This window comes from Sciurus carolinensis, chromosome 6 (assembly GCF_902686445.1).
Source record: "Sciurus carolinensis chromosome 6, mSciCar1.2, whole genome shotgun sequence".
Classification (NCBI taxonomy): domain Eukaryota; kingdom Metazoa; phylum Chordata; class Mammalia; order Rodentia; family Sciuridae; genus Sciurus; species Sciurus carolinensis.
The window spans coordinates 18117029-18189117 of record NC_062218.1 but is presented as its reverse complement, the minus strand read 5'-3'; positions in this window follow the sequence as shown (position 1 = coordinate 18189117).

Here is a 72089-nt window from a genome sequence, read left to right as displayed (position 1 = left end):
CTGTAAATTTGTCTCCATCTGAACATATTTTGACAAGTACAATTCGAATTTCTCTACATAATGACCTTATTTTTATAAAATATAATCTTGTATTTACTTTATTGTTGTTCTTTAAAATCCATTATTCCACATTTTAGGGCATATTCTATAATAATCTTCACCATGCTATCCTTGTCTAATAAACGTGGTCTATAAGATAGAAAATTATTATAGTATTCCACTCTTCCCAAACTTGAGTTTACCTATAGTGAATTTCTGAGTACCCAGGATAGAAGAGGGGTACACACTAAGAAACAGTTAGGAAGACTCTATCATCCATTGGGTGCTGTGAACTAGAGGGTGGAACTACTGAATTACCAGAATTTTCAATGTGTAATATTTTTCTCTGATGTTTTCCTGTCTTTTGATCCACGAATTCATTAAACAAATGAGATTGTCCTTACAAATAGTTGCATCAATGCCATTCTTCTTGCAGTCTCCAAAATCCACAATCAAGGCTGTAAAGAATCCCCATGTTTTCCTTGGGTGTATATGACACTACCTTATTCTATGCTATCAAATTTTCTAGTTTACCAAAAATAACCTGGATAGTGTTCACTGCTCTTTATTTGGATATGTCAGTTTCTTAATTTGGAAGGGAGAAGGGCACATAACTTTCAATACAAAATCCACTGTAACAATAAGCATTTTCTCTTGATGCACAAATACACACCAGGATGAGGAGTGCCTTTTTCCATTAGTTTCTTTCGATGTCAACGTGCCATATTTTGTGCTGCTCAGATGAAAGTTAAGGGTAGTACCAGAAAAAGTGCAAGAAAGTCAGGACAATAGAGTGATGAAAAAAGGAAAGAGTAGAATAACTCCAATCATAGCAGGAATTGTAATCCAGAAACTCAAATTTTTAGTTTACTTATCTCATAAAAAATGGAAACCAGCCTAGGTAGATTTTTTTTTAATTTTGCTGTATGCATGATTAAAATTATAAGGAAATATAACATATCAATCATTTTGCCATATTTAATTCTATCTAACATGGGAATCATGGCACTATTTTAACATAAAAACATTTATGTCTCTTAAAAGAATTCCACTAAATCTATCTTCTAAAGTAATGGGGATAAAGTATATACTTGCATTTTGAATTTACTTCCTTAGATATAGTCAGGGTGAGAAAAGTCTTCAAACTTCATTGAAAGTGTGAACAATACAACAGATTTTAATGTAATTTCAATTATCATTCCTTTTATACTTTCCACTTAGCCTAAAGTGTATTTAATTTGCAATGTAATTGAACAGATGAGAGTGAAGTCAAGAAAATGGCCACCAGCCTTTTGTGAGATGCTCTCTTTAATAACCAGAGAAAAGAAGAGATAAAATAGTCAAAGAAGACCAAGCAGGGTGGTGTATTTCTCAAGGTGCTTCCCTAATATTCTATGTCTGGGAATTAACTACTACTATGTGTTTTTTTTTTTTTTTTTTTCCTTACTCTCTTTTTCTCTTTTGTAGCGCTGGGGATCAAACCTGAGGACCCTCACATGCTAGGCAAGAGCTGTACCCCTGAGTTTTTTTCCCACCCCTCAAAACTAGTACATGGAGATAAAGAAGGAGATTCTCATCACTGAGGGGAGAAGCTGACACTCATCCCAGTGATTCAGCCATGTCAATTTCCCTAATGGTAACATTGTGTCATGAATCCTTTCTGCCTTAGGACAGTGGTTCTTAATGAAGACCTTAGAATGGAGAACTATTTGTTGTTCTTATTTGTTTGATTTCACCTGATTTATTTGGTTTTAGAATAACTCCAAGCCAATTTCAATTTCTAGGGGCATTTCAATGTCGAGGAAAGGGTCAAAACTACACTTACTCTTTTCTATGTTTATCTTTAAAAAAATGAAAGGTATTTATCAGTGTCCTATCTGCAACCTACTTTTTGATAGTACTGGCAAGAATACAGCCATTAATCATTTAATGTAATTTAGACTTCCCCACCCCCACCTTTCTTTTTCTTTTTCCTCTCTAGTTTCAATATATAGGAGGAAACAAATGACTCTTGACTTTCTGAATCTGACCTATTTCACTTACCATGATGATCTCAAGTTCCATCCATTTTCCTTCAAATGTCACTTTTATTCTTCTTTATGGCTAGATAAAACTCCATTGTGTATACATCACATTTCCTTTATGTGTTCATCCATTGCTGGACACCTAGGCTGGTTCCTTAGATTGGCTATTGTGAATTGTGCTGCTATAAACATGGGTAACATGTATCACTGTAGTGTGTTGACTTTAATTCTTTAGAATAAATACTAAGGAATGGTATAGTTGGGTCATGTAGTGGCCAAAATCCAAAACTTTATGAATACTGAAAGGACCAAGAAGTGAAAAATCCCCTACCACAAAACTTTGTTTCATGCACAAAACTATTTAAAACACTGTACAAAATTATTTTCAGCCTATTTGTCTAAGATTTAAATGAAACATAAATGAACTGTGTTTAGACTTTTTACTCCTCTGCAATAGTTCTCACTATATATATGCAGATATTCCCAAATCCAAAAATTCCCCAATCCAAAACACTTCTAATTCCAAGCAGTTAGGCTAAAGGATGCTCGATTGGTATTACTAAAATTACTCAGACTTTCTCCTGGGAGAAGAATTTTGCTTCCCCACTCCATTGGTTTCAGGATTGCCATGTAACTTGAGACAATTGCAAGTGGACAGAAATGTAACACTTCTGAGCAGAGAATTTAAGAACCAGACCCAATATCCTTTTTCAGCCTGGCAAATGACAGGGAGATGTCCAATGAAGGTTTTTGAGGGGGGATAACGTGCATTTCAGTTGTAATAAATGTGTATTACAGGTAGAAAATACACCTTATTGGTTGTAAACCTCCCAGATTTAGAAGTTATTTGTTATGCAATCTTAATTTTGCCAAACTTTATTGATATACCATGCAAATCCAGGAATTAGGATAATATTTTTATTCTTTTCTGAGCACAGGAAATATTTGAAAGAGAAGTTGAGCATACAGATAATAGGTGAACTCTGAAGTAAACCCAAGAAAATAAAACTGATACTAGACACATTTGTTAAACCAATAAAGTCACAGTTGAATAAATCAAATATTTTTCCTTAATTCTGAATTTAAATCCTAGTGGTATGGAATTTTTTGTGACTTTTTAATTCAATCAATATGTATTTCAATGCCTTTCATATAGTCCTATTTTCAATAAACTCAATTGCTTTTCTCTTGCTGAATAAGAAAGATTTTCTAATATGGTGTTCATACTTCTAGGCAACTGTAAAATGTATATTTACATATATATGCATATAAATTTATGCATTTCTGTAGGTATTTAGAATATTGCCTAATACATATATAGAATATTGTATTCTAGGCAACTGTACTATATGTATATATATACCATACATGCATATATATATGGGATATATATATATAATATATGTATATATATAATTCATGCATATATATTTGTTCACATATATATATATATGTATATACATGCATGTTTGGAATATTGCCTTGCAGTACAACTTCATTTTTCAATATAAACATCTATTTGTTTCTAACTATTCACTATTGCAATCAAGATTTTAATATATATGTTATACTTCTTCCAGTTCCTTCTGCATATATGACATGAATAAATATTGAAACTGTTTTAATAATAAATCAAATTTAAATATTAATAAAAGCTGAGGATCCAAGATGGCGGACTAGAGGGAGGCTGCGTTCCTTGTCACTCCGTAACTCTGGTTGCAAGCAGAGGATATCTGTTTCTTGGTGAGTCAGTTTTTGCTGCTTATAGATACCCTGCTGTTTACCCCATTTGTCTGCTGTGATCACCTGCAGTCTGCCAGCATATCGACACCTTTTTTGAGTGCAGATTGCTCACTGTCAGGTGCCTATCATCCGCCATTTGCCTGCCTCTCGCCTGTCCATTGCCTGTCTTACACCTATTATCACCCAATGCATGAGGTTCACCTCCCAATCATCCAACAACAATCAGCAAACTGATCCCCAATGGCCAGTGGAGCACCAGCTGCCTGCTGTTGCCTGGAAGTTCACTGTTCAGTACCTGCAGCTTTGATTACTCATGGCTGCCACCATTTTGAGACAATATCCAGGCCCCATAGGATTCCTGGCCAGACTGACTGAGCCCTGTCTCCAGGAGCTCCCAGCTCAATCGTTCACTCCCTGCCTCTGGGACCCTCACATTGACTGACTGATCCCTGCCGTCAGGGCCCCCAGACCAACTGACTGCGCCCTATCACTGGGACCTCAGATCGACTGCACCTGGCCTCCAGGATCCCACAACCACACCAAACACACCCGACCTCCAGGACCCCTGCCTGACCAACCCAACCCACCTCCAGGACCTCCAACTGACCACTTCCACACCCTGAGCTGTAGCTCCCCATTTGCCATCACATTTGGAAGCCAGAGCTGCCATCTTGGATAATCCTGGAAGCCATAGCTCCAATCTTTAGGTGGGAAAAATCCCATCCTGAGATGCCTGCTGGAGACTTGAAGCTCAATGTCAGGTACCTCTCATGCATCAGGCCACTGAACACTGGGAGGTTTTATTACTGTATGACTGTTATACTGTAGATTTTCTTTTTCTCCTTATTGAAAAATTTTATGTTTTTATTTACTTTTCTTGCTCTCTTTTCCTTTTATATACCTGTTCCCTCAGAGTCTCTTTCTCCCTTTTTTGCATGCTGACATCCAATTTCTTTTGATTACACTCTCACACTTTCTATTACCTAGAACTTCTATATATTCTTTTCTTATCCCATTAACAGCCACATTCTATATCCCTCTCCATCCTCTTTGTCCTCCATTAGAAACTGCAGACCTTATTGCAAATCTGTTTTACTGAAGATAATATTTGAACTCATTCTGTTTATTATGACACTATTGTTATTGTCCTCATAGGGGCTATTTGGTCTAGGATTGTATAGTGTCTGAATTGGGCACTCCCCTTAAAGAAAAGGTTTTGGAAACCTATAGGGCCACTATAAGCCTATAGGGGAAAAGCTGCAATACCCCAGATCTGCACTGCTAGAGGGGAAGATACATGAACAACATGAAAAAACAAGGGAAGAAAATGATCCAAATAAATCTAGATTCTATATTAATAGAATCCAATGACTGTATGGTAGAAGAAATGTCAGAAAAGGACTTCAGATTATACATGATTAAGATGATTCGCAAAACAAAGGATGAGATAAGACAGCAAATGCAGGCAATGAATGATAATACCAATAAGCTGACAGAGCAACTGCAGGAAGCAAAAGATCATTTCAACAAAGAGATAGAGATTCTCAGAAAAAGCCAAATGGAAATCCTTGAAATGAAGGAAACCATAAACAAAATAAAAAACTCAATGGAAAGCATCACCAAAAGACTAGACCACTTGGAAGACAGAAAGAACCACAGACAATGAATACAAAATATTTAATCTTGAAAATAAAGTTGCCCAAACTGAGAAGATGGTAAGAAATCATGAACAGAATCTCCAAGAACTATGGGACATCATGAAAAGACCAAATTTAAGAATTATTGGGATTGAGGAAGGCACAGCGATCCAAACCAAAGGAATGAACAAACTATTAGATGAAATAATATCAGAAAATTTCCCAAACCTGAAGAATGAAATGGAAAATCAAATACAAGAGGCTTACAGAACACCAAAAGCACAAAATCACAGCAGATCCACACCAAGGCACATTATAATGAAAATGCCTAACATTCAAAATAAAGATAGGATTTTGAAGGCTGTGAGAGAAAAGTATCAAATTACGTATAGGGGGAGACCAATATGGATAGCAGCCTACTTCTCAACCCAGACTAAAAGTTAGAAGGGCCTGGAACAATATATTTCAAGCTCTGAAAGAACATGGTTGCCAACCAAGAATCCTATACCCAGCAAAACTAACCTTCATATTTGAAAATGAAATAAAATCCTTCCATGATAGACAAAAGTTAAAAGAAATTACAAATAGAAAGCCTGCACTACAGAATGTTCTCAACAAAATATTCCATGAGGAGGAAATGAAAAACAACAATGTAGGTCAGCAAAGGGAAGAACTACCTTAGAGAAAAACCACTCAAATGAGAAACCAAGTCAAATTAAAAACCAAAAATAAGCCCAAATGACTGGGAATATGAATCATATATCAACAATAACCCTGAATGTTAATGGCCTAAACTCGTCAATCAAAAGACATAGACTGGCAGAATGGATTAAAAAAAGACCCAAGAATATGCTGCCTGCAAGAGACTCATCTCATAGAAAAAGACATCCATAGACTAAAGGTGAAAGAATGGGAAAAAAAAAACTACTACACACATGGACTCAGTATAAAAGCAGGGGTTTCCATCCTTATATCAGATAAAGTGGGCTTCAAGCCAAAGTTAGTCAGAAGGGATGAAGAAGGACATTTCATACTGCTTAAGGGAACTATAAATCAGGAAGACATAATGATACTAAATATTTATGCCCCAAACAATGGTGCATCCCTGTACATCAAACAAATCCTTCTCATTTTCAGGAATCACATCGACCACAACACAATAATTCTGGGTGACTTTAATGCACCGCTGTCACCACTAGATAGATCTTCCAAACAAAACCAACAAAAGAAACCATAGAACTCAATAACACGATCAATAACCTAGACTTAATAGACATATATAGAATATTCCATCCATCAATGAGCAGATTCACTTTCTTCTCAGCAGCACATGGAACCTTCTCAAAAATAGACCATATGTTATGCCACAAAGCAGCCCTTAGTGAATGCAAAAAAATAGAGATACTGCCTTGTGTTCTATCAGATCATAATGGACTGAGAGTAGAAATCAATGACAAAATAAAAAACAGAAATTACCCCAACACCTGGAGACTAAATAATATACTATTGAATGAAACATGGATAACAGAAAACATCAGGGAGGAGATTAAAAAATTCTTAGAGGTCAATGAGAATGACGATACAACATATCAAAATCTCTGGGACACTATGAAAGCGGTACTAAGAGGAAAATTCATTGCATGGAGCGCATTACAGAAAAGAATGAAAAGTCAACAACTAAATGACTTAACATTATAGCTCAAAGCCCTAGAAAAAGAAGAACAGAATAACAGCAAAAGTAGTAGAAGACAGGAAATAGTTAAAATCAGAGCTGAAATCAATGAAATTGAAACAAAAGAAACTATTCAAAAAATTGACAAAACAAGAAGTTGGTTCTTTGAAAAAGTAAACAAAATAGACAAACCCTTAGCCACACTAACAAAGAGAAGGAGAGAGAATATTCAAATTACTAAAATTCGTCATAAAAAAGGAAATATCACAACAGACACCACTGAGATACACAACATAATGAGAAGTTACAGACGAATTCTCAGTCAAGTTCTACAAGTCCTTCAAAGAAGAACTCATTCCAATACTTTTCAAAGTATTCCAGGAAATAGAAAAGGAGGGTACCCTACTGAAGTCATTCTATGAAGGTAATATCACTATCATACCCAAACCAGGGAAAGACACATCAAGGAAAGAAAATTTTAGACCAATATCCTTGACAAATATAGATGCAAAGATCCTGAACAAAATACTGTCAAATCATTTCCAAAAACATATTCAGATAATCCTGCACCATGATCAAGTGGGGTTCATCCCTAGAATGCAAGGAAGTTTTAACATCTGTAAATCAATAAACGTAATCCATCATGTCAATAGACTTAAGGATAAGAATCATATGGTTACATCAATTGACGCAGAAAAAGCGTCCGACAAAATATAACACCCCTTCATGCTCAAAACACTAGAAAAAATAGGGATAGTAGAAACATTCCTGAACATTGTAAAGGCTATTTATGCTAAGACCATGGCCAACATCATTCTTAATGGAGAAAAACTGAAACCATTCCCTTTAAAAATGGAAACAAGACAGGGATGTCCTCTTTCACCACCTCTATTCAACATTGTCCTCAAAACTCTAGCCAGAGCAATTAGGCAGACTAAAGAAATTAAAGGGATACGAATAGGAAAAGAAGACCTTAAGCTGTCACTATTTGTGGATGACATGATTCTATATTTAGAGAACCCTAAAACCTCCTCCAGAAAACTTCTAGACCTGATCAATGAATTCAGCAAAATAGCAGGCTATAAAATCAAAATGCATAAATCTACAACATTTTTATATACAAGCGATGAAACAGCTGAAAGGGAAATGAGGAAAACAACTCCATTTGCAATAGCCTCAAAAAACATAAAATACTTGGGAATCAATCTAACCAAAGACTTAAAAGATCTCTACAATGAAAACTACAAAATATTGAAGGAAGAAATCGAGGAAGGCCTTAGAAGATGGAAAGATCTCCCATGTCTTGAATAGGCAGAATTAATATTGTCAAAATGGCCATATTATCAAAAGTGCTATAGAGATTCAATGCAATCCCAATTAAAATCCAAATGATGTACCTAACAGAAATAGAGCAAGCAATCATAAATTCATCTGGAAGAATAAGAAACCCAGAATAGCTAAAGCAATCCTTAGCAGGAAGAATGAAACAGGGGGTATCACAATACCAGAACTTCAACTATACTACAAAGCAATAGTAACAAAAACAGCAAGGTATTGGCACCAAAATAGACAGGTAGATCAATGGTACAGAATAGAGGACACAAACACAAACCCAAATAAATACAATTTTCTCATACTAGACAGAGGTGCCAAAAATATGCAATGGAGAAAAGACAGCCTGTTCAACAAATGGTGCTGGGAAAACTGGAAATCCATATGCAACAGAATGAAACTAAACCCCTATCTCTCACTCTGCACAAAAATCAACTCACAATGGATCAAGGACCTTGAAATCAGACCCAGAGACCCTGCATCTTATAAAAGAAAAAGTAGGTCCAAATCTTCAACTTGTTGGCTTAGGATCAGACTTCCTTAACAGGACTTCCAAGGCATAAGAAATAAAAGCAAGAATCAATAACTGGGATAGATTCAAACTAAGTAGCTTTCTCTCAGCAAAGGAAACTATCAGCAATGTGAAGAGCCTACAGAGTGGGAGAAAACCTTTGCCAATCATACTTCAGATAGAGCACTAATTTCTAGAATATATAAAGAACTCAAAAAACTCTACACGAAGGATACGAATAACCCAATCAACAAATGGGCTAAGGATATGAACAGACGCTTCACAGAAGATCTACAAACAATCAACAAACGTATGAAAAAATGTTCACCATCTTTAGTAATAAGAGAAATGCAAATCAAAACTACACTAAGATTCCATCTCACCCTAATTAGAATGGCGATTACCAAAATACAAGCAACAGTAGGTGTTGGAGAGAATGTGGGGAAAAAGGTACACTCATACATTGCTGGTGGGGCTGCAAATTAGTGCAGCCACTCTGGAAAGCAGTGTGGAGATTCCTTAGAAAACTTGGAATGGACCTACCATTTGACCCAGCTCTCCCACTCCCTGGCCTATACCCAAAGGACTTAAAATCAGCATACTACAGAGATACAGCCACATCAATGTTCATTGCTGTTCAATTCACCAAATCCAGATTGTGGAACCAACCTAGATGTCCTTCAATTGATGAATGGGTAAAGAAACTGATATATATATATATATATATATGTGTGTATATATATATATACACACACAATGTAATATTACTCAGCCATAAAGAATGATAAAATTATGGCATTTGCAGGCAAATGGATGAAGTTGGAGAATATCATGCTAAGTGAGATAAGCAAATCTCAAAAAAACCAAAGGACAAATGATCTCGTTGATAAGCAGATGATGACACATAATGGGGGGTGGGGGCGGCAAGAATGGAGGAAGGAGGGACTTTATAGAGGGGAAAGAGGGGTGGGAGGGGTGGGAGGGAAGGAAAAAATAACAGAATGAATCAAATATCATTACCTTATGTAAATGTATGATTACACAAATGGTATGCTGTTACTCCATGTACAAACAGAAACAACATGTATCCCGTTTGTTTACAATTAAAAAAGTAAATAAATAAATAAAAGCTTCCATTATTGTCCTCCAAACTGGGTATAGCATTTTAAACAATCAGGATCAGAGAAGAAGATCACTTACCATGTATTCTGGCAAACATGATATACTTATTCTTTTTTTAACAAATATAAGTGTAAAGTGTGTCTGCTATATTTTTTTGTGTTGGCTCCAATTGATGGTGATTTTGCATATTTCTTAATGTATTCCTTGTCATTGTGTATTAACTGCATTTTTTTTTTCCTGCTGGAATTTGCTATCTTCTTTTCTTGCTGCTTTCAATTTATTTTCTGGAGAATCACTAGTGAAGATCATTGATCATTCTCTGGATTTGTGGCATATTGTTATCACGGATCGTTGCAAAACTCCTTCTTTTGTTTGTGCCTAAGGCCTTTGTGCTGCTGTGTGTGAGGTATGCTCAAGTATGTGTGTGTCCTCCTAAAATAACAGTGTTCCTCTGAGTGTTCTAATAAACAAATTGTATGGATTTTCTGTTTTCATGTTTCACTGAGTATTACATTTTCAAAGACCAGTGCACGTTACTCCATATATCACTAATTTATTATTTCTCTCTTTTACATAATTCTGAGATACATACCTACCATATTTTTGTCCTTGCAGGCTAGTTTTCTCTGCCAGTATTGTTCATAGTACATGTGACCAGGATTTTCTCTGAAAGAAATACTCGGGAATAGAATTCATGTTGTAAGGCAAAGAGTTTTATTTAGTGCTGTTACACTACATTCAACAGGGCTTTAACTTGCCTCTCTCTCTCTTCTTTCAGTTCTTGATTTCTCTGAAGAAGGGATTCCTTCTCCACACTTTCCAGGTCTCCATCAACCCTACAACCCTTAACTAACCTGCTAAAGTATGACATAATTATTAAATATTGGGGAAATAAGAGGGACAAAAACTGATTAATATTCCATCATATATATGATATATACACATATATCACATTTTTTATCCATTAATCTGTCAAAGGTTACCTAGGTTGGTTCCATAGCTTAGCTATTGTGAATTGAGCTGTTATTGTTGTGACTACATCACTGTAACTTGCTGATTTTAAGTCCTTTGGGAATAAACCGAAAAATGGGAAAATGGGGTGTGTATATATATATATATATATATATATATATATATATATATATATATATATTTGATGAAATGTTACTCAGTCATAAAGAAGAATGAAATTATGGCATTTGCTGGTAAATCAATGGAACTGAAGAATATCATGCTAAGAAAATTAAGCTAATCCCAAAACAACAAAAGCCACATATTCTCCGATATGAGGACGCTAATTCACAATTGGGGAGAAGGCTGGGGAAGGATAGTGTTACTTTAGGTTAGGTAAAAGTAAAGGGAGGGGAGGTAGTAGGGGGTAGGTAGGATAGTAGAATGAATCGGACATTATCAACCCATGTACATATATAACTATATGACCAGTGGGAGTCTACATCATGTATAACCAGAAGAATGAGAAATTATGCTCTATTATATATGGTGTATCAAAGTGCATTCTACTGTCATGTGTAACTAATTAAGACAATTTTTAAAATGCATAATACATTCATGTAATCAAAAACTATAATGATGAAACAAAGCTGTAGGCTGAAAAATGTAATTGCTCTGCCTCCCAACCAACCATGACAGAGACAACTATTTTAGTGCCTAGTGTATTTTTCCAGAGTTTAGTTTTGTGTGTAGAAACAAATATAATGTCTACTTCCCCCTTTCATATACATAAACATAGGAAATTATTTAAAAAGCTAGTTCTCTATCCATTTTTTCAGCACAATTCAGTGGCATTTAAAATATATAGATAGAAGATGTGCATTCATCACACCTATTTGCAGAATGTTTTTATTATTCTATATAGAAAATTTGTATTCATTAAATAGTAATCCATCATTCCCCACACACAAAAAGTGAGCTTACTCTACTCCTCCAAGAAACCTGAGCTACTAAGGGCCAAGCTGAAGAGGAGGACTTTATTGAAGGGAAGCAATTGTCCTTTTGCTGCACTGGAATTGCTGTTTCAACCTAATATTTCTTCACTTAATTATTTGATACCAGAGATTGAGAAATGTTAATTGCTAGAATTCCTTTGAATCTTCAAAATAGGCCTAATAATATTGATAAATAGCAACAAAAGGAGTGGCTTTCAGGTCTGTCGTGGTGACACATTCCTGTAATCCCAGTGACACAGGAGATGGAAGCAGGAGGATTGCAAGTTCAGAGTCAGCCTCAGCATCTTACTGAGGCCCATAGCAACTCAGTGAGATACTGTCTCAAAATTAAAAAAAAAAAAAAAAAAATGAAAAGGACTGGAGATGTGGCTCAGTGCTTAAGTGTCCCTGTGTTCAATTACCCTCTACCAAAAAAAAAAGGAAAAAAAAGATAAAAGAAAAGAAAAGATAAAGAAAAATAAGAATGGCGTTCAGAAAAGCACAGGATTTATACTAACAGAATTGGCGACAAGTAGAACATGGTGATTGAGCTTGGACTTTACTTTTCAACAGGAACTTTTTTTTTCCTTAGGCAGTTTTGGAAACTTATGTGAGTGTAATCAGGAGCTCATTCTCATTTTTGTTGACACACATTACTTTTATTATTGGGTTTCACTGTGACTGCCATACATGCATACATCACACACTGATCATGTCCATCTTCTCCCCAGTCTCATCCTTCTGTCTCCTCCTGCCCCTCCAGCTATATCCCCTGTGCCTAATAGTCCTCCTCTGTTTTAAGGTAGTCAATTTTGTCTTAGTTTTATAAAGGAGAGGAAACATGTGACACTTGTCTTTCTGTGTCTGACTTGTTATTGCATGACTTTCAGTTCTATTCTTTTTGGCTACAAATAACAGGATTTCATCTTTCTTTATGGCTGAATAAAATTCCATCATGTATATATATCACATTCTCTGATTTCAGTCATCCATTGACAGGCACCTAGACTTTTCCATGTCTTGACTGCTGTGAATTGTGCCACAAGAAATGTAGCTCGATGACTTCATTTTCTTTGGCTATACCCAGGAATAGGATAGCTGGATCATTCAGCTGTTCTGTTTTCAGTTTTGGGAGGAAATTCCAGGCTGTTTTCCATAGTGGCTAGACTAATTTACATTTTTATCATCATATATAGGTGTGTTTTTCTCCACATCTTTGATAACATTTTTTAATAATAAGCATTCAAAGTGGGGTGATATCAAATCATTTCTCCAATGGCTAAATATGCTATTTTGTAATATATATATTGGTCTATTGGTCATTTGTTATGGTTTGGATATGAAGTTTATCCTCAAAGCTCTTACAAATATAGGAATATTCAGAAGTGAAATGATTTGATTATGAATGCAGAATCCTAATCCATTTATCCTAGTTTGAATGGACCGACTGGGGTGTGGCTAGATAAGGTGGGTTCCTGGTGGCACGCCCTGAGAGGTTTCCTCTTCCCTGCTGCCTCTTTCCCTCTCTCTGCCTTTGTTTTCCAGGTGCCATGGTCTGAGTTGTTTTTATCCACTAGGCCTGTCCACCAAGATGTTCTGCCTCATATCAGGCCCAAAGCAATGGAGTCAACCAACCATGGACTGAACCTCTGAAATCATGAACCAAAGTCAAATTTTCTACCTCTAAGTTGTTGTTCTCAGAAATTTAGCAACAAAAAGCTAATTTAAAAACTCCTTTTGTACTTTATATTTTGAGATATTTTATACAATTGATTTACCCTTTTTAAAACAGATTTTTTGTTTTTATTGTTTTTTTTAGTTTTCTTGTATATCATGGATATTAAACCACTACCAAATAAACAAGGTGAGGATATTCTACATTCTGTCTGTTATCTCTTAACTCTTCTGTTTCCTTAGCTATGCAGAATCTTCTCAATTTAATGTAATCCCATTGGACCATTCCAGTTGTGCTTTCTGAACTATTGGAGTCCTATCCAGAAAATTATCAAATGTGCCAATATCTTGAGGAGTTTCCCTGTGTTTCCTTATAGTAGTTTCATAATTTAGAGTTTTACCCTAGGGTCTTTGATAAATTTTGAGTGAATTTGTGCACAGTGTGAGAGATATAATTCTAGTTTCTATCTTCCACATGTGGATATACAATTTCCACAACACCATTTATTGGAGAAAACTGTCATTTCTCCACTGTATGTTTTTGACAAGTTTGTCAAGACTACATTGGCTAAAGATTTATAGATTTATTTCTAGGTTCTCTATCTTCTTATATTAGTCAACATGGCTATTTTTGTATTAAAAATATGCTGTTTCCCTCCTGTAATTCTGCACAATGTTTTGAAATTAGGTATTGCGAGGCCTTAGCATGCTGTATTTTTCCCCTCCTGAGGATTATTTTGCTTATTCAGGGTCTTTTGTGCTTCCACGAAAATTTTTGGATAATTTTTTCTACTTTTGCAAAAGCATCATTGGTATTCTGATGGGAATTGCATTGTATGTTGTTGATAATTTTGTTCATTATAACAATATTCATTTGACCAATCTGTAAACATGACAGGTGTTTCCACTTTTTAATATCTACTTCAATTTCTTAAATGTTTTATAACTTGGACTGTAGCCATCTTTTAAATCCTTAGTTTGGATATTCCTAGGTTTTACTTTTTATAATGTTTTTATTTTCATTTTTTATGTTTTTGTTTTGGTTTTGAGGATTTTATTCCTTTCCTTTATTCCTTTCTCAGTGATTTAGTTTTGGATACACAGGAATGATACCAAATTTTTGCACATTAATTTTGTTTTCTGCTATTTTATGGAATTTGATTATGAGTTCTAAATTTCTTTGATGGAGTCTCACAGATTTTGTATGTTGGAATCCTATCATCAGCAAACAGGGAAAATTTGCTACTTTTCTTCCCTATTTATATATATTTTACTTATTTCTCTTAACTCATTGCTGTGGCTAAAATTTAAAATTTCTATCACTGTATCCCCATTCTCCTTCATGGTCCAGAACCCTTGTCAGTCCTAAAAAGTCCCTCTTAATTCTGTTTTGCCCTTGATCTCCTTTACCTTTCCCTCACTAGTGAGCATGATTCTATTCCATTCTTCGAGAAGATTGATTTGTTTGTTCCTTAAGTGAGTGAGAACATGTGATATTACCCTTTAACTCACTGGTTTATTTCACTCAATTTAATGTTCTTTTTATGCATCCACAGTGCTGCAAGTGATAGAATTTCATTCTTTTTTATGGCTGAGTAGTACTTCATCTTGTAAACATACCACATTTTCTGTAGCCATTCATCAGTAGAAGGGCATGTTGACTTCACATTTTGGCTGTTATGCATAACTTTGCAATTAATATAGAGGTGCAATTATCATTTTGGCATAAAGATTTCAACTCCTTGGGAAATACACCTAGTACCAGAATTTCTGGTTCAAATGACTGTATTTTTTAGTTTTTTGAGGAATATCCATACTGTTTTCCATAATGACTGTATCAATTTACATTTCCACCAGCAGTATTTAACTATTCCCCTTTTTTTACAATCAGCATTTGTTACTTTTTGTCTTTTTGATGATGATCAGTTTAACTAGATGAAATAATACCTAGCTGTGATTTTGATTTGAATTTCTCTAATGATAAGTGAACTTCAGCAGTTTTTCATGTGTTTTTAACCTTTGCCTCATTTAAAGCACTGTCTAGTGATCTTTTTTAATATTATATAGAATTTGATTTCAGATGTTTTATTGAAATTTTTTGTGTTGACATTCTTCAAGGATATCGGCGCTGTCAAAATGTGTATGCAGACAATTTAAACTAGATCACTTTCAATCACCATGTACAAAAGTCGGTTGAAAGTGCACTAAACACCTAAATTTTAAACCAGAAACTGAAATTACTGCATTAAAAATAGGGGAAACATTTTAAGACTTTTATGTAGGTAATTTATTTTATATAGAATCTGCAAAACACAGAAAACAAAATTAAAAATAAACAAATGAAATTACATCAAACTTAAAAGCTTCTGCCCAGTAAAGTAAAAATTCAATAGAATTAAGGGACCACGTACAAAATGGCAGAAAATACTTGCAAATTATTCATCTAAAAACAGATTGATGTACAGGAAATATAAAGAACTCAAAAAGTTGTACATTGATAAAAGAAACAATGGAAATAAAAATAGATTAAAGAACCAAAAAGCTCTCAAAAGAAAACATAGATATGGGCAAGAGGTATGTGAAAATAATCATTTTATCACTGTTCATCAGAGAAAACAAAACCATAATAAGATATCATTTTACCCTGAAGAGAATGACTATCATTTAAATGAGAGAGAGTAACAAGTACTGGCAAAAATGTGAAAAAAAGGGAATACTTACACATGATTAGTTGGAGTGTAAATTAGTACAGTCATATGGAAAACATCATGGAAATTCCTCAAGAAACCGAAAATAGCACTAGCATGTAATCCAGCCACTGCACCACTGGATGTATTCCCAAAAGATTTGAAAGCATTGTATCCAGAGGATACTTTCTCACCTAGGAGTTGCACAGCAATATTAACAACAGTTGAAATGTCTCATCAACCTAGATGCTCTTCAGTGTGTAAGTGGCTCAAGAAATATGCTATAGATACACAATGGGATATTATTCTGCCATAACATTAATGGAACCCTATTATCTGCAGCAATATGGATGTAACTAAAGGTCATTAGCTTAAGATAAATAAATCAGACACAGAAAGAAAAATGTCATATTTGTGGAAACTTGTATGTTGACCTAGTAGAAGAATGGGAGAGAATAGTGGTCACTAGAGACCTGGAAGGAGAGGAGAGAGCATGGATAGAAGGCGCCAAAGCACTTAGATACAGGAATCGCGTCTGGCTCTGTATCACCATGGAGTACATATAGATTAAAGCAACACTGTTACATTCAAAATGACTAGAAGAGCACAAAATTCTCAATGTATGAGAACAATTAATACATGAAAACCTGAAAATGCTTATTACCTTGATTTGATTATTAAACATTGCATACATGTTTTGAATCATTATAATATAACCCCCAATGATGTACAAGTAGTATCATAAAAATAAATAAAAAATACAGTTTTTAAAAGAAATGATGAGAGAGATACATTTAACTTGATTCAAACATTATACAACATATTTGTGTCTAAACCTCACATTGGATCCCATCAATATGCAAAAGTTTATGCTTTTATGAGTCAGATAAAATAGACTTCATCAGTTTTAAAAAGAGTAAATAGAAAAGAATTTGTCTATTTTATATGTCACAAAATAATTAGCAAATATTATTATTCACATTCCTTGAGTATAACCTTGATGGCTCTGTAGGAATACTTTCTCTTCTATTCTTGATAACAGTGATTTATATTTTTGTTTTGTTTATTCATTTCTGCTAGGATTTGTCAATCTTATTATCTACTTCTGTTTTACCTTTATTGTCAGAGTGAATCTATGCTGGTGGAATGCAGTTATTATTCACAGGTAATGTCCTTCCTAGGTGTCAGTGGAGTGACTTGGGTGATTACGAAGCCTTTATGAATTGGTATTGTCCAATTTCCAAATTTTTATTTCCACAGTGACAAAAAGTAGCTGAGATCTCTGCTCAACCTTTTTCAGCCTCTTAGTCATGACTTTCTCTCTGGAATCATGTACCCTGCGCTGTTTCTGTCAGTTCTACCTGATTTGTATCTAACCTGTAATGCACAAAATGCTTATCATTTGGGGAACAAAATGCTGTATAGATATTACTCAGTGATGTTTCCTTAGTTCGAAGTCCAAACTTTTGCCTCTTTTTGTAGTATGTAAGTGCTTTCCATTTGTGTGTGTGGGGTACTTTCTTCAGCATTTAAGAAAAAAAATCTTAGAGAGTTATCCTACTATATGCAATTTGACCATTAGCAAAACTAGAATTCCCTGGGTGAAATCTTAGCCACTGTAAGGAATCTGACCTGAATGGAGGCAGGGATAATGAATTATTTTGGCTTCCGTTATTTAATACGATTCCATTTCTGGTGATAATATGTCTTATTCATAGAAACCAGTTGCAATAATTTTGGGAAATTGAAAAGTGATGTTTTAAGATTTAAAAGGTAGGGTTTATGATTATTATATATGTATGAAAAAAAATTTCTTCTAAAATTTTTGGAATTTATTCATATGTTTAGATGGGAAAACAAAAGACAAACAATGTTTAGCAAGAAAAATAAGTAATTGCCTAGCCAAATAATAATTTTAATTAAAGTTGTAATTTGACAACTCAAAAATTCAAAATTGACATTTGATTTCATCTTCCCAGTCCAGTAGCTGCCAAAACTACCCAGGTTTCAGTGTAGTCATGACACTCTCCAAATGCTTCAGCCATTGCTTTGAGATACTTTTAGGAAATTCACCTTTTATTCTTTTTGCGGCATTGAATGCTACCAAAAAATTCCCTTATCCCGTGGTCTTTAAATATGTTATGTCCTTCATAGTATTCTATGAGAGTGATCATTCAATTTTTAGAATTTCTCTTTCATTCTACACTTTTTTCCAAGTGATCACCGATTACAATCTAATTACTTTTCTAGACTGCAGGCAAGATTCCTGAGCATGACACAGTAAGACTACAAGAATTTAAAACACCAGAATTTAAAACACCATCAACTTTAACATGAACAATCAATAATGGAATGTTTCCATTTTCCTGAATGATTATCCACAACCTGGTATACTGACAATTGCAGAAATAGTTGGTGTTGCTTCGAAAGGAACAGAAAATGACTTAATGTTTTAAGTACTGAGATTGTTGGTTAATTGGGATGCCACATTTGGGGAAAACAACAACAACAACAACAACTAGGAATAAGCTGGAGCTACAATAAAATCCATACCACAGAAATGGAGACCCTGTTTGCAGTAAATAATTTACAGAGCAGCTTGCATGGTTGCTTCTGTTGCCAGCATCCAGGGACAGAGTTTTTCTCCTGGAAAACGTAGTTGGCTAAACCAGATGCCTCTGCCAACAGGATGTAAACGCTGCTCTGCACATCTTTATCACTGAGCCCTTGCTCTTGGTATGACTTAGTGCTTCTGAGCAGGTGAGGTTATGCAACATGTTCTTGACTTAGGTGGGATAGTATATTGAACAGCTTCCTTCAAATTTCAAGACAACCAATAAAATCTCATATTCTGAACAAAATACTACAATTCTTTTTTCCTTTACATTCTAGCTTTGTGTTAAACTTGAGGTTGTTCTCCTTGAGCATTCTCTTTTCAGAACCTGGGTCCAAGAGCGGGATAATGTGACGGCTATGACTGCTTTGTCTCCAGCATTACACAAAACCCGCTTCTGCTCACATTTCATTGATGAAATCCAACTACAAGGCAAGTGTGATGTTAATGGGGCAGGAAATTAAACTCCTCCCACAGAGAGACACTTAAAATAATTTAGCCATAGGCAGGGATGTAAAATCCTTTCATAATAAAGGCAGAGGATAATTGGAAACATTAATAAAATTGACTATTGTATTTCCTTCCATCAAGTCACATCAATTCTTTCAAGATGGAAATTCTCCAAATATAGAAAAGGGTTTCAGTTGTTCAGCAGCTACTGTGTGATAAAATTGTTCATTATAGACTTCATGACTCATTCTTTGAAAGATATTCAGTGTTTTTAACTTGTTTGGTCAATTTCAAATATAAGAATTATTAGTTGCAGCCATGACACAGCAGAGCACAGCAGAGGTGCAGTTTTTAACTTATGGTATAATATATTTATATCCATGAAAAGGTTACTTACTTAGGGATCTACCTCATTCTATTTAGAAATATTTAAAGTTAATGGAAGTATCCCAGTGGATTTAGGAAGTAGTTCTATAGTACTACCAAAGATGTCCAAGTACAGGTAAAGTACTGATCAAGAATTATGTTTTAAACATAGAACTCATCTTTGTGACTATGTATGGATAATATGCTATTTGAAACACTAGCAGAATTTCTTAAACAGGCTTTCATAATAAGTGTGATCAGATTACTGTCAATAGCTTTTGGAATAATTTTACATTTTTATTGAAATTAAATAATGCATTGCAAGAATGACCCAAAAATTAAATGAGTGCTTCTAAAACAAAGTTCAATCAAATTTCATCAACTCAGCTCTATCTCAAGACAGGGTTCTCTTTTTATACAAATGATACAGGTAAAGTGAAACAGACATTATTACCTCCTGTACATATGTGACTGCATGGCCCATGTAATCCTACAATATGTATAATAAAAAAATGAGAAATCACACTCCATTTATGTATGATCTATCAAAATGTATAAATACATTCTACTGTCATGTAAAACAAACTAAATAAAATAATTTAAAAAAAGAATTACTTTCTGCTGAAGTCATATGAAGAGTCACTTCCTGCTAAAATGATACAAAACGATAATGCTCACACTAACTTCCATCCTGGATATAGCTTGGGAAATTGAGAAATAACTGACAGAGGCAATTTTTAAGATGAAAATAAAACTATTTAAAAAAATTTAGTAAAGTGTTAAAAATTTATTTTTTCACATTTGTCTTTGCACTTCAAAGATAAAAATAAGTTTATTAGCAATTCTATGCATTAAGAACTACTGTTCAGGAAAGAGTAAAAAAAGAAAGAGAAAAAAATTAAATGAAAAGATACTAATTACAATATCTCAAGGTCTATTTTTCTTAATAGAGGGCAAGATAATATGTGTGAACTTACTTCAAATGGAGTCAAGGAGACAACATTAAGATGCAAGGAAAAAGAAGGTAATTTAAGCAACATTAAAGTGAAGACACTTAAGTGGAACAAAAAAGAGCACGTCCTGAGATATTTAACTGAAAAAGAAAAGTCCTTTGAAATCAGTAGAAAAAGTCTTGAACTTTTTATAATTGCTGATAATACATTTAGTTGAGAAAAAGCTTGATAAAATAAAAATATGGAGAATAAAAATATGGAGAGTCAGGCACAATGTATTAGATACTTGTTTTAATACATTGTTTAACAATGTATTAGATACTTGTTTTAGCAGACTAAACTTAATTGCTGCCATACATCAAGTTGGAGAACATAAGAAGAATAATTTCTCTCTCCCTGTATGTATAATATATATATACATTTTGTTTATGTATATACAAATTTGTACATTTTGTGTGTGTATGTAAATATATATACATATATTTACTTATTTCAAATATTGAGATATATTAACAGATTTTGTTTTTCTGAGGTCATCTTGCTGAGCTGCCCAAGTTGATATCAAACTTGGGAGTTTTCTGTCTCCATTTCCTGAGTAGCAGGGGATTATAGGAGTGCACCCCTATGCCTACCTGTAATAATCTAACAATTGATTTTATTTATTTCTTCATTCTTCTATGTTGGGTTTGGGACATTTCCACTACTACATTTACAAAATGAAAACAAAAGTATTTTAAATACTATAAATACATTTAAAAATAAAGATAAGTATCAGGACAATTTTTGAATATTAATAAATAAAAATATGAACTGAACATAATTTCTTCATTTTCTTTGATTATCAGTAAAAATTCTTTTAGTAATTTATGCTGTTTAAACTTATTTATTGTTTTTATAAATGTAATATTTTTAATATGCCCAAAATACTGTGGTAATGGTATAATTATCTGTATTTCTATATTATAATACAAAGGCTCAGTAAACTATGCAGCATACTTGTGTTGTCACCCTTTCATAACTGTGACCGAAATATCTGAACAAGAATGACTTCAAGGAGGTAAAGTTTATTTTGAGCTCATAGTTTCAGATGTTCAGTACATGCATGGCTGACTCCATTGCTCTGAGTCAGAGATGAGGCAGAACCTCCGATGGAAGGACATGACAGGAAATCTACTTGATCCGTGACAGTCCAAGAGCAGAGAGAAGAGGAGTCAAGGACAAAACATAATTCCCTGAGGGCATGCCTCTAGTGACCTACTTCTTCAAGCTATGCCCTACCTGCCAATAATTACCATCCAGAAATCCATTCAAATTATTAAACCACCAAATGGATGGACCACTAGGTTACAGTGCTCATAAACTTATCATTTCACCACTGACCAATCCCCATTGCCTAACACTGTGAGCTTTCCAGGGGACACTCCATATCCAACCATACCAGTACTCAAAGTCGCAAACTACATGAATAACAACAACAACAAAAAAAAGTAAACATTCTGTCTGATTCTAAACCATACTGTGTCCTTTTGGCCTCTCAGCACAAGAGGTTACTGTTGGCAACAAAAGGGAGGGGATACCAAGAACCCAGAATACCTCAAAATAGTAGCCGGGTGAAACTAGAAGCATTATGTAATAGGTTTTCCAAGTACTTCATTTTACCAAATATGGATGATATTGCTTTATATCTTCATAGTCTAGTCCATTGTAATTGTCTTCATTGAGAAACATTACTCAGAATTATAAATCAGTTGATTTTTTTCTGGGTCAATGCTTTTAAAGTCTTTTGATTCATTATTAATGCATGTTGAGTACCAAAGATATAAAAATATTATAGTAGTGGTAAAATTAGAGATATCCTCATTTTATTATGAAGACACAATAGAGAAATGATAATGTAGCTGTTAGCTAATATATATGATTATTTGATAGTAAATAGTACCATAGTAGCAAAGATATTTTCTTAACATTATGACTCAGTATAGTAGACACCAATTTTATTTACAAATAATAAATGGGGTTGAAGGAATTTTAATTGTTAAATCAAATCCAAAGAGCTAAGACTTTATAATCAATCACAGATTTATATCAATGCAAACTCTTTTACTATTTAACTCTACGTCACTTGTACCACATATAGTAGTGCCCACTTTTCTGTATGGCATATGTTCCAAGATCCTTCAGTAGATGTCTGAAATTGTAGATAACAAAAAGATTCATGTATACTATGTTTTTTTTTTTTTAATCTCTGCAGGTATAGACCTATGATAAAGTTTAGTTTATGAATTGTTCATGGTAAGATAACAATAATAACTAATAAAATAGAACAATTATAACAGTATACTGTGATAAAATTTCCAGCATCATACTCTCGTGATTTGGTGCCATAAATTAAAACAGGGGACACATGAATACCTCATTTCTACTGCAGTGAATCTGAGAACTTTGATGGCCACTGAGCAACTGAATGCAAATGAAAAATACTAAACAGAGGCATGGTGGACACAGGGTGATTCACATCCTGGGTGGACTTCCTGAGAATGTACCATGCTACTCAGTATGGAAAACAAGTTAATTCTGGGATTTCTCATTGAATATTTTTTAACCATAGTTACTTGAGTAACGGAAATATAAAAAATTCAAACTATAAACAAGGGACAGGGAAGGGGTGCAGTACAGTACTTCCTTAGACTACCATCTGGAGTCAGTGATAGAAACAATAGGCTCACTCATGAGGATCTGGTGATCTATGGGGGTAGAGAGAATGGGAAAGAAGGGTGTAAGTTATAAAACAATGAAATGACACTAGCACATACCTACTATATTGAAAGTAGAGGGTCTTGAAATTCAGAGGACAAAAGAGATCAATTCAATTTCAAATAGATGAGAGTTCAAGATTGAATTTAGCAGTGACGCGGGGCTAAGAAATTTTTATTATTGTGATTTTCTAGATCTAGAAAACCTTTTTATCCTTTTGCTTTATTGCATGTTATGTAAGCAATAAAGTTTACACCTTTCTAAGAATAGTTTGGCCTACTTAAAAAACAAAAACATTACTGAAATCAATTTATATCACATGCAAACAAAATCGTCTTATGCAAAGTTTGGGAAATGCTAAGAAACAATAAATAAACCAGTTTTGTCATTATATATTGTTGTTTAGGAAGTGGTATGGATTAGACATGAAGTGTCCCCCAAGGCTTATGTATGAGAAAGTGGAAGAAAGGTTAGAGATTAAATGATTGGGTTATAAGAGGCTGAAACTGTTCTAGGCATTAATCCTCTGGTAGGGATTAACTGGATGGTAAATGTAAGCTGTAGGGTGTGGTTGGAGGAGGTAGATCCTTGGAGATGTGTCTTTGGGGTTCATATTTTGTCAATGGTGAGTTGAACACTCTTTCTCCTGTGCCCTCTGTCTCTCTCTCTCTGCCTCCCCTTCCCTCCTTTCCTCCCAATCCTGATCTTGGTATCATGTCCTGAACTGCTTTCTTCCACCACACTCTTCTGCCATGATATTCTGTCTCACCTCCTGCCCAGAGCTAAGGAGTTATAATCTATAGACTGAGACTTCTAAAACCATGAACTCCAAAACACACTTTTTCTCTTCTAATCATTCTTGTCAGGTCTTTTGGTCATAACAGTGAAAAAGCAGGCAAAAACAGGGATAAAGTTACTGGTATAGGAAACAATAAAAGAAGTGTAGCCAGGTCCCACCATGCCTGTAATCCCAGGATCTGGAGGCTGAGGCAGGAGGATTGCTAATTCAAACCCAGCCTCAGCAAAAGTGAGGTGCTAAGCAACTCAGTGAGACCCTGTCTCTAAATAAAATTCAAAAGAGAGCTGAGGATGTGTCTCAGTGGTCAAGTGCCCTGAGATCAAGTCCCTGTACCAAAACAAAACAAAACAAAAAACAAAAAACTGTATTAGTTATGACACATTTGTAAGATTACTGATTTTTTTTTTTTAAATTAATGAATCTCAGAAGGGTCAGAATACACACACATTCAAAAGTCAGTCTCTATTGTTTATCCCTTAATAAAATATGGGAAAATATGCTCCTCTTGCCTCATCTTATAACATAATATATTATATTCAATGAAATATGATTTTGTCTCCCATTCACTCTATTGAAATCTAAAGTTTGATTAACTTTGATACATCACTTATTTTTTTAAATTAGTTAGAGTAACAATGACAATAATGGAAAAAATATTAACAATAATAGAATAGTTGGATACTTCTATATACTTGGCCTGTTACTGACTTCTTTCTCTGAAACTTACTCAAAATAATCATTTGAAATACAGAATATTATTGTTCATATTTTTAAGGAAAAAGAAAAGCTGGGAGGTATATTCCAGTCATGGAGGGTATAGGTAAGACAAAAAACAAACAAACAAACAAACAAACAAACCTTCATGAACATACACATTGTGCTATGAAAGATATGGGAATGAATACTGCTACTGCTTGATCTCAGAATTAAATCTAAAGGGTTGCTAAAATAAAAAAAAATAGAAAAATAGACATAATAATAACTGAAAGGAAAGATATATCATTTAAAATTAGTAGTAACTGAGATCAGAAATAATCAGTTATAACAACAGAATCTGGAAACTGAAGGGTTTATACTTTAATTTTTTTGTAATTTTAAAATTTTTGATTCATTGTACACAAATGGGGTACAACTATAGTTTCTTGGGTGTACATGAAATAGAGTCACACCTTTTGCATGATCATACATGTAATAGGGTAATGATGTTTGTTTCATTCTATTATCTTTCCTTCCCCCTGACCCCTTCTCACCCCTCATTTTCTTCTATACAATCCATCCTTCTTCCATTCTTGCCTCCCTCCTACCCCCTGCTATGTACCATCATCCACTTATCAGGAAAAACATTCAGTCTTTGTTTTTTGAGGATTGTTTTATCTTACTTAGCATGATATTCTCCAACTTCATCCACTTACATGCAAATGCCATGATTTATTCTTCTTTATGGCTGAATAATATTCCATTGTGTATATATACCACAGTTTCTTCATACATTCATCTTTTGCAGGGCTTCTAGGTTGGTTCCACAATCCAGCTATTGTGAATTGAGCAGCTATGAACATGGATGTGACTGTGTCACATAGTATGTTGATTTAAAGTCCTTTGGGTATAGGCTAAGGAGTGGGATAGCTGGGTCAAATGGTGGTTCCAATCCTAGTTATCCAAGGAATCTCCATTCTGCTTTCCTGAGTGGCTGCACCAATTTGCAACCCCATAGGCAATGTATGAATGTATCTTTTCCCCCACATCCTCTCCAATACCCATTGTTACTTGTATTCTCGATAATAGACATTTTAATTAGGGTGAGATGAAATCTTAGGGTAATTTTAATTTGAGTTTCTCTTATTACTAGAAATGTTGAAAATCTTTTCATATATCTGTTGATTGCTTGTAGATCTTCTGTGAAGTGTCTGCTCATTTCCTTAGCCCATTTATTGATTATTTGTATTCTTGGTGTAAAGTGAACTATACGTCAAGGGTCCAGTTAGTGCAAACAAACCAAGCATGCCTAAGCAATTCTGCCCAGCCACAGGTCTGAGACAAAGGACTGGGGGAACGGCAAGCTCCAGCACACAGCATGAGGCAAAGCTGCGCTGGTGAGCTCACATCACAGCTTTCTGTGACGCATGTCAGAATGAGGCCTCCCCTCAGCTCAAACTCAGCCTCAGCAACTGCAGAGACCTTCATTCCATGGTGAGTCTTTACCATTACCTCAGTTTCTCTGTCCAGACTGTTTGGCTTACTTAGACTGTGGTGTCAGTGACTGCTGTCAGATAAGCCTGAGGAGCATTCCCTACAGCCATACTACCAAAAGTGCTATACAAATTCAATGCAGTTCCAATTAAAATCCCAATGATGTACCTCATAGAAATAGAGCAAGCACTCATGAAATTTATTTGGAAGAACAATAGACCCAGAGTAGATAAGGCAATCCTTAGCAGCAAGAGGGAAACAGGGGGTATAACAATACCAGAACTTCAACTATACTATGGAGCAATAGTAGCAAAAACAGCATAGTATTGGCACCAAAATAGACAGGTGGACCAATGGTACAGAACAGAGGGCACAGAGACAAACCCACATAAATGTAGTTTTCTCATACTAGACAAAGGTACCAAAAACATACAATGGAGAAATGATAGCCTCTTCAACAAGTGGTGCTGGGAAAACTGGAAATTCATATGCAGCAAAATAAAACTAAACCCGTATCTCTCACCCTGCACAAAACTCAACTCAAAATGGATCAAGGGTCTAGAAATTAGACCAGAGAAATCCTACACCAAATAGAAGTAAAAGTAGGTCCAAATCTTCACCATGTTGGCTTAAGACCAGACTTCTTTAACATGACTCCCAAAGCACAAGAAATAAAAGCAGGATTCAATAATTGGGATAGATTCAAATTATTGTTCATTTTCTGGTAGGTTCACTGCCTTTTCTACTCTACTACCCCTAATGACTTAGTGGGCTATCAACAGCAAGTGTTAAATGCTCCTCACTCTATACACTCTGTTCTTGGTTTGGTTGTGGCTGCATTTGTCTGAGCTTCATTCTTCCATGTTAGTTCCAAGGATGAAGCCAGGAGTTCTGTATATGCTATTCAAGTGAGCTACATGCCCAGCCCTTCTCATTGTATTATTATTATTATTATTATTATTTAGAGATGGGATCTCACTACATTACTACATTATTTATTCTATCTTGTGATCTATTATCTCTATCTTGTGAACCTCCTGCTAAAGTCTCCTGGGATTATGTGCATACACCACCATGACCTGGCTATCACAAATAGGGCTGTGACAGAAGTATAAACATGCTGTTGTTGTGCAAAGTATGGTATGTGATGATCAGACTTCATCATGTTCCCTACAGCTTCTGTTATGATTGAGTGCGTGCAACTTCTGTTCACAGTTCATCAGGCAAAAGGCAACTTACGTGACTAATTCCAGTTTCAGGTGTTATGGCCAAGTAATGTTGTATATGCCGCTTGTGAAAAGGAATAAATAATGGAAGCAATAATAAGATTGGCCACAGAAATATTTTTCATTTTGCTAAAAAGTAGGATAAATAATATGATCAATGGCACACAGCTAGTCAGGAGTAGAGCTTGACTTCCCTCAAGCAATGTGGTTCCAAAGTCTACTTTATTTTGCCCTACATTGTACTGACACTTTTTTGTTTGAATGCACATAATATTATGTGCCAGAGATGAGACCCTAATTATTCTCTGCATTTTCATTTAGCTAATGAGCAAGCAAAAAGGATCTTGCTTTCTGCTGATACAGATTTCCTATGTGATTTATACTGAATGTTCTGACATGATAAGCAGGAGTGTGGCCAGGCAGATCTGTGAGAGAGCGAATGCCTACATTTCAAAATACAAGCATTTTATACTTTGAGAAGTAATGTCCCCAAAATCAAATTATAACAGTCTCACTCCCCAGAAGCAAATGATAGAGATTGATTGGTCCTTTGAAGAAGCTTGTAACATAATGAGCTGAAATACAAGGAAATGGAAATTCTTGCAGCATAGTGCATTTATAATTGCTACATTGGTGTGTTGGCCTATTGCTTCAAATCAGCAGGTTGTCTTGCAAGAAATTGCTACTTAATAGAGAATATTAAATACATGCCTTAATGTTCTAACAGTGGCTTTTGCCAGAAGGCAATGAAGTGCCATGTGTGCTAAAATACAAATAGAATATCGTTCCATTTATAAGCTAATAATCTGGGTCTTTAATGATAATCACATGATAAACCATTTGCTGAATTTCTGAAAATAAAATGTAAATAAGTTCAACAGTTAGCCCACTGTGCAAGCACCATTATTCTAAAGAGAGTCTACATAATATTAGTCAATGGAAAACCAGACTTCATAAAATAGTGCATGCTCTAATACCCTTAAATGATACTTTTTTGGGCTATCTGAAAAATTATCTTATAGTAAATTCAAACATACTGAACTTCTTTAATAAAATAAGTACACTTTTGAAATCTACAGGGTATGATAGAAAAATAACTGAAGCAAAATGAAGCTACTTTTTACAAAGTCATGCCATCTAAATATATGTAGTGGTTTGAATACTGTGGAGTTGGAGACAGAGATGTGAGTTGCATTAGTGGATGCAATCTGGCAGCTACATGAAGTGCAGAGGTAAGGTCCAATGACTGTTTTCTCTTCCTGTCCAGTCTCTGAAATTTTGTTGGAATATAGTACATTGTTTCCAGACACCAAGTTTGTAGCAATTGATTGTACAAGACATGGGAATCTAACACATATTTTGATACAGAGATATGGGATGTTGTAATATTAACTACCTGAAAATGTGTTAGAAACTTTGGAATTGAATAATACGAATGAAGCCTGTGAAATTTTTTAGTCACATGATAGAAAATGCCTAAATTTTCATAAACAGACCATTGATAGGAACATAACTGTTAAGAGTTATTTCTGATGAGAGTTCAGAAAAACAAAAAGAAATTAATCATTGAAAGCTGTTGGAAAGGTAATCTTTATTATAAGGTGACAGAAAACTTTGCTAAATTATACCTTACAGTTATATGAATAATCAGAAATTGTAAAGAGGGAATTTTGATGAAGCAGAGTGCTGAAGGTATCATCTCCTAGTGTGTAAAATGTCAGTAAAAAACCGATACATTGAAGAAAAAAGTACTTAATTAAAAGGAATCAACACTAGGCGATTTGGGACAATATCAGCCTGTCTGGTTTGTTAAACATGATAAAACTAGGAAAGTAACAGCTAGAAAAGTACATTTCAGACAAAATGACAATGGTGTAGATTAACTTTTTATCTTTTTACTAGGTCTGCAGAGAATACGTGCATGGCACATGGATTCACTCAACTATCTTGCAAATTACAGAAGCACAGATTGTATGAGACAGGAGAGAGAGGCGGAAGATACTCTTCCTAAAGGTGTGAATGTCTGTGGCAAACTGGGGAGAAACCCAGGCTTTTGAGAATGTTGTATCAGCATAAGTACTCCCCACTTGAACTGAAACAGACAGAAAAAGAATGAAATGAATAAGTCTTTGAACTAAGAAAAACAAATACACAGGCAGGAAACAGGCTTAAGAAAGTACTAGAAAACTTACATGTGCCCTTTAAGATAAAGAAAACATGATTCTGAAGGCAGAGACATGGGGGTGAAAGCTATTGCACAGTCAGAAGAAGACACATTTAGGCAAAGAGGCAAGAGCTGAGGACCTGGGGACAAAATCAGAGCCTTGAGCTACAGAGGAATACTCTGGCACCTGGAAACCTAAGGGGATTTTATCTGCTTGAATTCAGAATTGTTTGGGACTGAGACTTCTTTCTTTTTCCATTTGCTCCCCCTTTTTGTGTGGAAATGTCCAAGAAGACTATAATTATGTCCGTCCCATCATCGTATCTTGGCAGCAGATAACTTTTATCTTCACAGGATCTATAGATGAGGAGAAAAATTTCATCAGACTCTCTCATACCAGGAGCAACCTATGTATCTGATTTATATTACACGATAATGTTAAAAAATTTTGGACTGATGGTATTCAGATGACATTTTGGACTTGGGCTGATATATTAATATGTCGAAGTTTTTAAAATGTTGGTAAGCGATGAATATATTTTACATGTGAAATGGTCATAAATATTTTAAGTCAAGAAAACTGAGTAGGCTCCACAATGTCCCCCAAATATTAAGTGCTTTTCCCTGGATTTGTATATCTTATTTCATTTGGGGAAAAAAGGGGCAGGGAAGGAACTTTGCTGAACAGGTTAAGGTAAGAATGACAAATAGAGGAGATGATTCAGGATTTTTTGGATAACCTCTCTATGCAGCCCAATATATCCATGTGACAGGCTGAGGGAGATTAGAGACACAGAGAAAGAATGCAGTGTGACCATGGAGGTGAAGAGGGGAATGAGTCAGTACAGGCAAGGAGTGCCATCCGAGGCTGTAAAAAGCAGGAGAATATTGTTTGATCTTCAGCAGGTAATGGGATCTGCCAGAATACCTTGATTTTCACCCAATGATAGTGGCACTGAAATGTTTGTGATCAAATTTGTTACAGCACTAATGGGAAACTAACATGATTTTTAAGGTCATAGCATTGATGTTATTTGCTATGTGAATCATGCTACTATTTTCCTAAGAATCTTAAGATTACATAAAATGTTCAAATTTAAACTAATTGTCTAAATGCTTCCTTATTTTTTTAATTTTTAGCAATTTTATTATTAAAATCGAGTGCTTACCTGGATTTGAAGTTTCATGTCAGGAGATAGATTTCTATGCCAATTTTAAAGAAGCAAAGAAAGAAAAAAAGAGAGAGTAGGTAAAGGATATAAAAGTATCTTATTTTATAATTTTGTACATGAGCTCTGCTGAACTTCAAGTCCATTTTTCCTTGTCCATCTCAGGACAGTGGTGAAGGTCACGTACCCTAGCAAGTGCATGTTGCAGTGACTTCAGCTCTGTGGTGACATGTTGATACAACAAAGGCTTTGCTTTTTCTCCATTGTGTTGTTCTCACTAAAGGACCCTAACGTAGATCTCCTGAAGGTCCATAGACCAACCTTTGCTCCCCCTCTTCCTTACTTTTCTGTTCTAGTCATTTTACTACAAAGTAGTCATAGGTCTTTTTTAAAAATCTGTTTATGAAATGGAATCAATTTTTTTCAAACTGAAAACTATTCTTTTCTTATTGGAAAGACCAAGTGCCAACTACTACAATTTATTTATTTTTATTTGTTTCTGTGATGATTGTATTTAACAAAAATTATACAGTTGATAAAAATAATGATCATGTTTTATGTATGTCAGTGCGTGTGTGTGCGCGTGTGTGTATGTGTGTTATAGTATAGTGAAGTTGGTAACTCTGGGACAATTCGATACAGAGAATTTAGAAATCTCATATTCACATGCTAGTTTTGAACTAGTATCTACTCAGATTAAAAATGCATCTGTAAATTCAATATTTGAGTCTGTTGTGTGAATATCAAAAGTCATTTTCCATGTTTGATTGATGGAAAGTAAGACTTTAAATGTCATTGACTTTAACTGCCATATATTGTTCAAGAAGGTCATAATTTTTAAACCGGGATGCAGCAGTAGAAACATCGTAGGAACCACTGGTGTTTTTAAAAGAAAGTGTTTATAGTTTCCCCAGTAATGTGCATGGTGGTCTGAGCACATTGAGAGTTCTGCACATTTCTCCATAAGAAAGCAACCCTAGGCTTGGAACTTCTGGTCTCAAAGGAAATATTAGAAAAATTAAAGAGGAAATAAACTTTTATCAATATGTGATTTCCATTCACTTGCCCAGGTGATTCAAAATTTTGAGATAATAAAGAGATAAAGTTCTCAGGGCATCTACAACATTGCTCTCTGATGATACCCAGAAAGGAATTACCTGGAAAATGACTGGTTGAAAAATATCAGAATGTTGAAATTTTCTGTGCTCACTTTGATACCATGGTTGAACAAAGTAGTCAATCACATTATAACTTAAAACAGGTAAAATATGTCACACTCTATAAAATTCTAATTTGCAGGTAAAGGTAAGCAAAATGCATTCACAAAAATAGACTTTTATTTTTCTAATTCAAAATAATAAAAATAATAATGTTATAATTCTGAATTCTTAATAATTGGAAAGCGTGGTGATATTGGGCCTTATTTCAAGTCCAATTCAGGTTTTTTACCAGATAGAAAGTAATAAACTCTTTCCTAAATAAAATATATTTGAACTAAGTTAAATTCTAACACATAATGTTTTAGTTTCAATTGTGAATATCATGAATTCCTTTTTTTTTTTTTTTCTTTACTGCTATGGATGAAACCCAGCTCTTGCCCATGCTAGACAATCACTTTATCACTTAGATCTACCCCTAGAACAATATCCTACACCTGAGTTATAGTATTATCTGTACAACACTCAGCAAATTTTATGTATGAACTCATTATCACATGATATTTAAAATTAAACTATTTTCATTTATAATATGCAAATGTATACTCACAATAAACATCACACTATAAAGTTTGGTAAAAGTTGTCTCAACTTCATGAATCATAGCTAGTGCCATTCACAAAGCAGTAAAACACACACACACACACACATACACACACACAAAGACAAAGAGAAATGAGGAATAACCCCAGGCAAGAAAAACCCACAGATCCCACTCTCTTTACCCAATATTCTACTGCGAAGTAACTCCACACAAACACAAAATTATATTTGTAAGAGGAATAATTGACAGCCATCAGATTCAAATTATCCCCCTTAAAATATTTTATTTTTACCTTTCTTTTAACTGTTTGTTCTGCAATTACATTTCATAAACTGCATATTAGAGCATTTTGCAAGCATCAGTAACCAAGTATAGAATTCAGTTGGCAGAAAATTGTAGGATAGAATAGGAAAATAAGCGTAAGAAATTACGTTTTAATGTCTGAATACAAACTAGATTATTGAGAAGAGAAAACTAAATACACGTACATGGACGAAAAATGATTTAAAAAATTTCAAGAGAACAGCAACTAACTACATTGTGTGTATCATATTCCTTAAAGAATTAAGAGAAAGTTAGAGTGAACTTATTTTGTTGATTGCCTTTTTCCCCAAGCAATCAGTACCAAAGAGAATGAATAATTGTGTTCAATAATACAGTGATAGTAATATTTGAAAGGTGATGAGATGATTACTATAAAAAATTGTGACAGGAGATAGATTAGAAAATGTTTTGACATAAAATTTGTAGTCGTAGTTAGATTTTGATTAAAAACTTAACAGTCATAGTCATTCTAAATATTAAAATTTTCTTGACAGCTAGTACAATGTACTGACATTAAAAAACTGTCAGGAGGTTGAGGCACGAGGATTGAGAGTCCATGGCCAACCTCAGCAACTTAGTGGGGGCCTAAGTATCTTAGTAAGACCCTGTTACAAAAAAAAAAAAAAAAAAAAAAGGTGGGGGCTGGATATGGTTCAGCACCTCTGGGTTCTGTCTGTCCCTAGTACCAAATTAATTAATAAAATTGATTAATAAAAATACAAAACTATCAAAAAGTGTTCTTTGTATTTTACTGATTTTTGTGTATATCTAAAAAGTAATGATGTCATAAGACTTGAAATGATGGTAGCTAAAATGCTGTTTTTTTTCTCTAGGGTATAATTTTCCTTTGCACCACATTTAATCTATAATTTTAAATGTCCCAGGTCAACTTACTGGCTTACCATTTCATTGATAACATTTTTGTCCAGTGTGTGTTCACAGCAACTTTCTCTAAAATTAGTTGGCTATGGATGCATAGGTTTGCTTCTAGAATATTCTGCTCCACCTGTCTACGTGTGTGTTTGTAAGTCACTACCAATTTATCTTTGTTGTTGCTGTTTGATTTTGTTTTGTTTTGTGTGGTTCAGGGAATAGAACTCAGGGCTTAGTGCACCATAGGCAAAAACCCTACCTCTATGCAACAGCCACGGGTCCCATGTTGTTTTGTTCACTCCAGCTTTGTGCTAACTTTTAAAGTCAATATCGTAATGCCTCCTGCTATGTTCTTTTTACTCCCGACGGCTTGGTTATTCAATGTTTCTTTCGATTTCCTACAAATTTTAAGGTTTATTTTTGGTTCTATGAATTTCTTCAAACTTTAAGAATAGAACTACTATATGATTCATCAATTTCGCTGCTAGGTATGTATCCAAGGCAATGAAACAATGATGTCAAAGAGTAATCTGCACTACTTGTTCATTGCAGCACCAACGGGAACAGAGAAGTGTCCACTGACTGATGAATGGGTGAAGAAAATTTTCTACATATGTACAAACAACTACTATTCAGTTGTGAAAAAGAACAAAATTCTGCCACGTGGGACAACATGAAGGGACTAGGAAATCATTAGGTTAACTGAAACAAACCAGTCACAGAAAGACAACAAACACAAGATATTTCTCATATGTGGAATCTGAAGAATTTGATTACTTATAAATCAAGAGTAGACTGGTGTCTACCAGAAGCAGAGATCAGAGGAGTTGGGTGGGAGCTGGAAAACTTCAACAATAGGTACTAAGTTTCAGTGAGGAGCAACAAGTTCTGGAGTGCTGTTGCATAATATTAAAAAAATAGATAATGTACTATACAGTTCAAAAAACTAGACAAGAGCATTCTGAAAATTTACACGATGAAGAATTGATAAATACTTGATGGGATAAATACTTGATGGGATAAATAGGTTTAACCTTATTTAAGCATGTCATAGGAAATACACATATCAAACTTTAAACAGTACTGTTAATATACACAAATTTTGTGCTTTTCTGTCTGTTTGAATTGCATAAGTAAAAGTGATTTTCCTAACTTCAAATGACTTTGCTTGTCTCTTTTTTCATGGAAAATTATTCATATTAGTTATCTTTCACTAAAACTAGAGAAATTTTCTTGCTTAAAATCTGTCAAAATTTTAATTACCATATTTACTAATAATTACCATTGTAATAGTATACTTTATTTTTTAAAATTTTAAAAAAATTAACTTTCATTATAAACATAAAAATGTTAACAAATACAACAAAAATATTAAAGGTGAGAAAGGGTCAATAAATTAAAAATCAGCAGATATTTTAACTTTCTTGTTAGTGTATAAAATTATTAAGTATTATATAGAAATTTTAGCTCATATAATCCCTGTTATCTTTAAAAAATCAGTGTTTTCACAATTTTGTTTTTTGAGGATTATGAAACAATAACTAAAATCTTGAGCCTCAGGATTACGTGCAAAAAGGGAAATGAATTTAAAACAAAAACCTGGTTAAATTTTTAATTTCAAGAAATTTAAAGAAATTTTAAATACTTTGAGGAACAAAGCAATCTTTTTTGAATAAAATAATGAATTCTATAGCACTTTGGAAAGACTGGAAGGATCATAATACTATTAAATCATTCGAAATTACGGTGCAGTTATAATGAAGTAAACTCAGACTCTTGAAGACTAAGTATGAACTAGAAGGGGTGAATTAAATATAAAACCAATGAAAAAAAGAATCTTTAATAATGTATTTCTCTCACTTTGGTGTTGTAATATGGTAGTAACTGATGCAATTTCAAGGTAGATAACATATTATAGAATTAATACTTGATTAATATCCATCAAATTAGAAGTACAAATGTTTTGTCTTATTTTTTACACATATAAGTTTAATTCTGACATAAACGACAAAGGCCAAAAAATGACTGAAAGCTAACTATTATAACATCAGGGGAATTAATTGGAATTCAATGAAGTTAAATATCCCTGGACATAAAGAAATGTCTTACATGTAAATTAAACTAATTAGCCTTAAAGAATTAATGCACCTTCCAAATGCACTGTTTCTTAATAGTGAAGAACAGTTTATGAACTGAATGAATCTGGTTCATAAAGTCTTACAGCACTAAGAGTGCTAGTGAACATCAGTTTTTATAGCTTGAATCTTGAAAAATGAAAATTTGTAAGTTTTCAAACCTCACCCCAGTGGTTACTAGATAATCCCCCTAATTCAGTGTCTTATATTGCATCTCAAGATTTTGAAGTCAGTTGAATGACATTTATTAAGTTTATTTGAGATATATATGTCCTTATATATGATTTAATATGTGCAATTTTCAACTGTTAATTATCTTTTTCACAGTTAGTTGTGCTTCATTTATTTCTACCATTTGCTTTCCCAACTTCAATATTTGTGACAAAATAAATTTTTTTTCAAGTTTATAATATTTACCTTTACATAAAGAAATGAAAGTGTACGAAAATCCAATATTTCCTGAACTCCATAGGAAAATTTATAACTAAATAATATACTTTTCTAGTTTATGTTAATAATTCTCTGATGTTTGTTTAAGGGCATTTAAAAGAAGATGGTAGCATGTAGTTATGAAATATACTCAAAATAACATATATTTGACTAAATGAAAAACTTAAGTATCAATTCCATAATAAAGTCAACCTCTATTTATAGTCATCAGGTTTTCTTGGAAGTGATTTTCAGACTGTGAATCTGCATTAAGCAAAATTTTGATTGTACATATTTTGATACCCTACTTCCTTTCTAAACTCCTATTAACTCATGAAATAAGAACAATCTTTTAGTCTCACTGTTATTCCATTTATCTTATGAAGTATTTGTGATATTCCTAAGTTGGTTGATATTATTTAAGGACCTGAATATAACATGAAAGCAATACAGAGTTTCGTCCTGGAAGGAATTTACATCTAGAGACAATTACTTTCTGCAAACTCATAAATTCTGTATTTGACATATGTCATCATATTTATCTTATTGCATTTGTCATATTTGATCAGTAGATTGTGAGCTTTTTCAAATAAAACTTGATATTTTTGTGTCCTAAACATTTAGAAAACCTAACTCTTAGTGTGAACATATATGGTTTGATGGTAATAACCAATACGTGTATTGAGAAAATCTCATTTAACAGGCAATGACTTTTTTGAATAGGACCTCAAAATCACAAAAAACTAAAGCAAAACTTGACAAATGGGTTTACACCAAATTAAAATGCTAATAACAGAATGAATCAAACAACATTACCCTATGTAAATTTATGATTACACAAATGGTATGCCTTTACGCCATGTACAAACAGAGAAACAACATGTATCCCATTTGTTTACAAAAAAAAAATGCTTATGCACAGCAAAGGAAACAATAAATGGAGTGAAGAGACAGCTAACAGAATGGAGAAAAAAATGTCAAGTATTTATCTGACAAAAAATTTGTAGTGGAAAATGAGGATCAGTACAGCAAGATCTGAAAGCAACACTTTATTAGTGGCACCATAGCTCAGAGGGATAATTCCCCAAATCTGAGTGCCGAGAGTAGCAGGGCTTTTACTTTTATGCATAATATTAGTTTACAGAATATACAAAGAACTTAAAGACTTAATATTAAAAATCCAAACTGAGTGCTATGGTGCATGCCTATAATCCTAGCAACATGGGAGGCTGAGGTAGGGGAAATGCAAATTTAAGGCCAGGCTCAACAACTTAGTGGGGACCTAAACACCTTAGGGAGATCCTGTTTCAAAACAAAAAACAAAAAATAAAAAAAAAGAAAAGAAAGGACTGGGGATGTGATTCAGTGGTAAAACACCTCTGGGTTCAATTCCCAGAACAGAAAAGAAAAGGAAAGAATACACCCACAATGAATCCAATTAAAAAATGGGCAAATTATCCAAATAGTTATTCCCAAAAAGACAAAACATGAATAGCCAATTCTTATTTAGAAAAAGAAAACTTCAATATTATTAACCTAACCATCAGGGCAGTGCAGGTGCAAATCAAGAGTACCATGAGATAATACTATTTCACTGCAGTTAGAATGACTCTTACCAAGAAAAAAAATCAACAGATGCTGGTGAAGATGCAGAGCAAAAGGAACACTTACACACAGTTGGTGGGAATGTAAATTAGCACAGTCACTACAGAAAACAGAAGGGAATTTCCTCAAAACACTAAAAATAGATCTTCCATATAATGCAGTTATCCCATTCCTTAGTATATATTCAAAGGAAATGAAGTCAACATAGAAAAGAGATACCTACATGTCCAAGTTTAATGTACCACTATTCACAATAGCTAAGATATGGATTCAGCCTAGGTGCCATCAATAGATAAACGAATAAAGGAAACATGATATATAAACTTAATTGCATACTATTCAATCATAAGTAAAAATGCCAGGAAAGTAAACATTTTAGTTAAAGACAAAAATAAAGCAAATGCTCTTAGATAAAATTTAAGCACTGACTAAAGTACATATTTGATTAGAATTGGTTTAAATTTTAAATTTACTTCATAGTACAGACTAAAACCATCCTAATATAAAGACAGTATTTGTAATAAACTTAACCTGTGATTTGCAGTAAAATGAATGGTAAGGAGGACATACATGTTGAGCAAAACATACCAGACACAGAAAATGAATTATTATATGTTCTCTGTCTTATGAGAAAACATTAAAAACATCAGTCAACCAGTAAGTAGAATCATAATTACTAGGGTCTAGAAGGGTACAGGAGGTGGGACTGTGTGGCAAGGGTGGAGGAAGGGTGATTGGAAACAATGGATGCATGTATAGAAATATCACATTTCAACCTACTAATATGTATAATTAATATGTTTTAATAAAAATTTTAAGAGAATGTTATAAATCTGTCATAAATGCTTTAAACTTTTTAGGCAAAAGTATACATTTTATTTATTTATTTAGTACCAGGGATTGAATCCAGGGGCACTTAACCCCTGAGCCACATCTCTAGTCCATTTTATATTTTATTTAGAGACAATGTCTTGCTAAGTTGCTTAGGAGTCTTGCTAAGTTGCTGAGGCTGATTTTGAACTTGGAGTCATCCTGCTTCAACCTCTCAAGTCACTGGGATTACATGCTTGTGCCACTGTGCCTGGCTAAATTATATATATTTAGATAGACAAATTTTAAAGAACACATATAATTTTGGTTTATTAAGATTTTTACAAATGCTTTCCTTGTATTACTTATATTAGAAAGGTTTTGCATTATGCCGATTTAAATTATAGACCCTAGCCAATCCTTAAAAGTATATACTAGAACATTGGTTTTGTTTCATTTTTTGTCTTTAATAAAATGGAATGTTCCATGAAAGGAAAACGGAATTTTAAACAAGTAAAACCTGCGAAAATGCAAATTAAGAGTGTTAGTGTGTGTAAAATTTTTAAGTCTTACTGTGATTTTCTTTAAAGTCATGTAAAAGAAAGACTCATGGGTCTATGAGAAAAAACATTGGATTTACTTATCTGATTCAGAAAAGAATTAAGAATTTAGGTATATAAACTAATAATTAATTACAAATATTTTATATATTGTGCCTTGGATTTGATAATTTGAATTAGACTGAAACTAACTAAGTTATACAGAATTTACTGTGATTCTATTAACATCTGATAAATTAGGGGAATCCATATTAACCTGGGAATTTTTTGAATGAAAATTTTAAAATTAATTTTTTCAAAAAAGTATCACAATACTTTTTAGGTATTCATAATTGCAGTTTCTTTTTCTTTTCTTTTCTTTCTTTTTTTTTTTTTTTTTTTTTTTGTGGTGCTGAGGATTGAACCCAGTGCCTTGTACTTTTGAGGCAAGCATTCTACCAACTGAGCTACATCCCCAACCCCATAATTGCAGTTTCATAGGAATATTTTAGTTGTATGAAACTTGATCATTTGTATTAAAAGCAGATGAAATGCATAAAGGTGATTGGCCTCAGCAAATTATTCATAAATGTTTTCTAAAGCAACACTATATTTTTATTTCAATTTTAATTTAACTTAATAAAAGTTCTACAAATTGTTTCTAATACAAAATATGTACTTGACCTTACAAATGAACGCTGTTATATTTTCTGTGATTTTCAAAGGCAACTTTTAGACCATGAGGCTTATTTTGAAACTATTTAGTGTGTGGTGTTGCTGGGTGTGGAAATCTGATCTCTATTTGACAAATTTGACAAATTTGTAGGGGCTCTTATGACAAGTTTGAGTGATAAAACTCTAGGGGAGACCCATAATAAAACTTTTGTTATTTTTATCTTCTGAAATTTAACCAGGTTCTCTCTGTGTCTGTTAGTGAAAAACCTGAAATTTCTTTTTCTGAAGAGGGAGGGGGAAATTAACACTTTTGAAATACACAATGTGCATTTTTCCCCTACATATCTGCACTCAGAAGAGACTATTTAAGGAGTAACTAAACCAAATTGTTGGATTCTATCAGAGTTAGTTGATCCGAAAAAGAGAAATATCCATCTTTACCACCCTCTAGTCATCTTGTCCCAGCTGAATTGGGGGCAATTAAAAGCACTTGTGAATCCACAATCCAGAGGTATAAACTAACTAAAAGAGACAATAGAAAGCTTCTCAATCTACATCTCAGCACACACATTAGGAAGGCCATAGAACATAAGAAAGGAGTTTTTATAAAACACTTCCATGGGTATTAAACCATTTTTGCATTCAGGATGAATGCATGGATATCACTATCATGTCATCATGTGCACTGGGACAATACTATTTGTCACCACTGGAGAGAAAAACATAACTTCTTTGTATGTACACATGCAGACACGGGGTCGGGGGGAAGATCAGAGAGAAACAGAGAGAGGAAAGCTCACCAGACAAGCATATAACAGCATAATGCACATTTGAAAGATGTGACTAAAGAATCAGCTGATTTTTCTCCTTTACTATGACTCAAATGTAGGTTTTAAAAGAAAACTGGAATTTTAACAGTGAATTCTGTAAACTTTCTGAGGCAACACATGTTTGGAAAAACTGAGGCCTCTAATCTTAGAAACTATTTCAAAGCCAAGATGCTCATATGAACCAAGGGCTATATCAAAGTCTATTTTTAAAATTTGTGTCCTCTAGAATAACTTAATGATCAACGACATTAGGTAGCAACATTACCTTAAGATTCCATTTAAATTATATTATTTGAGGTAATGTATCTTACTTATTTTGAAGTGCAAATTAGTTTACATAATATTAAGAATCTATCCTCCACACACTTATAGATTATGCAGTCAGCAAATCAACAAATAAACATGAGACTTCAACTTTGTTCTAAACTAAATGAACCTGACAGACATTTACAGAATGTTCAATTCAATAACTGCATATACGATCTTCTCAACTGCACGAAAAACATGTGATCTATCTGGTAGAATGAAGATTGAAATCACATGAAGTATCTGTTCTATCATTATTGTATAAAATGTGAAATTAATAACCAGAAGGAATTAGAAATTCAAAAAACATAAAAATAAAAACAATCACTGAATAACTAAAGTGTCAACGAACAAATTAAAAGCAAAATTTAAAAAGTTCCTTGCAATAAATAACAATGGAAATAGAGCATAATAAAACCTATGGTATTTGGCAAAAATACTTCTAAGAGTAAAGTTTATGGCAAAATGGCCTACATCAAAAATAAAATAAAATAAAATAAAAGATCACAAATGAACTATCTAGTACTGCAACTCAAGGAACGAGAAAAAAACAAACCAAAAAGAACAAACCAAATCTAAATTTGGGGAAAGGAAGAAATAACAGAGCAGTAATAAATAAAATGAAGATTAAATTTCCAATTGCAAAGTGTGTTTTCTGAAAAGGTAAACAATATTGTCAAATCCTTTTGCTAGAGTAAGAAAAAAAAGAGAGGAGTCTAATAAAAATCAGAGCTGAAAAAGGAGAAATTATGACTGATGCTGTAGTGTAAAGGAAACATAGTACAGAAATACACAGGATTATGAGAGACCATTATGAATAATTATATGTCAACAAACCAAATAACACTGAATAAATGAGTAAATTCCTGCTCACATTTAAGGCACCAAGACTGAATCAGGAAAAAATGGAAAATTTGGATAGGTTAATAATGAATGAGGAAATTAAACCATAATAAAAAGTCTTTCATAGAAGAAATCCCAGGACCTGTTGTCTTCCCTACTGAATTCTACAAAACATTTAAAGAATTATTACCAGTTCTTTTCTTAGTATTCTAAGACACAAAAGAGAATGGAATTCTTCCAAGTTTTGTCTTTGAATCCAGAACAAATGAAAAAAAAAAAATCTAGAAAAGGATTGGCCAATATCACTTAAGGAAAAAGAAGCACAAATCCTCAATAAAATATATTCAAACCAAACTCACTCTCACATCAGAAAGATTACCCACCATGATCAAGTAGTATTTATCCCTGGGATGCAAAAGTGTTTTAACATCAAGAGTTGTGCTAAACTAGTAAAGGATAAAAACATCCATTCTCTTCAACAGATGCAGACAAAGAATCTGCAACACTCAACAGGATAAAAACTCTCATGATCAAAATTCTCAAGAAATTACAGATTCTGGAGATTAGTGCTCTATCTGAAGTATGTGAGGCAAAGATTTTCTCCCACTCTGCAGGCTCTCTCTTCACATTGCTGATATTTTCCTTGCTGAGAAAAAGCTTTTGAGTTTGAATCTATTCCAGTTATTGATTCTTCCTTTTATTTCTTGTGCCTTGGGAGTCATGTTAAGGTAATTGATCCTAAGACAACATGATGAAGATTTGGACCTACTTTTTCTTCTTTAAGGTGCAGGGTCTCTGGTCTGATTCCAAAGTCCTTGATCCATTTTGAGTTGAGTTTTGTGTAGGGTAAGAGATAGGGGTTTAGTTTCATTCTGTTGCATATGGATTTCCAGTTTTCCCAGCACCATTTGTTGAACAGTCTATCTTTTCTCCATTGTATGTTTTAGGAACCTTTATCTAGTGTGAGAAAACTGTATTTATTTGGGTTTGTCTCTGTCCTCTATTATGTACCATTGATATATCTGTCTATTTTGGTGCCAATACCATGCTGTTTTTGTTACTATTGCTCTGTAGTATAGTTGGAGTTCTGATATTGTGATACTCCCTGCTTCACTCTTCCTGCTAAGGATTGCTTTAGCTATTCTGTTTCTCTTATTTTTCCAAATGAATTTCATGATTGCTGAATCTCCAGAATCTATAAAGAACTCAAAAAACTCTACACCAAGAATAAAAATAAACCAATCACCAAATGGACTAAGGAAATGAGCAGACACTTCACAGAAGCTCTACAAGCAAGCAACAGATATATGAAAAAATGTTCAACATCTCAAGTAATAAGAGAAATGCAAATCAAAAATACCCTAAGATTTTACCTCACCCCAATTAGAATGGAGATTATCAAGAATACAAGCAACAATAGGTGTTGACTAGGATGTGGGGAAAAAGGTACACTCATACATTGCTGGTGGGGATGTAAATTGGTGCAGTCACTCTGGGTAGCAGTGTGAAGATTCCTTAGAAACCTTTGACCCAGCTATCCCACTCCTTGGCCTATACCCAAAGGACTTAAAATCAGCATACTACAGAGATACAGTCACATCAATGTTTATAGCTGCTCAATTCACAATAGCCAGATTGTGGAACCAACCTAGATGCCCTTTAATTGATGAAGGATAAAGAAATTGTGGTATATATACATGATGGAATATTAACTATAAAGAAGAATAAAATTATGGCATTTGCAAGCAAATGGATGAAATTGGAGAATATCATGCTAAGTGAGATAAGCCAATCCCCCAAATCCAAAGGACAATAAGAGAATGATGATACATGGGGGGTTGGAGGGAGGCAAGGATGGAGGAAGGATAGATTATATAGAGGAAAGAGGGCTGGGGAGGGGTGGGGGAAGGAAAAATAACAGATTGAAATAAACATCATTACCCTATGTACATGCATGATTACACAAATGGTATGACTCTACTTCATGTACAACCAGAGAAATAAATTTTACCCCATTTGTGTATAATCAATCAAAATAAATTATTTTAAAAAAGAAGTTATGTATAGAATATAAATACCTCAACACAATAAAGAGTGTATATAAAAACTCTGTACTAACATTATGCCAAATAAAAATAGTTGAAAGCTTTCTCCTTAAGATCTTGAACAAGGAAAGAATGCCCACTTTCATCACTTCTACTCAATACAGTACTGGGAATCCCAAAGAGCAATGAGATAAGACAAAAAATACCATCTTAATTAGAAGGAAACAAGTTAAATTTTCTCAGTTTACAGATGACATGATCTTATGTTTAGGAAACCCAAACAACTTCACCAAAAACTGCTAAAGCTAATTTAAAAATGCAGCTAAGTGGTAGTACACAAAATCAACACATAAATGTCAATATTGTTTCTGTACATTTCTGAAAAACTATCTAAAAAAAAAACAAACATAATGCCTTTTTTTGTTCAGTCAAAAATAGTTAAAATATAAGTAAATTTCTCAAAGGAAGTACAAACTCTGTATCCTAAAACATATAAAACACCAATGATGCATTATGTGCTTGTGCATGCCTATAATCCCAACAATTCAGGAGGCTTAGGAAAGAGGATCACAAGTTCATGGTCACTCAGTGATTTGGTGAGACCCTGTCTCAAAATAAATAGATACAAGTATCAAGAAAGCAGTTCAATGCTAGAGCACCCCTGGGTTCAATCCCCAGCACAAAAGCAAACAAACTAATAATGATGAGATAAATCGAACACACCACAAACTAATGGAGAGATCATCTGTATGAATACATTGAAAAAGTCAATATTGTAAAATGTTCATACCATACAAAGAGATCAAAAGAGTCAATACAATACCTACCAATACAACAATGACATTTTTTCACCTAAGTAGAAAAACAATTCAAAATTCTTGCGGAACTACAGAAGACCCCAAATAGCCAAAGTAATACTCAGTAAAAACAAAAAGGCTATGGCAATCAAAATAGCTTAGAAGTGGTATAAAAACAGACACAGACAAATGTTCAGAACTGAAAACCTAGAAAACACAATTTTTTTTTTTTTTTTACAATGATGCACACAATGGGAAGAGGATGGTCTTAAATAAATGTTGTTAGGAATGTTGCATATCCACATGCAGAAGAATGAAATTCACCCCCTATTTCTTACCAGATGTCAGCATAGATTAAAGTTATGAATGTAAGGATCAAAACTATAAAACCACTAGAAGAAAACATAGAAGAAAAGCTAGATGGCATTTGTCTAGGCAAGGATTTATTTTTAATAAAACGCAACATGCTTAGAAACAAAAGTAAAGACATTCAGATGGACTTACTTCATACTAAATAGTTTGTGCACAGTAAAAAATCACTCAGGACAAGAGACTACAGTGAAGGATGCAAAGATATGTCTGGAAATTATACATCTAAGAAGGTTTTAATATATAAAATATATGTCAAATAAATATCAAAAAATGAATGAAAACCCATTTAAAAATGAATTAAAGTAACACAAACCTATAATCCCAATGACTAGAGGCTGAAGCAGGAATATGGAAAGGTCAAGATTAGCCTTGGAAACTTAGCAAGACTCTGTTTCAAAGTAAAAAGTAATTAACAAATAAACAAAGTGACTCAGAATGGAACTCTGGTAGAGTCCTCCTAGTTTCAATGCCCAGCAAGGAAAAAAAGAAAAAAAAAAAAAGGGAAAAAGAGGTCCAAAAAAGAACCCAATCAACAAATGGGCAAAGGAACTAAACAGATATTTCTAAAACAGGCAAAAGACCAAAAATACACGAAAAAAAAAAAGTTTAACATCATTAGCAACCAGAGAAATGCAAATCAAAACTACCCTGAGATTTCATCTGACCCAAGTTAGGACTGCATCAGTAAGAATATAAATAATAATAAATGATGGCCAGAATGTGGGGACAAAGGGACACTTATACATTGATGGTGGGACTGCAAATTAGTACAACCACTATTGAAATCATTATAAAAATTCCTCCGAAGACTACAAATGGAACCAATCTAGAACTATGACCCAGATATCCAGCTCCTCAGTATTTATCTAGATAAATATTAAACTAAAATTAGCCTGCTATACCAATATATGCATTTCAATGTTTATAGCAGTGCAATGCACTATCACTAACTTATATAACCATTCTACATGCTCATCAACAGATGAATGATAAAGAAAATATCAAATATATATATATATATATCAGCAAAGTAGTAGGATATATATATATATATATGCAGATATAATTGTAATTTTTCTCAGTCATAAAAAAAGAAATTATGTTATTTGCTGGTTAATGTATGGAACTAAAGAACACCAGGTCAAGTGAAATAAGCTACACTAAGAAAGTAAAGAAGTCAATGTTTTTTCTCATGCTGAAGCTAGAGTGAAATAAGGAATAGAGAGAAGGAAGAAGGAATCTCATAAAAACAGATGGGAGGTTATTAAACTAGATATAAGGTATCAGGAAGAGAGAAGAAGTTAGGAAAGGGGTAAGAAAGGGGGAATAATATCAACCAAATTATACTATATGCATGCATATCACAATGAGCTGCACTTTAATGTAAAATTATAATGCCACAATGAAAAAATATGAAAATGAATAGAAGGAAAACCAGAGAACTAGAGGAAAGGGAGCAGAAGAAAGAAGGGAGAGGGAAAAAAAAAAAGAAATACTGGGGAAAGTATTGAAGCAAATTGTTTTGCATATATATGAATGTGTCACAATGAAACTGACTACTATGAATAATTACAATGCACTAATAAAAAATAAAATAAAAATATATTTAAAAAATTACACACAAAGATGAATACATACCTGCATGTTATATTCATGTGCAGATATGCCACAATGTAACTCATTATTCTGTATAATTAAAATGCATTCAGAAAAAAAGAATACATACAAATGGTCTGCAGGTATAAGAAAAAACTCAGTATCAGTAATCTTCAGGGTAGTGCAAATCACATATTAATATTACCTCACTCCAGTTAGAACATCTGTTTTCAAAAAGAACTAAAGATAACAAATACTAGTAAGAACTTGTTACACTCTTGGTGGGAGGTCAAATCAGCATAGATATTATGGAAAACTGCATGGAGTTTCTCTGGTTTTTTTTTTTTTTTAATAAAACAGCCATATGACCAGCAATCTCTTTACTGGATATATATACATAGGAAATACACTTAGTATTTAAAGAGATATATGCATCACCATGTTTATTTCAAAACTCTTCATAGTCAGGAAGTGAAATGATCCTAGATGTTCATCATAAGTGAATGAATGGGTAAAAATTTTTAAAATGTAGTATGGGATAGAATGCTACTCTGTCATTAAAAGAATGAAGTGTTGTCATGAGTGACAATATGAATGACCTTGAATAGATATTGGGTTAAATGTTAAAATGTTAAATGAAATAAGTCAGACACAGAAAGACAAGTACCACATGATGTCACTCAGGTGGAATTCAAATAATTTGATCACTGAAGTTGAGAGTATAACAGTGGTTACCAGATATGGGAGAGAGGGCAGGGAGAAAGAGATTGGTTCTTGGGCATATTGTTAACAGAACAGAGATAGAATGAGTAAGTTCTAGTGTTCTATTGCACAGTAGAGCAACTATTAACAAAAATGTATCACATATTTAAAAATATCTAGAAAATACATGATTTTGATTATTCTCACCACAAAACAGAAATATTTGAGGTGATGATACAATAATTATCATGATTTAATTATTAAACAATATATACATGTGTCACAACATCACATTGAACCCTATAAATGTGTGCTATTATTTGCCTTTTTAAATTATTGAGCTGTAAAGAGTTTGTTGTTGATAATTTTTAGATAAAAGCATTTATGAAATATAGTCTCAAAATTGTATTTTCCCTGTAGTCAAGAAGAGGGGCATAATGAGCCTCTTGCATTTTCTTAATTGATGTAGAAGAAAACACGTAGGTATTAGATTCTGCTCTTGAAGAGTTTGAAGTATCCACCAGAAGTCTATTCTAATTCATTTTTCAAGAAAGAACATAACCTTGCCAGCTTATTTTGAAGGATGTTCACCCAAGGTTCAATAAAACTTGTGACTTAAAAAACCAAAGGCTGAATGGTTTCCCTGATAAGTGAATGATATATAATTGGGGTGAGGGTGGGGGTTAGAGAAGACTGGAGGAACTTTAGATTACATAGAGGGAAATAAGAGAGGGGGATATGAAAAATGGTGGAATTAGACAGACATTCATATACCTTATGTATATGTATGATTACACGAATGGTACAAATCTACATGGTGCACAACCATAGAAATGAAAAGATGTACCCCATTTGTGTACAATGAATCAAAATGCAGTCTGTAAAAATAAAAATTTAATTAAAAAATTAAACATACTGTTGAATCAAGAAATAAACTGAATACTATAGGTGATACAACGTATAGGTGAATCACCGTGAGCATCCAAAGAAATTGCTGCCAGATACTCTAACCTCCATGTTAGAGAAACTTTATTTATCTTTGTTCTTCATTTTTATTTATTTACTTCAACTTTGTATATGGTACTTTACATATTTTATTCATTATATAGTTCAAAATATAATTACTCACTAACCAAGCACACCTCAGAAAATTTTTCTTTGACTTTCTTAGTCTCTGTGTTCCTAATAAGGTACAACGGGCATTTTAATAATAATAAAGTTTATGCTACATATATATTGTTACTGTTTCTCTTCCCCAATATATAGTATGCTCATATACAAGAAATAATGTCATTCACTAATATGTCTTCTTCCCTTACCATGAAAGCGTATCTTTTTTTATGTCTACTGAACACATTTACTTTTTATTTCTCCACATTATATATGCCATCCTTTTATAAAAAACATTTTAAAATTATTTTTTTATTTTTACAGACTGCATTTTGATTCATTGTACACAAATGGGGTACATCTTTTCATTTCTATGGTTGTGCACGATGTAGAGTCATACCATTCCTGTAATCATACACATACATAGGGTAATTATATGTCTCATTCTACCATTGTTCATACCCCCACCCCCTCTCATTTCTCTCTACATAATCTAAAGTTCCTCCATTCTTCCCTCACCCCCAAATTCTTAGAAAACTTGGAATGGACCCAACTTTTGACACAGTTATTCCATTCCTCGGTTTATACCCAAAGAACTTACTACAGTAATGAGGTCACATCAATGTTTATAGCAGCTCAATTCACAATACCTAGATTGTGGAAAAAACCTAGATGCCCTTCAACAGATGAATAAAGAAACTGTGGTATATAAACAGAATGATATATTATTCAGTCATAAAGAAGAATAATATTATGCCATTTGCAGAGAAATGGATGGAATTGGAGAATATCAAGCTAAGTGAAATAAGCCAATCCTAAAAATCCAAAGGCCGAATGTTTTCCCTGATTAGTAGATGATGATATAAAAGTGTATCTTAGTCCTAAAGATGAATAGCACTACTATATTATTTTTGCTTTATATTTATGCTTGTGGACATAGTAAATACATGCATGAATATGTATAACATATTTTCCATTTTCTCTAATTATGCATATTAATGTATATATTTATATACATATGATGTGTATACATATATACATACGTGTATATATATATATATATATATATATATATATATGAGTGAATGGACAAAATATTTGTGAATTTATAAGAATTAAATAAAAATAGAACCAGGATGTCACCAATTACAGTGAGTACAATGGGTTTTCATATTATCTTGACACAGATATAATAAGGAATGTGGCCAGGAGTGGGAAAGAAATAACTTAGAATCTACTGTCATGTACAACTAATTAGAACAAATAAAATTTAAAATAAAAATTTTAAATGACACAGAAAAAGTAATAAAACTTTCTTAAAAGAGACTACATAAATACAGCATATAACTCATAAAATTGAGATAAATTAATGCTACAAATATTCATTTCATATTGCATTTTTTAATATTAATTATAGAAAGAGTCAAGGCAGTCACACACTAAGATGATTGCTTTTGCTTTTATCCCCTCATTAACTAAATAACTAAATGAATATTGAAGATTGATTGAAATTAAGGATGATAAAATATGTTAAAACACAGAATGAATGGATCTTCTAAAATAACAAATATGTTTTAAAGTTTTATAGTTATTTATTGCGAAACTTTTAACAATAAAACTAGGTCACTTTATTGTAACAAATAACAACAAAAATTCCATGAAACAAATGAAAGCTATTCTGCAGAAGGGGTCTAGAATTTATGTCTTTTCCAAACTAATTGACCTGGGTGGTGGTGGGGGCACACCCTACCCCTATAAATACATCTGCTCTAGAGGTGAGCTTAGGCAGGTTACAGAGTTGTAGGCCGGCCTCAGCATAGAGACCCTGTCTCAAAAATCAATAAATCAATAAATCAATCAATAAGTCAATAAATAAAGAGAGTGGGTGTTGCTCTACAAAAACAAAACTAACTTAAAGAGATGGAGAAAGGGAATCAAATATTTTAAAATGTCCACATGATAAGAGATCATGTATGATGTTTCCTAATGCCTTAAAAGTTCTAAAAATTTTAAGTATTATGGTATAAACTTAGTGAATAATGAAGTACAGCCATGAGTGGTGTAATGAAGTATTGGTCAACAGGAGATCCTATCATTTGACTTAGTAACATCATGGTTTGTGTAAGAATTCCCAATCTTGCACAATGGCAAATTCACCTGGTAACACATTTCTCAGAACATATCCTCATTTTTCAGGGACACATGACTGTTCAATGCACCCAATCTGGATCTACACAATATTTAATAAGCAGTTCCTCACACCTATTAGCACACATTTTTCCATTTTCAGACATTTATTTTACCCTCTTAATCAAAGTCTCATATTCTGCATGTGGGACATAACATTAGACTTCCTTCCTAGTGATTTTCATTTCCTGTTTTAAATCTGCAATCATTTACAATTCCATTTTACTCATATTTTCTCCCTATCTATTTTCAGATCTTCAACCATATGATACCATTAGTTGGACTTTTTATTCTTGTAATCATTTTGTGGACAAATTCTATTTCTTTCCTCAAGCTGCTGTTTCAATTGTTTCTTGATTTATTACATAGATAGATCAGTGTTTTTATGATGCTCTTGCATACCTGTAACCCTTTGATCATTTCCACTCCTCTTTTCCCCCTTACTCTCCTCTCCACTCCAATCTCTTTCTTTTTGGTGTCTCCCTTCACCTTCATGTAATTTTAATACTATTTTTAATTTTTATACTATTTTTATCCTACATTTAAGAAGCCCAGACATTCTTCTATTTCTTAGATTGTTTATGTCAAATGGGAATTTGTGTTGAAAATATTTCTTTTGAATATTTCCAGTTATTGTCCAAAAATTCTTCCTTTTTATGTCCAAGCAATACATTTACTTTTTATTTCTGCTGAATTTTTCCAGTGGTCACACTGATTCTTAAGATTTAGTCAACAAAAGTTGTTGGCGAGGATGTGGGGAACAAGGTACACTCATTCTTTGCTGCTGGGGATGCAAATTAGTGCAGTCACTCTGGATAGCAGTGTGGAGATTCCTTAGAAAACTTGGAATGGAACCACCATTTGACCCAGCTATCCCACTCCTTGGCCTATACCCAAAGGATTTAAAATCAGCATACTACAGTGATACAGCCACATCAATGTTCATAGCTGCTCAATTCACAATTGCTAGATTGTGGAACTAATCTAGATACCCTTCAATTGATGAATGGATAAAGAAACTGTGGTGTATATACACAATGGAATATTAGCCATAAAGAAGAATAAAATTATAGCATTTGCAGGCAAATGGATGAAATTAGAAAATATCATGCTAAATGAGATAAGCCAATCCCAAAAAGCCAAAGATGGAATGATCTCACTGATAAGCGGATGAGGATACATAATGGGGGGTGGGAGGGAGGCAAGAATGGAGGAAGGATAGATTGTATAGAGGAAAGAGGGGTGGAAGGGATGGGGGAAAGGAAAAATAACAGATTGAGATAAATATTACCTTATGTACATGTATGATTACACAAATGTATGACTCTACTTAGTGTACAACCAGAGAAATAAGTTTTATTCCATTTGTTTACAATGAATCAAAATACATAAATTAAAAAAAAGAGTAAATCGAAAAACAAACAAACAAACAAAAAACCAGAACTTCTACCACAGTACCCTACCTCAACCTTTATACTCTGGGCATTGCTCTGGGTGGGGAGCCTTACTTCCTGAGGCAAGCCCACATATTTAAAACTGTTTTGTGAATTGATTCAAAACTAGGGTGAAATTTTATTTTAGCTAATTCACAAATTCTTTATTTTATCTATAGAAACCATACTAATATCTCTGTAGGTCAGTGTCTCCACATTTTCCCTTTGCATCATGAATTTTTCTGTTATGTAAGTTATTTATTTTGCTTCATGATACACTATTTATTGTTTATTCATGATAAGCACATATGCATTAGCAAATTCATTATAGAATAGTATCAAGAGATTTTGTGTTTAAGTGTTTTCTATTTCTCTCGATGTTATATGAAATTAATAACTCTGGGTATACCTGCCGATACCTCCAATGTCTGACCTTTTTATTCATTTTATTCATTTGGATACATTTTGGGGACATATACATAGGAACAACTTAACTAGAATTTTTTCTGTTTAAACTTTGGTGGATGAATCTATTTTTTAAAATTCTTTTTATTATTACTACTATTTTATTATTTTACTATTATTATTTGTATTACTACTATTATTATTTTATTTTACTCCAAATTTTTCTTTATTTTTTATCTTTTTGTTGTGGGTGGCCTTTATTTTATTTACTTATTTATATGCTATGCTGAGGATCAAACCCAGTGCCTCACACATGCTAGGCCAGTGCTCTACCACTGAACCACAGCCCTCCGAGTTTTTTTGATATACCCTCATAGTCTGTCTTTGTGCACATGTTCTGGGGTTCCTGGCTGTCTTGCTTATCTCACGTTTCACTCATTGTGGCCCAGGGAACTTTTTCCCTTCAGTCCTTTATCTTAGGGGACAGTTACTGTGTCTGTGTTTCTGCTTTTCTGTTTTCTAATGACTTTGGAAAGTAGGGCCCATCTGGCTGTTGGTAATATAAATTGTTGGATGTGCTCTCCAGATTTTTCAGTTAGTGAGTTGAAAGTACTGTGCAAGGATTTATTCCATCCTATAAAAGTATGGGATAATCTCTTAATTCAGGATGGAATTCTAAGCCTTTGCCAATGCCAGAGGTAATTTGATATTTATATTCTTTTGCTGCCAACCGGTAACCAGAATCTGCTCTTCTGTTCTCACCAAAGCAGAGAAGACATAGAGCAAAAAGAAAAACTCTCTTTGCTTATAATGACAGAGGAAGGCTATCATGAGGTTTTTATACTTTCTACTTTTAATGCCAAATCCTGATTAGATACTCTGAACTTTTATCTGATATTATTCATATTTCAGATGGTTATTTTCTTAGGGAACGTAGGAGAAAGCTATGCTATTGTAAAATACATGCTTTCAAATATCAGTCAGTTAGCACAGGGAATTTTACTTCCTATTCATATCACAGTCTAAGGCAAGTTGGCTTCTTGCCCGCTAGTGATTAGGAATCAGGCCCAATACATGGTGTGAATGTAGGTTAGGGACACTAGACTCTGTTATCTCTACTGAAGGGTAAAAGGAGATTGGGGGATTGGATGTAATGGGTCATGCTGCAAATATTTTACATTATGTCTGCCCATATTCCACTGGTAGGATTTCACTTACAGACACTGATTTAACTGAGGCAAAGCTTTAGGTCAGTTTCTGTTGTACCCAAGAAGATAAAGTTTTGATTTCCTATCACAGCCTTTTGGTCATTAAAACATGTTATTCTACTTTGACTTATAGCAGTCTCACCTCTTCCTGAGAGACCAAAGTCCCATCTGCTCTCTGATTATAGTTGATAGTTCATATTCTCTAGGTGCCATCAGACCCAGATGTGACTGTCTTAGGAAGAAGAGCTACACATTTAATAGGAAAAATATCTGTTCCTTTCTAGTACTAAGCCAATATGAAACAGTGGTGCAGGCACAGGATACACACATAACCCCTTCCAGTGGGAAAAGGCAAGAATGGTGAAATGTAGCCCCATCTGAACAACAATTTAAATCCTTTGTGAAGAGATTTTTGTGCTTTACAGGCACATACACTAGGGCTAATATATGTGACTTGATAAGGCTGAGTCTTCCTTCTGGAGGAGACCCTTAACCAGGGCTCTCCAAGACTCCTGACTATGAGCTCAGAGAAACCCTTGTTTCTTATACTCCTTCCCCACCTATGAAGTGTCTATTCCTTGAGCAGTATCTATAATGAGTCTCTCCTCTCCAAAAAGTGAGGTACTATGGCTTTATTTCTTTTTTCATATCTTCAATATTTTGCAAAATTTTTTTAGTTGTCCATGGACCTTTATTTTATTTTTTTATTTATGGGACTGAAAATCAAACCCAGAGATTTACACATGCTAGACAAGCACTCCACCACTGAACTGCCACCACAACTGTCAGGTCCCCAATATTTAAAGGTGTAAATTTTTTTTTTTTTTAAGTTGTTGATGGACCTCCATTTTATTTATTTATTTTTATGCAGAACTGAGAATTGAACCCAGTGACTCACATGTGCTAGGCAAGTGCTCTACCACTGAGCCACAACCACAGCCTCTTAAAGGCTTTTATGAGTCAAATAATGATATAGGCTTTGGACCTACCCTGGTCTTCCTCCTTTCTTGCTTGTGGTTCTTAAGAATAACTGTCAAATTTTCTGGGAATGCAACATTATGAGGTAGGGAAGGATAGGCCTGAATATCCTGCACCCGGTTCCAATCCTGCCCTAGAAAGAGAATGTCCTTTCATGTTTTAGAGCACTGGTGCATGTATCCCGAGGGTATGAGACCCAAGGCAAGTTCCTTTCCCAGGTCTCCCTGCTGCAGTGCAAGTGGGGTATAGAGACTTGTCTCTCTCCATGCAAACCAGCTTATCTGAGCTTTGAGTGGTCAGTTCACCGTGAACGCTAGGCACTGCTTTGATCTTACTGTATAACTGCTAGTAGATCCACCATTTTGGACTTGTGTGTGTAGGTATTCTGTATCACTGGACCCAGACAAATTGGGGACTAGTATAAAATGAATCTGCTTCACAAATGGTTTCTTGAGTCATTCTTCAAAAACATAAAATATGTTTGGTCTATTATTTCTGTCTCCTAAAATTCCTTTCTCCGGGTAAGTTTCAAGTTTACTTTATTCTATACTCTCATTCTCTTAGTAGATGTTCCTTTGAAACTATATGACACAAAGTTTTAAAAAGTGGGATCATCATTAGTTTGATCTTTATCCTGGGTCAATTTATTAAACTTCCTTAAATTCATGACTGCCTTCTGTTCCATATAAATTTTGTAATGTTCCATTTCAAAAATATTTCCTCTCACACAAGGAAGGGCTTGAATTTTTGAAATCTCTCTCATCTTTTCTAACTTACCTTTACAAATCTGGCAATGGCTACAAATGTGTACTAATCTTTTATGATTTTCTGTTTTGTCAGCATGCAATCTGCATTCTACATTACATCAAGTAGCTTTTTTTATTGTCAGCCTCATGTCTGTTCACTGTCAATCTGTCTTAAAATTGGTACCTTGCTGCATAAACAGGAGAAATAATGCTTTGAAGTCTAATTTACATGTTTAATAATGTAGCACATCACGTCTATACCAGTTTATTCCTTGATGAGAATAGACTAGACTCTCCTATGGTAATAAATTGACAAATCCCTCTGTCTTCATTTATGAAAGTTTTATTTATCAGTCACCTCACAACTTTTCACAGTTTCTCTCCACTAAATGACTGCGAAACTTATTCCTTCTTAGAGGAATGTCATATTGCCATGTGCTTCCAAGGAAACATGGATAGAAGAGGGAGTGGAGTGTCACGCAGAATATCATTTTGAAGGACTACCTGGTTGTGGCCTGCTTTTCTCTTCTTTCTATTCATTACCCAGAACTTAGTTGCATAAGTTACAAACTGACTCTAAGAGAGTCTTGGCTCTGTGGTCTATTTTATCTGCTTATATTTCACTAAATTACTAAATTAGCATTGGAGGATTATAATAATTTACATTCTCTTTCAAGGAAAAATAAACGACTTTTTAAAAATATTAACTTCTCAGTGGTCACTATTCATTATTCAGGAGTAGGAGAGTTTATTATTGAAGTAAAATACATATCTCCATCCCTAGTTCTACTCACTCACTCCTTTAAATACATGAGAGTTTCCATAGGTTTTCTCTCTGTTGCCTCAGCACTGACTTGGGAAGAGTAGTCAAGATTTGTGCACAGATTTTATCTTAAAGAGAATGCTATTTCCTAGCAAGTTCTAAGTGGTCATTGAATCACAGACCTATGTGAAAAAAGATATATGAATTATAAATTAAAGCTAAAATTCAAAACAAGATTTAAATATTTTTTCTATACTTTATATTTTTAATCAGTTCATGACAATATCAAGGTCCAATTATTCTGTTACTCAGCACTATCAAAATTCACAGGATTCATTCAGTTTTACTCTATTTCATTTGTCTATCTCAAAAATGTATTTATATAACATTTGGCTTAATTCAGTGATATTCTGTCTGCAAAAATGGATGTCACTGGTGGAAAAATATGCCTCCCATAACTAATTAAACCTGGTAAGTTCAGAAATGTGGTCATCTTCATTAGCTATTAAGAATAATGACCTCTTCCTATCATTGTTAGTTCCAAGAAATCCCACTACACATATGACTTGCTAACTAACTTAAAAGAAAAAAACGACCACATCTGCAACAATCGCCTCTCTCCTTCTTGTCTTTCAGATTCTATCTGAAGACATACAATAAAAAGCAATCATTAAAATTCTTTGAAAGTGAATATGAATATTTTCCTCAAACTTTATTCTACCACAAAAACTTATCACTATTCAACAATCTTATCACATCAGGTGACACATTAAAATTTAAAAAAAGACCGATTTCTATCAAGATTTAATGATAAAATCTTTATGTAGATTTTTACCATCTATTTTGTGCTGAGGTGAGAGGAAAGGATTATCTCCCTCTGGTAATCTTGAATATCTCTCTTATTTAGAAGCTTTTAAATCTAAGTCATGAGAAAATTATACATCTTCTGGCTAAAAATCCAAAATGAATATCAAAATATCACATTTCCTTATATTGGCATGGGGTCCTTGGTACAAATCCAATATTCTTGAGATAGCAGTCACACCTATTAATTTGATTTGATTATTGTAACCCTGCATGTAGTGTTGCTTATTCATTTTATTACAAATTGTTGACATAAATATAAATACATGTACAAGTTTGTCTGAAAATTTCTCAAAGAATCATTGAGATTCTACTTATAACTTAGATATTCTTTCAGTGCAGTTGACATATTGCAATGTCTTTATGGGAAGACATTAATAAGATGTAATTTAAAATATGATATTTATGCAGTTTTTAAGAATGGCAATTTTCTAAAGGACAATAAATTCCCACTACTATTGTATTACCTCTGCGCTTTCTAGGTAATTCTCACGAAAGTTCTTTCCTTAGCCACTACAATTTCATAATAAAATCAATTCCCTTTGTTTTGCTGAAATTGGATTTCTCTTAGTTTGCTGACTTCTGGTTTCTTTCAATTAGAAATATGTTATTTTGTATTTGGATTATATTAGTCATGGTCCTCCAGAGAAAGTGAACATAAATAGAGAAATATAGAGAGATAGAGATGAATATAAAGAGAAATAGAAAGTGTTACAATTCACATATGAGGTGTCCTCCAAAAATGCAGGAATGAGAAAAATGGAAGAATTTTCAGAGGTAAGATGACTAGATTATGATAGGCACAAAGTATTCAGTGGATTAGTCTATCAACATGGGTCAACTGGGTGGTAACTATGAGCAGCAAGGGTATGGCTGTAGTGGGTGAGTCACTGGGAATGTTACTTTGGGGTTTATATTTTGTACTTGGTAAACCGAGCTTCCTTTCTGCTCCCGGGTTGCCATGTACTGAGCTGCTTTCCTGTGCTATGCCCTGCTGCCATTACAGTCTGCTGCACCTTGTGCCCAGAGGTAAGGAGTTGACCCACTATGAACTGAACCTCTGAAACTGTAAGCCCAAAACAATTTTTTCTCTGTTGAATTTCTTCTTGTCACCTTTTTTGGTATAGCAATGCAGAAGCTGACTTAAACAGTAATATAGATAGATGATAGAGAGATAGGTTGAGATAGAGATTATGAGGAATTGGTTCACAGGAATTGGTGGAGGCCCAGAAGGACCCTGACCGGCAAGTCTCTAAACAGGAGACCAAGGAAAGAGGGTGGCATAATTCAGTCTATGCTAAAACTTCCAGGAAACAAGGAGTCAATAATGTAAACCCTAGTCAAGAGCAAGAGAAAAAGATGAGATAACTCATCTCAAGAACTGAAGTAGGAAAAATGATAAATTCTTCCTGTCTTAGCTTTTGTGGATTCAAATCCTTGAAGAAGTGGATGAACTTACTCCTACTGGCAAAAGTCATCAACTTTATTTAGCCCATTGATTCAATTTCTTATCTCATCTGGAAACCTGTCACAGATGTAAACAGAAACAATGTTCAGGGGAGCACCCAAACCTTGCTCAAGTCCAATTAGCACAAAAAGTAAAATTCATCATCTCAAAGACAACCATCTTTATCCAATTTCTAAGATGTGTACAAATGTGTATTTAAATCCAGTTATATAATTTGGAAGTTCCAGTGCAAACTAATTTTTTTTTAACATTTTCTTTTTTTTACTTTTTACTTATCTTTTAATTTTTTACAGACTGCATTTTGATTCATTTTACACAAATGGGGTGCATCATTTCATTTCTATGGTTGTATATGATGTAGATTCATACAATTTGTGTAACTACACATGTACATAGGGTAATGATGTCTATCTCATTCCACCATTTTTCATACCCACTCCCTCTCATTTCCTTTTACATAATCTAAAGTTCCCCCATTCTTCTCTCACTCCCCCCGCCACATTATATATCATTCTCCACTTATCAGGGAAAACATTTGGCCTTTGGTTTTTTGGGCTTGGCTTATTTCACTTAATATTATTTCACATAATATTATTTTTTCACATAATATTATTATTTCACATAATATTATTTTTCTTTATGTCTGAATAGTATTCCATTGTGTATATATACCAGAGTTTCTTTATCCATTCATCTGTTGAAGGGTATCTAGGTTGGTTCCACAATCTAACTATTGTGAACTGAGCTGCTATAAACATTGATGTGGCTGCATTACTGTGGTATGCTAATTTTAAGTTCTTTGGGTATAAACCAAGGAGTGGGATAACTGGGTCAAAAGGTGGGTCCATTCCAAGTTTTCTGAGGATTCTCCACACTGGTTTCCAGAGTGGCTGCACATTTTGCAACTCTACCAGCAATGTAAAAGTGTGCCTTTTCCCCCCACATCCTCACCAATGCCTATTATTGTTTGTGTTCTTTATAATAGCCATTCTTTGAGACCCCTTTAAAACCCAGAATACAGTAGAAAAAATGTGCTATTAAATGTACTAAAAATTAAATTTTTAAAAAGTATTCAGTGGTCACACTTTCTCGTCTTATGAGAATTTTTATTAGCTATTTGATATACTAAGTAAAGAAAATTTAAAATTTTAAATTACTAATAATGATTTTGTCATTTGTTCTTATATCTGTAATGTCAATTTTAAATACAAGGAGCTAATTGCAAGAATGCTGGGAACACTCGATTTTCTCAACTGTTCATTTCGTTGATTGTGTGCACATTCAACTAACATTCTGCATTTCACTTGCTAATGAGTAAGGAAGAACCAGGTGAAAATAAACTATGAGTTTCCTTCCATTTTCCCTTTCCTCCTACTTTATTATTTTTGGTGTTGAGTATTTGGCTACTACAGGGAAATGAAGAGAATAAAAGAGGATAATTTTCCTCAGTCATCTGTGTTTCTTAGAAGTCCATTACTTTCTTTCTTTGTCAGAAGTAAGTTCTAGTTTCAAAGAAAAGATTGTTTTCTTAAAGGTCTTAGCACCTGGCTTACCCAGACATAGAGCTAACATTCTTTCCTGATACTGGCTGAGTCTTCCTGAATACCTGTGGAAGAATCCTAGGTCTTCCACTATTATGTATTCATGGAATATCCTAAATATTGTATAATGAGCGGAGCAAAAAAGCATGGTGGACACACATGTTGCACACATCTCTTTAGTTACAGTGCATGTAATGCTTCTCTTCAATTATGTGACACAATTTCAGAGCTCAACTTCATAATTTCAGAGACATCACAGTAGAACATAAAATTTAACATGGAAATCTTTCTGAACACAACTGCACAGAATTCAGTCCTGAATACAAGATTTCAGATATAAATTTTGACCAATCACTTACATGGTAATATGGATACACTTGCTTTTTTCAGTTCTAATTGGAACAATCTCTGACAAGTAAGTAGTAACATTGAAATACCTCTGGATTCCTCTGAGTTAATAAACTTAAGGGAAAATGTAGAAGACATAGTTTGCAAATACTTTCTAACATAAATGGTGTTAAATACTTCATATTTGGAGAAAAAAATCTAAGCCCAAAATGATTTTGAATCAATTAGTTCCTTTAACTTTGCAATATTTATATGAAAAAATAATTACTAGTACAGGGGGCATGAATCTCATCTCACATTCTCAGTGTATAAAATAAATTTTGTTCTGAACTTAAATTCATTTTTGCATGCCATTTCGATGATGTGAGACTTTTGAAAAAACTTAATTTATGGACTTGTCAGAGTTCTTTGGATTTCTACAGGGGATCTAGAGAATAAAAGTTCCTGAGATAGGGAAACAATCTATATATCCTGACATATTTTTTTATCCTCAGATTTTCTTCTAAGATGTAGTAATTTTCCTGTGCCGAGGACTGCTGATGTTCTCATCCTCCTTTTTACCCAAGACCACTGAGATCTATGGTCTCTGTGCATAGTCCTTGTCATGCCCAGCTGTAACAAACACATTCTAGAGCATCCTTTCCTCTGGGGCGATTGGGAAATCTATGATCTTATCCGAGACACTTTCCATATCTACTCCATGTGAGCATTCCTTCTACTTTGTGGACCCAAGGAATAAAATTAGTCCACGAGTGTTCACATACTTTGGAGTAAGAGAAGCACACACTTTGTTGTCAGATACCCTGGTTATTACAATTTTCCACAGGGCAAGATCCCAGCAGTCCTCCAATTAACACAAGCTCTAGCCTTTCCCCAGTACATTTTTTTCTCTTTCTATTTAGACTTTGACAAAAATCAATTTACATACCCATGACTCTTTTACATCTTTTACCTCAAGTCAAAATTTAAAATTGTTTAAAATGCCAGATTGAGTATTTCTTTGGATTTTTGTATGTTATCTCTTATTTCCTCTTTTCCTAAGGCTATGAATGTTTCCACATGCATTAGGAAAAAATGCATAGACTCCAAAGTACAGTAAATTGCAAGAACACAGCAACTTTCTAAAAATATTTATGTACACAGTAATGGCTTTGGGGTATGATTCTCTAAACACAAAGAAATGGAAAAAATTATAACAATCCTTTGTTTTCTTTCATTACTTAAAAAAAGAATCAGATACAAGAGGAATATAGCCAGAAAAAGTTTAAGTGTTTTTTCTTGATTTAAAAAAAAAAAAATTATAAAAGGTCTTCCAGAGATAGTTTTCATTTTATTCAAATCAACAATATAGTCTAATTCACTATATGAAACATACATTGGAGAAGATAGTACACATTTATTTTCTAAATACATAGATTTCAAGGTTAGGGTCATTTCATCAATTTTTCTCTTCAGATACATTTATTTTAATATGAGCTATGCAGTGTCTCTCCTCAGTCCCTGTCCTTTTAAAATTCTACATTCCACATATGTAAATGTGAAACCTAGTTTAATTCTACTCTCAAGAAATTTTCTTTGATATCATCATCCTGATAATTACTTATCATTTTCCAAAATCTAGTTCCTCAATGCTATCATCTGCTTTTGGTCATTCTCTTAGTATTTCAGCAACAACTAATAAGATAAGGCAGATTATGAATATTATGTAAACAATGGCCTTCATACCTGCCTTCCAAACTTGACACCTGCATCGCTCACCTTGCTCATCATATCAAGTAGTTCAATACTCATCACAATATTACGTATTTTCATATTATTATATTCACTATAGTATTACTCAATATAATGCAGAACTTCCAATATAAAACTACCTAAAGGAACATCTGTGTTAATACATCCACCACCCCTCATTTGTGCTGTGCCCTGTTTCCCCAGTAGCTACTCGAGTAGCACAGTGTTGAGGTCAAGTAAGAACCTCCAGCAAAAACTAAAATTTCAAATGCTAAGAAAGCAAAAGCAGTCAGGCATCTCAGCAATAAACCAATGCCCCCCGGGCAGTTATTTTAATAGTTTCCAGCCCATCATACAGCATATGCGTCCAACACTTTCCTCTTCTAACATATACAATGTATTTTGGATCCAAGTTATTCCTCATGTCCCAAAAGTTCTTAAAATTAGTACCTTATTTTCATGTTTTTATTTATAAACATTGCATTTAACTATTTTTTTTTTCTTTTCTGTCTCTAAGGTTGTGACCTCTGAGCTGTCTTATGAAAATTGTTCATTTCTCAAAGTAACAGCTTACTCACAAAACTTTGGCGACTCCTAATTTCTTATTAGATGGATTGTATAAAACAAGCTCATTTATGTCACGGAATCACCCTTGCAGACCTGATCTTTCATCTATAATATAAAAAATTGGGGGGTTTAGTTATTGGGGGGTTTATTATAGTATTCATTTTAGAGATTTCTAGGAAAAATGACAAAAATAGAAGAAGCAACTGGTACGATGGGTTTAGTGTGAATGTGGAATAGTCATTGTGGTATTGTTCCTCTTTTCCATTGGTACTAATAACTGGGAAGAGAGTCTATGTGTCCACATGTTGGTATACAGCATCCAGATTGAGAGATCTGGGTTGGGTTGTTGCAAGGTTTGGTTTGCATTGGTTTATATAGCCAACTACTGAAGACAGTTATGTAGAAATGAGAGAAGATATATTAGAGCAGAAATTGAAGCTATGATGCAAATCATGTTGGAAAATGAACTTTCAGGAAAGAATTAAGCAATGATATTTGAAACCCTGAATATCACTTGTGTTAACTTCACAACATGATTTGAAATCTGATTTTATTCTCAAATGATGGTTACAAATGTTATACTTTTCCTAACTTTCTTGCATGACATTTTTTCTGTGTATAAACAAAATCATAAGATGATTTGATGGACAATAGAGATGGCATAATATTTTCTAGGTACAACCTAATGTATGTCATAGATAAATAATGCTCTATTGTGAAATCTCTGCAGTGAATTTTATTCTATTTATTTTATTCTATTTATTTTATCACAACCTGAAATAGTCAAACATCATTATCTCATAAAATTATAATATCAAGGAACTTAAGATATGAAGACTTTAAAATTGAAAATTGTAATACCCGATCATCTTTGCAGCATGTATTTCTTTATAGTAACCAAAAATGGATATTCTTAAGGACATAGTTCTGACCAGTTACATGCAAATGCAATTCATCAGAATCCACTTGTATTCCCAAAGGAAAGACAACTTCTTAAGAGGAGAAGACTTTCCATTATTTTTCCTTTGCTCAAAAATGGATTTATTTCCAGAGCTACAGTAGTCATGAGGAAGAGGCTGCATCCTGAAAGATAAGTTTGAACTACTACATAATCATTCAACTGCTTCCCCAAATGCTTAGTACAGTGTAATGGTATAGATATTAGGTGTCCACAAAAGCTCATGCGTGAGGCAATGCAAGGAAGTGTAGACGTGAAATGATTGGGATTTGCTAGTTCTTACCTAAACAGTGCATTGATCCGCTGATAGGGATTACCTGGGTGGTAACTGTAGGCAGGTAGGGTGTGGCTGGAGGAGGTGGGTCACTGTGGACTTGGCTTTGGGGTATGCATTTTGTTCTTGGTGAGCAGAGCATACTCCCTCTTTTCTCTCTTCTCTCTCTCTCTCTCTCTCTCTCTCTCTCTCTCTCTCTCTCTCTCTTTCTGTTTACTAGTGCCTTGTTCCCAGTTGTTTTTTCTCTACCAGATCCTCTGACATGATGCTCTGCCTCACTTTGGAACCAGGGTAATGGAATCAGCCATTTATGGACTGAGATCTCTAAAACCATGAGTCCCCACATAAGCTTTTCCTTCTCTAATTATTCTGGCTAGGTATTTTGGTCACAGAGATAAAACTGATTAAACATTAACTAGCAGACATTTTGCTAAAACAAAATGTGATTGAATGAACAGAAAATTCTATATTCTGTTGTTTTAACAAATTTAACTACCAGATACATTTTCATACATATTTTGAAAATTATCCCAGAGTAGGTATAATAGACTATTTATGGTTTCATATGACTATGAATTTATTATATACTCTCCATTATTTTCACATTTATTTAAAATGTATCTTTTTACTTTGTAAATTCCATCTTTATTAAAAATACCTTGTGATTCTTTATCTTATGTTTATTTTCAAACAAACTGGATTATTTAATTTCTTTATGTACACAGTATTAATTAAGTTCTCATATTTCTTACATATTTGTAATTTGAAAAAAATGTTACGAGAACTCTTTTGACTTCAAAAATTATGTTGTGATACTGGTATGAAATTTTTAAGAAAAGACTTATCAGAAGAATTGGTTCAAATATTTTTCGAAGGATGAGAATTCACACAATATGAAGTCTGAAAGTGGGAGACTCAGGAAGGAATGTGGTGTGGTGTGGTTGAAGCTGAAGCTCTGAGAACTAGGCACGAGTTCTAGGCCACTGGGGCCCTCCATCCTTCTTTCATCCGATGGATTGGAGGATGCCCACTTGGTGAAGTGATTTTTATTCAGGAGATATATCTAAATCTGATCTCTTCCAGAAAGACTGTTTTCCTCCTTCAAAGGCATACCCAGAAACAATGTTACATCAGCTAAGCAATCCTTAGTCCACCTAAAATGACACATTAAAGTAAGCATCATAAGTACCATAGAATACAGAATGGCTTAACAAAGTAATGTATAAATACATAATGCAAAATAATAAAATGGAATGAACTTCTCATGAATACAGCAACATGAACTAATGAAAAAATAACTATCTATGATTAATTATGTAAGAACTGCATATTTTGTGATCAAAAATAAGTGAAGACTAACCTTTAAAGACATCAGTACTTACTGTTTAAAGGATGAATGAGGGATATAGTTAAAAGGGCATGAGGAATTTTGGGGACATTGAAAATGTTCTGTATTTCGATTGATATATGTAAGGCTCAATTCCTGATTTCTTTTGATCATTTTCACTTGACTTTGCTAATTAACATGAGCTATTAGGAGGGAACCATAATAGGAATGATCCTGAATTTATGTTAAGAAGGTGTTGCACATGCAACATTGCAGGTGCATTTTCATTCCTCTACAGTGTAAGCATACCGAACCCTTCTACTCACATTCTTTCTAAATAGGTAACTTTAAGCTCCAACATTATTAATCTTCATGAGATCGTCTTCTGTTCTTTGCCATGCTGCTAAAGTAATAAGTTGTTAACTTTTATGAGTATGCATTAATTTTCAGCACATTCCTACCATTCTACTTCAAAAGCTTCCCAGCTAATTACATCATCTCTTACTAGAATCAGGTCTTCAGGATGGGGCAATAATAGTGAGGATTTCAATTTTACTACTTCCCAAGTAGACCTGGATATTAATGAATTCAAAATAAATATAGACATACTAATTTTGTGATTATAGGAAAATAATAATGGTTGAAAACAATAATGTGAACCACTTTCTCTAAATTCTTTTTTTTTGTGCTCAGTGGGTGACTTTCTCTTTAGAAATAGCTCACAATAGATTATTGCTGAGACTGGTTTCTAAGTCTAAGGTTATGGCAGCATATTAAGGTACAATGGACAAGCCATTGGCTTTTTAATAATATATATATTTAATATGTGTTTTAGTCAATTTTTTCATTGCTGTGACTAAAAGACCCAACTAGAACAAGTGTAGAGGAGGAAAAGTTTACTTGAGGGCTCACAGTTTTAGAGGTCTCAGTCCATGGAGAGCTGGTTCCATCTCAGGACTCGAGGTGAGGCTAAACATCATTGCAGAAGAGTATGGCAGAAGAAATCAGTTCACATGATGTTCAGAAAGCAGAGAGAGAGATCCACCTGCCAGATACAAATATATACCCCAAAGGCATGACCACAATGCCCCCCTCTTCCAGCCATACCCCACCTGCCTTCAGTTACACTTATGAATGGGCTTTTGGAATCAACCTTTATGGTACCAAAAATGTGACTTGTGAGAGTGTAGGGTGAAAGCTGGTTGACCTCCACTTATGTAGGAATCAACTTCATGGTGTACTAACCATTCCCTTGAGTGACAGCCTAAGTCTTGATGAAACACTCCAAAGTGTCATGAAAGAAGGTGATGTGGTACTACAGGAACTTTGGAGAATCCTTGATTGAAATAGAAGGATTGATTGTTTAGAATATACAAATATAAAACTATCTGTTACTATAACCATCAAAAGACAACAACCTGAAGAATCATCAGTTGAAAGTCTCAGAGCAATGAAGTAACAATGGAAAGTTATTTGTAGTTAACAAGCTCCTCCTCCCCTTATGTGCATGTGGGGAGGGGATGGTTGCTTAAATCAAGTACTATTATTTTCCCCTCCTGTATATGAAAGAAGTATTTAAAGAGTCACCAACTAATGTTTAAGGGACAAATTAAAGTTGATTGTAAGTCACAAAATAAATAAATACTATGTTTTATTAAAATTGTATAAAACACATTGTGTTAACAGTGTCTTCTGCCACATGTTCCTACAAAATGATTTTAAGCAACAGGTTCCCTTTAGTTCTATGGTGTCTAAATATTTTTAAAAATATGAAATGTGCTGGAGTTGTGGCTCTGTGGTAGCATGCTCCCCTAGCATGTGTGAGGTCCTAAGTTTGATCCTCAGCACCACATAAATAAAATATAGGTATTGTGTCCACTTACAACTAAAAATTATATTTAAAAATATACAATGTTTTTTAAAATCTTTATTAAGTAATGTGTTTAATATTTTACTAATTATAAGTCAAACTATGTATTATCTGTTGACTTATTGCAAAATAACTATGATCTACTAGGAGACCAAAGGAAGAAGAAAAGTGAGAGTGATTTGTATGCATAATTCCCAAATCCTTACTTTCTGTTTACCTGATAACTGACTGCAATATATGCAACTGTGTGTCCATTGCTCCACTGAATCTACTAATTCCCACAGAATGAATAACGTTTTAAAATCGGAACATATTGTCCCTATGAATGCTTTGATTTTTGGTGCTTTTGGTGCAAATAAAAATAAAAATCGCCCTCACTTTGAAGTTCCCAACTTTTTGTCATTTGGCTTTGATTTATCCTCCAAATCCAAATGTCGTGGGGGGAGTGTTTTTTTTTTTTTTAAGTTCATAGTAGTTATGTATAATACTGTGGTTCATTTTCACATAATTGTATAAGCATGAAATATCATTTGTTTTAATCCATTCCCAGTACTTTCCCTTTTCCTCATGTTTCCTTTCTTCCATTGATCTTTCTTCTATTGATTTAGTCTTTCTTTATCAGTGCATAAAATGTGCAATTTACAGTGGTATATTCATATATACACACAGAAAATTTGGCCAAAATTATTCCACACTTTTCCTGTCCCTCCCTCTCAATCAATCCTCATACTCTACTCCACTGGTGTCTCCTCTATTTTCATGGAACATCTCCTCCTCTTTTTCTTTTTTCTCCTTATTTCTGTTTAGCTTTTGTATATCAGAGAAAATATTTGACCTTCCATTTTCTTGGTCTGGCTTATTTCAGTTAGACTGATGCTCTCCAATTCTATCCATTTACCAGCAAGAGTCATAAATTCATTCTTCTTTGTGGCTGAGTAAAAATACATTTTACACACACACACATACACACACACACACACAAACACACATATTATGTATATAATACATATAAGTATATTATATTTTCTTTATACATTCTTTATACACCTATGCTGTTTCCAGTTTGGCTATTTATGTTGCTATAAATATTGATATAACTACATCCTTATAGTATACTGATTTTAGATCTTTGGGATATTTGCCAAGGAATGGGATTGCTGCATCATATGGTCATTCCTTTTCTAGTTCTTTTGTGGAATCTTCATGTTGCTTTCCAGAGTGATTGTACTAATTATCAGTCCCAAAAGTGCATGAGTTTTATCTTTTTCACCATATCCTTGCCAATGATTTTTATCATTTATATTCTTGATAATTGTCATTCTGAGTGGAGTAAGATGAAATCTTAGTGTAGTTTTGATTTGCATTTGCCTAATTGCTAGAGATGTTGAAATTTTTTCCCATATTTTTTGTCCATTTATAGTTCTTGTTTTGAGGAATATCTGTTTGTTGCACGGTCTACAACAAGGGAGGTTGAGCAGTTACACCACGCTGGGCACAACATTGGTAAACGATGGAAAGAGGAACTCAGTCTCTGAGCAAAGATCTGAGAAGAGGTTTATTCGGCAGAGATGGATCACTTGTTGTTGAGAGCAGTGGCAGAGGAAGGGAGAGCAGTGATTGAGATCAGGGGTCACTGATGCCCTCACGGCTGTGGCATGCCTGGTTCCTGGGAATGTTTCTGTGCAAGGACACAGGATGCCTAGCTACTGTGGCAATGCCCTGCATGAGGAGGCTCTGTGCAAGAGCCCTGTCATTTGTAACCTTGATCTCAGGCACACAGCTCCCAGGTAGGAAGGAATTCTTATGCTAGACAACCACAATGTTTCACCAGCTCTGCTTCTCCAGTTCCTGCCTGCCTTACGCTAACTTTAAACAATGCACTTTCTTGAGAGCTACACAAAGCTCCTAACATTGCACTTAGCAACTGTGGATTGCAACTGTGGAAAAGCTACATAGATGTCCTAGTTTCTGTAACTTTCTTAAATACAAAGAATAATGGTTGCACAGTCTTTAACCTGATAATGAGACATATATAAATAAAGAATGCTGGTGTAATTCTTTACATCTGCATGTCCATCAGAGAGCAGAACTCCACCTGATCCCAGCTTAATCATCAAGATCTGTATCTGTGAATCTTTATTTTCCAATCCCTCTTTGCCCCTTGCCAGACCCAAGAGTTTGGTCGCTGGTTGTGAGAGTTGGTGTCCCATACAAATTAGGACACAGTTCTAATACTGTGGTTCATTTTCACATAATAGTATAAGCATGAAATATCATTTGTTTTAATCCATTCCCAGTAATTTCCCTTTTCCTCATGTTTCCTTTCTTCCATTGATCTTTCTTCTATTGATTTCTTAGAAGAGGGGACACTCCTGGAGGTCTGCCATATAAGCCAAAAGAAAAAAAAATCCTCAACTTAAGGAGTTTGGAGGAGTGAGTCAGAGTCAGGTGTAAAATATAGGATAAACAGGATCCAAAGAAAGGGATGATTATGTGTCTGTCCTTAGAGACCCGCACAGGAAGAGAGGTGTTGTTGTTAGAAGAGCACAGCTGTTAGAATTTATAAACTTCATTACTAAAACTTTCCCTGGTTTCCTACAGGAGTGGTAAATGTAAAGACATGGACTACTGACACCATGCTTAAAGTTAGGTTTACAGTCCAAGGAATAAAAAAGAAAGAAAAAGGACTCTCCAGAGAGAATATAAACCATCACACCATGCTTAAGAGAATGGTCTTAGAAAAGAAAAAAAGGATTACAGCAGTTTCCCTCACCTCTTAGTTTCTGCTGGATCTCTCTCTCTCCTAGGCTTATATTTAAAAATGTAAAGTACAGGACCTGCAAGATTTACAAGGCTTATGAAAAACCAGTTGAAACTAAAGGAAAAAAGTGTCCCTTTTTAAACTCAAACTTCTTGACTGGCTATCTTACCTGTTTTCAGCTGGCCTCTGAACTGGTTCCTCTCTACTGCTACAGGACTGAACGAGAAAAGTGTAGATTCTGAATGTACAAGTTTTCTTTTGCTAAAATTTCTTATTTTTTTCCCCCTGAGGACTTCACAGACCTCCACATTGTTTAGATATCTGAACTGACTCTTATCTAAGCTAAAAGTACACTCTGACCTGATGAAGATGTTAGTATTGCAGCCATGTAATTTTTTTTCAGAAAACTCTTGTTGTTTGAAATTCTACCTGTTAATGTGTTTTTTTTTTTTCTGATCAGTATTATTTTATTTAACTAATAAGTTTTTATACTCTTTGTTCAGAAGCCAATTTCTCCAGAGTTAGCTATAAAATGTATTTAAAAATTCTTTTTACTAAATCCTAAGGAGGACATAGACCATGATGTTGGGAATATGTCTGATGACCATCAAGGACAAATAGCCAGCTACCTGAAATCTTTTATTTCAGAGTCCATGATGGCTGTTGGATTTTATACCTGGCATTTTCTATTGGACAGACCTGTCCTATATTTATGTAATAATATTAAAGTCTGATGGGCTCTATTTTAATTTCAAATGGGTTAAATCTCATAGAGGCTTTAATATACATCAATAACATTCCCTTCTACCTGTGGAACTCTACTTTAAAAAGTTACAAAATCTTTGTTTTTTCTCTGTTTTATGTATGTGTACACACCTGTGTATTGCATTGTTGGGTCTATATATTATGTGCATGGTATCAAAATTGGCATTTATAGACAAGTGAATGCGCAACAATTAAAATTTAAATAGATTGATCCAAATAACTTATTTCAAATCAAATAAAAATAAAGATGTCTTTAAAATTCTAACTCACAAAGTTTTTTTGAGGTGGTCAGACAATAAAGTATTGATTTCTAACAAAATGTCTACAATGTAATATCCATTGCAACTAGAATTTTTCTTCAACAGGAAAGAGATGGTTAATACTGCTAAGTACATTTGTCTGATATTTTTATTTTACAGTTAAAATGAATAAATTAGATTTAACATGAATGGGATTAATTTTTGTAAATGTGTTTTCTTGGATAAATTAAAAAAGGAGTTTAAAATTGCTTTGTTTCTGGATCTTCACTAAAGCAAGATTACTAAGAGTTAAAGTTATAACAGGTGTAATTCTATATGCAAAGTGTTCAAAGAATTTCAACTGTGTTTCAATTAAAGTACTGTAAACAGTGTAAAGTATTTCATCTTTTAAGAGGAGTAATTGGAAAAAAATTCATAAATTTCATAAGGATTGTTTCAGAACATGAATTTAAAAAGGGATAAACATCTAGGAAGGAGATATAAGGTTTATGAAGGAAAAGAGATATAAATAAGATTTGTGAAGGGAAACAAATATAAGGTTTGTGAAGGTAAACAGATACAAGGTTTGTGAAGGGAAAGATATAGAAGGACTGAGTATGTGATGGGAAGGTTTGTGTAAGTGACAAAAAGATTTGTGCAAGCTGTAGAGGTGATCTCTTCTCCAGACACAGGTAAAATATTAATGTGCTGATGTGAACCAAAATTTAATCCTCTATATGTTAAAGTATAAAGGATTTCTTTAAAGATAATTTGCTCTAATTGAGATCATTTCTTGTCTGTGAAGTATTATAAAAAACAGTCTTAAAAATAC